General features: G+C 46.6%; 1 protein-coding gene across 7 annotated transcripts; it reads left to right on the top strand.

The window, feature by feature from the left end:
- Positions 1 to 6,277: 6,277 nt before the first annotated feature.
- On the top strand, positions 6,278 to 50,404 carry ASB13 (ankyrin repeat and SOCS box containing 13). Of its 7 annotated transcripts, none has more exons than XM_082387167.1 (8): positions 6,362 to 6,515; positions 18,872 to 19,059; positions 20,199 to 20,349; positions 22,595 to 22,729; positions 28,876 to 29,067; positions 30,291 to 30,322; positions 30,673 to 30,820; positions 31,289 to 31,317. In XM_082387167.1, exons 1-8 carry the CDS (start codon positions 6,473 to 6,475, stop codon positions 31,297 to 31,299), a joined length of 900 nt encoding a protein of 299 aa, XP_082243293.1. In that variant the 5' UTR covers positions 6,362 to 6,472; the 3' UTR covers positions 31,300 to 31,317. The 7 variants fall into 7 exon arrangements, with proteins under 7 accessions (XP_082243291.1, XP_082243293.1, XP_082243292.1 ...); XM_082387169.1 differs by adding an exon at positions 9,491 to 9,661 and having other exon boundaries at positions 6,422 to 6,515; positions 30,673 to 31,317; XM_082387165.1 differs by having other exon boundaries at positions 6,278 to 6,515; positions 30,673 to 31,317.
- The last annotated feature ends 1,213 nt before the right edge of the window (positions 50,405 to 51,617 follow it).

Genomic DNA, 51,617 nt, shown 5'->3' with positions numbered 1-51,617 from the left:
AAGTAAAGCTGTCACTGTTTGCAGATGACATGAAACTATACATAGAGAATCCTAAAGATGCTACCAGAAAACTACTAGAGCTAATCAATGAATTTGGTAAAGTAGCAGGATACAAAATTTATGCACAGAAATCTCTTGCATTCCTATACACTAATGATAAAAAATCTGAAAGAGAAATTAAGGAAACACTCTCATTTATCACTGCAACAAAAAGAAAAAATACGTAGGAATAAACCTACCTAAGGACACAAAAGACCTGTATGCAGAAAATTATAAGACACTGATGAAAGAAATCAAAGATGATACAAATAGATGGAGAGATATACCATGTTTTTGGATTGGAAGAATCAACATTGTGAAAATGACTATACTACCCAAAGCAATGTACAGATTCAATGCAATCCCTATCAAACTACCACTGGCATTTTTCACAGAACTAGAACAAAAAATTTCACAATTTGTATGGAAACACAAAAGACCCTGAATAGCCAAAGCAATCTTGAGAAAGAAAAACGGAGCTGGAGGAATCAGGTTCCCTGACTTCAGACTATACTACAAAGCTACAGTAATCAAGACAGTATGGTCTGACACAAAAACAGCAATATAGATCAATGGAACAGGATAGAATGACCAGAGATAAACCCACACACATATAGTCACTTTATCTTTGATAAAGGAGGCAAGAATATACAATGGAGAAAAGACAGCCTCTTCAATAAGTGGTGCTGGGAAAACCGGACAGCTACATGTAAAAGAATGAAATTAGAACACTCCCTAACACCATACACAAAAATAAACTCAAAATGGATTAAAGACCTAAATGTAAGGCCAGATACTATAAAACTCTTAGAGGAAAACATAGGCAGAACACTCTCTGATATACATCACAGCAAGATCCTTTTTGACCCACCTCCTAGAGAAATGGAAATAAAAGCAAAAATAAACAAACGGGACCTAATGAAACTTAAAAGCTTTTGCACAGCAAAGGAAAACATAAACAAGATGAAAAGAGAACCCTCAGAATGGGAGAAAATATTTGCAAATGAAGCAACTGACAAAGGATTAATCTCCAAAATTTACAAGCAGCTCAGTATCAAAAAAACAAACAACCCAATCCAAAAATGGGCAGAAGACCTAAATAGACATTTCTCCAAAGAAGATATACAGATTGCCAACAAACACATGAAAGGATGCTCAACATCATTAATCATTAGAGAAATGCAAATCAAAACTACATTGAGATATCATCTCACACCGGTCAGAATGGCCATCATCAAAAATATCTACAAACAATAAATGCTGGAGAGGGTGTGGAGAAAAGGGAACCCTCTTGCACTGTTGGTGGGAATGTAAATTGGTGCAGCCACTATGGAGAACAGTATGGAGGTTCCTTAAAAAACTAAAAATAGAACTACCATATGACCCAGCAATCCCACTACTGGGCATATACCCTGAGAAAACCATAATTCAAAAAGAGTCATGTATCACAATGTTCATTGCAGCTCTATTTATAATAGCCAGGACATGGAAGCGACCTAAGTGTCCATCGACAGATGAATGGATAAAGAAGATGTGGTACATACAAACAATGGAATATTACTCAGCCATAAAAAGAAACGAAATTGAGTTATTTGTAGTGAGGTGGATGGACCTAGAGTCTGTCATACAGAGTGAAGTAAGTCAGAAAGAGAAAAACAAATACCGTATGCTAACACGTATATATGGAATCTAAAAAAAAAAAATGGTCATGAAGAACCTAGAGGCAAGACGGGAATAAAGATGCAGACCTACTAGAGAATGGACTTGAGGATACGGGGAGGGGGAAGGGTAAGCTGGGACAAAGTGAAAGAGTGGCATGGACATATATACACTACCAAATATAAAATAGATAGCTAGTGGGAAGCAGCCACATAGCACAGGGAGATCAGCTCGGTGCTTTGTGACCACCTAGAGGGGTGGGATAGAGAGGGTGGGAGGGAGGGAGATGCAAGAGGGAAGAGATATGGGGATATATGTGTATGTATAGCTGATTCACTTTGTTATAAAGCAGAAACTAACACACCATTGTAAAGCAATTATACTCCAATAAAGATGTTAAAAAAAAAGCAAACGGAAAAACGAACAGAACCTCAGAGAAATGTGGTACAATATTGAGTACATCAACCTGTGTATAATGGGAGTAGCAGGAGAGGAGAGAGAGAATGGAGAAGAAAAAATATTTGGAGAAATAATAGCTAAAAACTCCCCAAATTGATTGAAAAATAGTAATATACACATCCAGGAAGCTCAATGAACTCCAAGTGGTATAAATTCAGAGAGTTACAAATAAACACATCATAGGAAAAAAATGCTCAGAGTCAAAGACAAGGACAAAATCTTGAAAGCAGCAACAAAAAAATAACTTGTCGTTTATAATAGAACCCTAATAAGATTAAAAGCCGACTTCTCAGCAGAAACAATGGAATCTAGAAGACAGTGAGATGACATATTCAAAGTACCCAAAGAAAAAAAACTGTCAACCAAGGATCCTATATCCAGCAACTTTATCTTTCAAAAGTGAAAGTGAATAAAAGACTGTCCCAAATAAACAAAAACTGAAAGAATTTTTTGCTAGCAGATCTGCATTACAAGAAATACTAAAGAAGTTCTTCAAGTTGAAAACAAGTGACCACAAATGGTAATCTGAATCTGCATGAAAAAGTAAAGAACACTGGTAAAATTTATTACATAAAGATAAAAAACAGTATAAATGCATATTTTTCTCCTTTATTCTCATAACTAATTTGAAAAGCCATGAAATAATATGTACATAATGTAATATTGGGCTTATTGGGGCTTATAACATGTAGAAATGAAATATATGTACAGTACATTTGCCAATAGAAGCACAAAGGAGGTAAGTGGGGCAAAGCTGCATTTGGCTAAGGAAATGACAACAGATGGTAAGGTAATAATTATAAAAATGTTTTGTTGGGTTTGTAACATTTGTAGATGTAATATGTATGACAATAATAATGCAAAAGGAAAAAAAAAGGATTAGCGCTAAATAGGTGTAGCATTTTTATATATCACTGAATTAAGCTAGTATAAATCTGAAGCTGATTCCGATAAGATATATATAGGAAACCCTAGAGAAAAACTAAAATAAACAAACAAAATTAAAGAAATGAAAATGCTACAATAGAAAATATTCACTTAATGCAAATGAAAGCAGTAAAGGAGGAACAGAGAAACAAGACATGAGACATATAGAAAACAAAAAATAAAATGGCAAGACATAAATCCAACTATATAAATATAATTAAATGTGAATGGATTAAACAACAAATCAAAAGGGAGATTAGTAGAGAGATCAGCAGAATGGATTAAAAGATGATATAACTATAATCTGTTTGCTGAAGACACACTCTAGATCCAAAGATATAAATATATTGAAAGTAAAAGGATGGGAGTATATTCACCCATAAGAAAGCTGAAATGGCTATACTAATATAAGACAAAACATACTTTGAAACAAAAAAGATATTCCTAGAGATAAGGAGGGAAATTGATATAAGTATCAATTCATAAGGAAGAGATACAAGTTATAAATAGATATGCACCTAATAACAGAACTCCGAAACACATGAAGAAAAAACTGCAGAAATGAAGAGAGAAATATTCACTTTCAATAATGGATAGAATAATAAGATCAACAAGTAAACCTTCTTTTCCTAAGTTTCCCCTTGAGAGGGCCTTGGGAACCACGGAGGAACTGCTCCCCAAATGTGTGTGGAGAAATGGATCTGTTTGGTGCAAAGGATTGACTGTGATGGCACTGGAGGTGAACTCGTTCAAGAGGACCTGCTGTGGAAGCGTAGTTGAGTCACGGACTCCAGCAGCCAGCCCACTGGACCCACCATGGCATTCACATTTCCTTAAGGATGCTCCTAGACAGTAACCAGTGGCATAGAGAATTGGAAAATTTTAGGCAAAACAAGTTTAATCACGCATTAATTGTTGTTAAAACTAAAAACACCAAAACAGCATTTTGCTTTCTGGCCATGATGGAGTAACTGGTATCATTTTATCTTTTCACTATAAATTTCTGGAAAACTGGGAAAAACATTTACAACAACTATTTTCAGACTTTGAACAAGAGACAGCCCAGCACTTTGATCCCTGAACTGAAAGAAAGTGAACAAACAAGCTTTCTGACTGGATGCATTTATTGCACCATGGGTGGGAAGGGAGAACCCCATATAGAATGATGGTATTGTTGAGCTAAGGAAACAGAAATTTGAGTTTCAAGAAACTAAGGTGGTTTGAATTTTTGGGACAGTACACAAGGAGGAGAAAGGTATGTGGAGAACTCCAGAAATTTGTATAGGGATTCCCTAAAGTCTGACTGAATACTAAGTTTCACATGTATAACGAGAGACTACAAGAGGTCAGGAAAAGAACTCCCAGAAAAAGACTCCTGGGGAGCTGTAGAATTACCAAGTACCAGAGCTCACATAGGCTTGGGAGACATTTGAGTTCTGACCTACCAGAGAGGAAAGAAAGACCTTGCTGAACACCTGGGGCATTCAGGAGAAACCCCTGGAAGCCTTGCCTTAGTAGGTTAGCAAAAAAAAAAAAAAAAAGTAGCCTTAGAGATTAACAAAAAAATAGATAAAAGAATTACTACGTAATGAGTATTTTGGGAACAATTCTTTTTAAGTTCAGAAAAAAATTACCTTAGATTCTACACATAGCAACAAATTCCAGATGGGTTAAAGACTTAACAGAACAGAACAAAACAGAATAATATACATATTCTGGCTCTTGGTGGGTAAATACATTCAGAATATTGAAGATAAAAGAAATACTCTAAGAGAATATATTTCTGAATATATAAAAACTTAAAAAAGCTTTTCTACAAGAAAATGTTGAAATCAAGCAACAGAGTGGAGAAAAATTATAACATAGTGAGCTAATAATAAGGAAATGTTTGCTTTCTAATATATTTAGTAAATACTTGCATACACACATATGTATGTGTGTATATATACATACAGATATAGACATAAATACATCTATACATAAGTATATAAATATATGGTATATACATATATAAATATAAATTTTAAGATATAGTCTATACCCAGATCTAGATGATCCTTTGTTAACGAAGAAATATTGAAGAAAATACAAACATACAAACACACGGCATTGTCATAGGGAAAAACATACCATCCCCTGGGCAAATATATTAATTCAAAAATGTACTGCACTTAGTAAAAAATGCAAGAAACTTGCAAGAAAAATGCAAGAGCCTAATTTTGGTAGACAAGTGGCAAAAAGGTTACAAACATATTGCTAATAGGCTTGAAATGTCACTTCCAGGCCTGCGGCGATGAATTTCCCCGCGCTTGGGATTCGGATACACGGGGTTCAAACCCTTGTGGGTATAGCGCCCGACTGGAGGTAAAGACTCAGTCCTAGGGGAGACCTCTCCTGGGTCTGCTCTCTGCTAGTCCTTATGTGTTTCCAGATGGGATCATTCCTGATATTTTTACTTTTCAGCTCAAACTAACTTCTGCATTTAGGCTCAGTACAGGTCCCGTGATGTGGCTGCAATCGATTACTCAATCGCCCACTTGGAATCATTTGCAAACAGGGTCTTCATTTCTGTCATGAGACTTCAAAAGGCGTGGTGTATGCGTGCGTTTTAACGAACCTGAACAATTTGGAATTTATGATTTCTCTGGAAAGATGAAAGAAACTGGGGTATGCCAACTCGGGTAGGAAGTCTGTCTTTAAAATGAAAGCATGGAGGGGAGGGGCGGGGAGGCTCTGGAGCTTTGCCGAGGTCGATTCAATACAAAGGAAGGTAGTGAGTTGTAGCAGCTGGACACATCTGCACATGGACACTTAGACACGTGGACACGTTTTACACACGGACACAGGACATGTTCTACACGTGGACATATGGGCGCAATTTGCATGCACACATATTTTGCACACGGACGCTGATTTTGCCCGTGGATACTTGGACATGTGGAAATGTTTTGCACACGGACACTTGTTCTGCACCTAGACACGTTTTGCACACTGACACACGGACGCGCTGTGCACATGGACATACGGGCACGTTTTGCATGTGGACATATTTTGCACCTGGACACGTGTTTTGCAGAGGGACGTATGGACACGTTTTGCACACTGACACCCTCTGCACATGGACACACGGCACGGCTTGCACAAGAACAAATATTTTGCACACGAACACGTTTGCATAGCAAACACTAGCAGCGAGCGCGGAGTCGGACGCACGTGTCTGCGGCTTGGCGCAGGCCCAGAGCTGGGGGAACCGCGCCGGCCGGGCCTGGAACTACAACTCCCGGCGCGCGCGGCCGCCTCTCCTGGACGCGCGGCGACGCCGATTGGCCCCGCCCAGCGGGCGGTGCTAGTGGCGGGCCGCAGAGCCGGGACGCGTGGAGCCGGTGGCATGGAGACCCGTGCCGCAGACGGCAGCTTCCTGGGCGACTTGGGTACGTGCGGGTTGCCGGGAGTGCGGGGCCGCCTTCGCGGACCGAGAGCTGCATCTGCTGACATTCGCCCCGAGCGGGGACGAACCCGCTCCGAGGGGTTCGTCAGGGGCGTCTGGCTGGGCCCGGGTCGAAGGGCCGTGTCTTTAAAGGAGCAGGTCCGGGGGTCCCATGCAGCTCAGACGCGGTTTCTGCGTCCGGCTCCTGGTCCCCTGCCGGCTGGGTCATCCTTGTGACTTCAGAACCGGAGACCCACCGGAGCGCTGCGCACCCTGGGGAGGATGCGGGACTGTGCGTGGTCATTGCCAGGTTCCGAGGAGAACCTAGTAAATAACCACGCGGGACCACTCGTAGGGCAGCCCTGGCACGGGCCCGGGGTGGGAGCTGGACCGTCTTCCAGGAGCCCTGTGGGAAGGTCGTGCGCAGGGTCGTTCGCATGCAACGGATACACCCAGGAATCCAATCCGGAAGGAGCATGTGCCCTTGTCGCACTGTGTGAGACATGCGATCTCGCTTCTTAACTGAACCTTCTTTACCGTTTGGGCAACCCGAGAGTAAAATGGATTCGAGGGCAAAAGGCCATTCTTTGGGGAAGCAAACTTTCCCGCCTACGGAGTAATTCTAGGGCAAATGAGCAGTGAAAACACTTCCAAAGCCTGCAAAGAAAAAAATAATCTATAAAGTATTTTTACACTGATAAAAAAATGTAGTGCGAATGAAAGTGAGAAGTCTTAAGGGTTAATTTAGCTTAAGAGGAACTGCAGCCCTAGCAAAGCTATTTTAGTTGATTTTGCAAAACAGCCACCTGCCACAGGATCAAAGGCATTTAATAAGCATCTCTGTTTTTACTTGGCATTCCACCCCAGGCAGGCACAGGACTTTGACCCTGCCAGTGTGTGCTGTGTTTGGTTGGTTCAATTAAATAAGCAATAAACAGCTCACCATGGAAGCCTTTTAAACACATTTTAATATTTTTGTTCATGTACAAGGTTCAGTAGCATAGCATCACTTCCGAGTATGTTTTTTATAGTTTAAGGAATGTATCTTTAGAAGAAAAACATATTCTAAACTAATGGACGCACAGTTTCTGGGGTTCGTGGCTATTTTTGACATTGTCATTGTTTTATTTCATATATTTCTCCCAATATACATCCTGCTGACAGTTTTATTCTCAACGCTAATGAATAAGCTCAATGTGTTGAATCCAGAGCAACACTGCTATCCCAGCAGAAGTAGAGGCCCATCATAGGAACTTTAACACATTTTATCATTCTGATCTCAAATTCTATACGTGTGGTATACTCTAACCAAACCGTGTAGCTTTATTTTTATTTTTTTAAATTAAAAAAAAATTTTATTGGAGTATAGGTGCTTTACAATGTTGTGTTAGTTTCTACTGTACAGCAAAAGTGAATCAGCTATACGTATACATATATCCCCTTTTTTGGATTTCCTTCCAATTTGGTCACCACAGAACACTGAGTAGAGTTCCCTGTGCTATACAGTAGGTTCTCTGTAGCTTTATTATTCTTTTTTATAAATTTATTTATTTTATTTAATTTTTTTTGGCTGCGTTGGGTCTTCGTTGCTGCGTGCGGGTTTTCTCTAGTTGCGGTAAGCGGGGGCTACTCTTCGTTGTGGTACGTGGGCTTCTCACTGAGGTGGCTTCTCTTGTCGCAGAGCACGGGCTCTAGGTGCACAGGCTTCAGTACTTGTGGCTCGCGGGTTCTAGAGTGCAGGCTCAGTAGTTGTGGCGCATGGGCTTAGGTGCTCCGCGGCATGTGGGATCTTCCCAGACCAGGGCTCGAACCCGTGTCCCCTGCATTGGCAGGCGGATTCTTAACCACTGCGCCACCAGGGAAGCCCTGTAGCTTTAGTTTTAATATAACACCTCACAGAGGTAAAGGTTGCAGTCTTATAATATGGCCTTATCAATAAGAACCAAGAATTTAGGGCAAGTCACATCCTAAAGTGAATCCAGTGTTTGTTACTTAGCAAATGTAATTCATATCATTATTGACCCTAGGTTGTGTCTATTTGTAAAGTTGAAAACGTGACTCTTGTATTCAGCATCTGTGCTCAAGGGCTTCTGACTTGGAAGCAAGAGGCTGGCAGAAGATGAAAGGGTGCCTTAGGGATCTGGGCTCTAAGCAGGGTGAGCTGCTGGTGTTCTTCAGGTATCCTCAGCCACGAAGTCTAACCAGTTCATTGGCCTCTGGGGTGTTGGGAAGATGGGATGGAGAGAGAAAAGGAGAGGCAGCCCCTGGGACCGTGATGAGAGCCACTGAGCTGCTTGGCCGTGTGCCAGGCGCTGGCCACGAGCCCTGTGACAGCTACAGGACAGTCATCATTATCGATTAACTTAGAGGTGAAACTGAGTTCGCACAGCTAGGAAGTCACAAAGCTGAGGTTTTAACACAGGTGGTTCTTTTTTGTTTTGTTTCTTTTTGTTTTGCTTGTTTTACGTTAAAAATGCTTATGTCCTTCCTATCAGATAGGTTCATCTGTAATCAATTTGTAGGGCTGTCTGGAGCGCTGAGCTGGTTTTGTGACTGGGATGGATGAGCCATGTCCGCTGTGGGTTCTCAGGGGACTGGGGAGCACTGCTACCACCCATCATCTCTGTACTATAGCACCTTTCGGGCTCTGAGAAATGTCTTTGCCTCCGGGGGTCCACAATCAGGATGGTAGATTGATCTGAGTCCCGGTGCCCGGGAACCTATATCCAAGTTCATCCTTTTGTTGAGTCTGTGGAATTTGATATATATATATATATCCCCGACCAGGGATGGAACCTGGGGCCCTGGCAGTAAGAGCAAGGAGTCCTATCCACTGGACTGCCACGGAATTCCGGAATTTGATTTTTTAAACCTAGAATTGTATGGAAAGTACTTTGAGAGATCTAGATAATCAGTGCCCTGGCTGGGAGGTCAACTTCCTTAAAATCTTCTCAAATCGTGCTTCTGTTTCTGCCTTAGTGAAAGCTGCATTCTAAAAGTGTCTAGATGTGTCCTTTAGTGGAGAAGCCTCTGGGCACTATACTACACTGCTAATAAAAACGTTTGAAGGAAATGAGGCTGATTTTAACACCAGCTGGGATTCCGGGTAGTCACTGCGGCCAGGAGTGGCTGCCAACTATAGCAGTACAAGTGAGTTTTGATTTTTTTGTTATAACCCTCCTGCCCTGGTCATCAGCACCGTGGGGTGGGAGCGAGGCAAGGGGAGGGGTTGGGTGGCAGAGAATTGGATGAGCGGTTAGTAGGGGCTGCTGAGTGAGGGCGAGAGTTGGATTCGGGCGTTTCTCATTAAGCATGTTTAGGAAGATCTTTCTTTCCTTTTCCCTCGCTGTCTGCTGCTTCGGTAACCTCTTCCCACTTTTCTCTTTTGCTTTCACTTATTCTCTTTCACTTTCCTTTTGCCTCTCTTAACTGAGCTTTGACTGTCTTGTCCCTGTAGGAAAGTAAACCTTTTCTCTTTAATTTTTATCCCATTTAACAGATCTTAAAACCACGTTTGCCAACCTCAAGTTTACTGACAAACAGTATTTGGGGTATTCATAATTAAAACGCTGAAATAGAACTTGTTGAAAAATCTCTTCAAGAGTAACAAAATTCTCAGCCCCAATTTCTAAATGTGTTTCTACATATAAAAATGATTTCCATTTTCCCTTAGAATCAAGGTGACTGGTAATATCAAGCTCACTGAACTTTAATTCGGACAGCACGTTAAAGATGGGTGGTCACCACAAAGCATATATTAAGCACCACCTGTGCCAGGCACTTCGCATGTATTGTGTCTTTGGTCCTTACAGCATCCTCTGGAGCAGGTCTGTCATTCTTAGGTGCTGGTTTCTTTGTCCTTGTGGGTTTTTGCCCCTATTTTGTTTTTTCACTCTGTACTATCAGATGGATGGGTACACTTTGCCATGATTTCTAGGTCCTTTTAGCTCTTCAATCTGTTTCTGCTTTGTACACACAAATCCTTGGCCTTCTGGGACCTTGGGGGACAAGTCACTTGGGACCCCTGACTTTCCCAAAAGCTGAGTTTAGCCTGCTGAGAGCGGTGCTCAAAACACCAGCTCCACTGTGGCTTCAGCAGCCGCTCCCAGCGGCTACATCTGCACACAGGTGCCCCACGGGCATGGATGGGGTATGGGGAGGCTATCCATCATCATTTCAAGAATATTTATTTACTGGGGTATTTGGGGAGAACGGCTTATTTCAGAGCTGCAGCTGTGGCCGAGAAGGACATGTCTGCAGCGAGGGCCCTGGGCCCCCCTTCATGACATACCTGGAGCAAGATTCCTGGCCCAAGCAGCATTGAAGGGTGCCTGGTGGATACTGAGCACGTTGGATCCGCTTGTGGTGTAGGTGTTCTCCGTGGTGTTTGGAAAACACTCTTTGTTAGAGTGGGGCTGCTGTGTGGAGGGGCCCCCCAGCTGGGGGAGGAGTGGTCAGGGTCAGGGTCTGCACGGGGGCCGGGTTCTAGACTCTGGACAGGTGGGTGGGGCCGATGAGTGCTCCGCTCTGCATGTGGAACGGGAGCCCGGCAGGCCCTGCACTTCGCAAGGACAGGCTCTCTAGGAGGGCCGGTGGGGCCTTGGCTGAGAGCTGCTGTTTGGGCTCAAAGAGCAGGATTCTGGGCTCTGGATGACTAAGCAGGATGCTGGTAAATTGGCTCTCTGGAGAAAAAAGGAAAAAAAAAAAAAAAAAAAAAAAAAGGAAACCTGATCTGATTTTCTGCTTTCCCTGGTGTAAATACTCACCCCATGCTGATTTCAGCTCCCAGGGGTTTCCGCCTGGCGGAATTGCTGAATATTTAACAGTCGGCCAGGGGAGCTGGTCTGGAACACCCACTGCTGGACACGCGTAGAGAAGGCGGGTGCCAGGGCCAAGGGGCTGGGACTCCATACGGGGGACTCATGCGGGATCCAGATGCTGGAGCCGGCGTCCCAGGTGGGGCTTTGGAACATGACAGACAGTAGAACTGGAGGCTGGGACCCAAACAGGACCAGCAGAAATAGAATGATGCTAAGAATCCCATCATGGTCATAGTGTGTGCTGTCGTCGTACACTTGCCTGGCACCGTGGCGGTAATGCCCAGCAGGATTTCACTGTCATTACCGCCACCCCAGGGGAGTAGGCAAAAACATCGCCATTTTATATGAGAGAAAGCTGAGGCTTAAAAAAAATTGATGTGTAATTGAAAACTGAGGCTTTGAGAGGATAAGTGACGTGCCCCAGGTCACAGGGCTAAGGGACAGACAGGCGTCGGACTCATGAGCTGGGTGGTTCCTGAGGCTCCTCACCATGTATCCCGCTCCCGAGGGAAGGCTGACGCTGAACCACTTGAAGCGTTCAGCTGGGGCTTCTTGATTCCCGAAGGCTGGGCCTGGGCAGGGCAGGGCCAGCCCTCAGACGTGAGAGTGTCAGGGCCCAGCCAAGGTACACAGGGGTGTCGGGCTGGGAGTCAGCCGGTGCACATCTGGGACCCAGGCTGGATCAATCAGGTCAGGTAGGGGTGCAGAAAAGTGGCAAAAATGTTCTCAAGCACCTGTCATTCCTTCTCGGGGTGACCTTGCACTTGTCCGGTAGAAGATCTGTAGGTGGTGTCGGTGAGACTCTGGTTTTGCAGATGATGGTTTTCACTTAGTCCTTCATGAGCTTGGCTTGACAGCAGCCGGTCAGCAGGAGGAGTGACACAGGTATCTCCGTGACCTTGAACCGAAGCACGGGCAAGAGGCAGGAGGGGCCTGGACGCTGCTGTCTGTCCTGCAGCTGTGGGTGACAACCTCCCCCATCTCTGGGGCCTCCTCCATCTTTGTTACTTCTTTAAAAAATAATTTTTAGGGCTTCCCTGGTGGCGCAGTGGTTAAGAATCCGCCTGCCAATGCAGGGGACACGGGTTCGAGCCCTGGTCCGGGAAGATCCCACATGCCGCGGGGCAACTAAGCCCGTGTGCCACAACTACTGAGCCTGCACTCTAGAGCCCGTGAGCCACAACTACTGAGCCCACGTGCCACAACTACTGGAGCCCACACACCTAGAGCCTGTGCTCTGCAACAAGAGAAGCCACTGCAATGAGAAGCCCGCGCACCACAACAAAGAGTAGCCCCCGCTCGCCGCAACTAGAGAAAACCCACGTGCAGCATCGAAGACCCAACGCAGCCAAAAATAAATAAATAAATAAATAAATAAAATTTTTTTAAAAGTGACTTTTAAAAAAAAAAAATTTTATTTATTTATGGCTGTGTTGGGTCTTCGTTTCTGCGCGAGGGCTTTCGCTAGTTGTGGCAAGCGGGGGCCACTCTTCATCGCGGTGCGTGAGCCTCTCACTATTGCGGCCTCTCTTGTTGCGGAGCACAGGCTCCAGACACGCAGGCTCAGTGACTGTGGCTCACGGGCCCAGTTGCTCCGTGGCATGTGGGATCCTCCCAGACCAGGGCTCGAACCCATGTCCCCTGCACCGGCAGGCAGATTCTCAACCACTGCGCCACCAGGGAAGCCCCAAAAGTGACATTTAAAAAAATAATTTTTAAGGTTTTAATTGTGGCTAAAGTTTTAATTGTGGCTAAAAACATAGAAATGGTTAAGATGGTAAACTTTAAGTGTGCAGTTCAGCAGTATTAAGCACATGCACATTTTGGTACAACAGAGCTGCAGAATTTTTTCATCTTATAACACAGGAAACTCTGCACCTGTTCACCTTCCCATTTCTCCCCTTCCCCACCCCTGGCAGCCACTATTCCATTTTCTGTCTCTACGACTTTGATTCTAGGAACCTCATATAAGTGGAATCGTACAGTATTTGTCTGTTGTGACTTGCTTATTTCACTGAGCATCATGTCCTCAAGGTTCATTTACACTGTAGCCTGTGACAGAATCTCTTTCGTTTTTAAGGCTGAGTAATATTCCATTGTGTGTATATATCACATCTTCTTTATCCATTCATCCCTCCATGGACACTTAGGTTGTTTCCATGTCATGACTATTGTAAATAATACAGCAGTGAATAGGGGTGCACATATCTTATCAAGTTAGTGTTTGCATTTTCTTAGGATAAAAATTGCTGGATCGTATGGTAGTTCTGTTTTAATTTTTGAGGAACCAGAATACTCTTGTCCAAAGTCCTTGCACCACTTTACATTCCCACCAACAATGCACAAGCGTTCCAATTTCTCCACATCTTTGCCAACATTTATTTTTTGTTTTTTGATAGTAGCCATCCTAATTGGTGTGCGGTGGTATCTCACTGTGGTTTTAATTTGCATTTCTCTGATAATTGGTGATGTTGAGTATCTTTTCATGTGCCTGTTGACCATTTGTATATCTTTTTTAGAGAAATACCTATTTAAGTCCTTTGTTAATTTTTTAATTGGGTTATTTATGTTGTTGAGTTGTAGGCATTCTTTATATATTCTGATATACATGGTTTACAAATATTCCTCCCCATCCTATAGGTGCCTTTTCACTGTTGACTATGCTCTTTGATGCACACAAATGCTCTCCTGTGTTATCACACCTGCTGCTTCTGATCTCTGCCCTCAGTTGCTGCTAAGACAACTGCAGCTGATGTTTATTCACTAGAAAATATGGTTCCCAGTAAGTTGCACTTCCTCTATAGACTGGTCATAAAGAGATACAATTAGATTTTCTTTAAAAAATTTTATGTCTACACTTTATAATTCACATTAGTAATTCCTTCCATTCATTCGTCCCTTATGCACTCAACAAGCAAGTGACGTGAGCATCTTTGTTGGGCCTCGCACTGTGCCAGGTGCTGGGAATAGAGCCAAGCCAGTGGCTCACTGCAGCCCCGCCTCCTCCGTGATGCTTTCCTGATGGGCTATCTTGCTTCTAAGTTCCTGTAGCTTGACCTGTTCCACCACTATCGCAGTCGTCCTGTTGTTTTGAATTGTTTCCCCACCCTCCCCCGCCCATGACCGTGACCTGCTGATTGCCATGTCCATCCGTCTCTGTGCACCGCGGTGGGAGAGGCTGCATCTACCTGCATGGGCTGCTGAGGGATGCTCAGGCCTTCCCTGCACCGCATTCCTGAGCTGCACTTTCCTCCTTCCTGCAGGACCCAGGACTCGCCCTGCTCTCCTCTTTTTACTCAGTCTGCCCTTGGGGTTCTGCTCCCCCCAGACTGACTTGAGAGTGATCCACAGCTGCTTTCCACTACCCACCCCGCAAGACAGGCATGCAGGTGGCCATTCATCACGACTGGAAGACATACTGGGGTCCCCAAGCTTGGCTTACTTACTTACTCCTGGGACAGTAAGTAAGACGTTCCCCAAGCTTGGCTTTTACATTTGTGGGGATCAGATCTCCCTCTGCGTTCCAGTCCTCCGTTCACTTCCCCGGCCCCCCATGACCCCTGTGCAGTCGCACAGTTAGGTGCAATGAGGGGGTTAAAATACCACAAATAGACTCCATTTATGGAGCACTTACTCTGTGCCCGGCCCAACGCTAAGTGCTTTTACTTTCATTCATTTAATTTTCATAACCCGCCGATGAATGAACTATATTATTATCCCAATTTACAGGTGACAAAACTGACAGTCAGGGAAGCTGTTTCTCGCACAAGCTAATAAATGGCCGCGCTGAGTTTTAGCCCTGAGCGGTTTGGCTCTGGAGAACCCTGAGCCACGCACCACGTGGCTCCACTGCGGGGGTGGGGTAGGGCTGTAGGTCGGCGGAAATGAGGGGATCTCCAAGAGGGGACAGTCATCAACACATAACCCAGGAGGTTATCCATCTGCCAAGGAAATACATTCACCCCAGATATGGTTCGTGAAAGTGCTTCTGATAAGACTTGGGAACCATGTGGTTGATCAGAAGGTTTTCTAGGGAGATGTGATAATAAAATGTAGTTATAATAAAAGGAAACTGCTTATTATGAAGAGGTGTGTAATGTGGTCGTCTGCCGAAGTTGGGGCTTGACAATAAGGATGTGTCAGCATAATCCAGCACTGTTGTCATTTATGACGTTTTAAAAGAGTGTCTAGAAGACTGCCCTGTATCCCAGGTGCTCTGACGGGTGTTGAGAAAACATCCTGTAGTTTCTGCATCTGGGGAGTTTATACTCTTGAGTTTGCATGCGTTTGTCTGCACCTGGCTTAAACTGTAAAGAAACATCACCCTCACACCACAGGAAGCCTGGCTGTCAGGGCTGCAGGCCCCAGGTGACCAGTGACTCACCTGGTGCTTCCCATCCTCAGAGCCGACTTTAGGCAGGTGGCCCGACGGCCTCGGCACTTCCCAGCTCACGTCTAGGCAACATCGGGGGCGAGGGGTGTGTCGAAACTGTGAACGCTCTCAGCAGCCTCTCCCTCATGTGTCGTTCAGTGGAGTTGGGTCAGACGTCCTACGGGAGATGGGAATCCTGTGATTAACTTAGACCGCTTGTCTGGGTGGGATGGATGGCTCTGGGAACCCACTACTAGTCTACTTCTGCTGCACGGCAGGCAACCAGGTGGGGACCACAGCACAGTAAGGCCTGGTGGAGGCACAGATGAGGGGCTCACCCAGCGCGGATGGGGCTGAGGCTGGGCAAGGCCTCCTGCAAACCTGACCGCTGCACTTCAGTCAGGAAAGGAACAAGTAGGCGTTATCTAGGATGAGCAGGGAGGGGTGGGGGGTGAGATAGGGAGGCCAGAGGTGGGGAGAGAAGGGAGCTTTGTTCAGAGGGAGAAGTGGTGTCGGTTCTCAAGTGTGGTCCCCAGACCAGCTGCATCAGCATTGTCTGGGCACTTTTTAGAAACTCAGATTCCCAGGCCCCACCAGGACCCCTGACTCAGCTCTGGGGGTGGGGCTCAGCAGCCTGCGATTTCACAAGCCCTCCAGGCGATGCTGATGGAAGCTCCAGTTTGAGAACCTTGGCTAAAACATGGGAGGTCAGGGTGCTGCATCTTGTGCACCTGGTTCTCTAGAGCTGAGGGCAGGGGAGGGGGGGAGGGGGAGAGGTAAGGCATTGTGGAAGAAAGGGGGGATGTTAGAGAATTTTACTCCTTTTTGGGAGAGGAGTCGTGCCTTTGTTTATTTCTTAACACATCGTTGTTGAACATGTATTTTACGAGGTTGGAATGCAAAAATAAATAATTATAGTTTGAGATGAATGAAAATGAAGAGATAACATACCAAAACTTATAAGCTGCAACTCATGCCATACTTAGAGGAGATTTATAGCTGTAAACGTTTACATTAAAAAAAGAAGAAACAGCTCAAATCAATAACCTAATAACCTTTCATCTTAAGACATTGGAAATAGAAAAGCAAACTAAACCTAAAGAAAGCAGAAGGAAAGAAAGAATAAAGATTAGAGAGGAAATGAATGAAGTAGAGAATAGAAAAACAATGCAGAATATCAACAAAACATAAGTTGGTTCTTTGAAAAGATCAACAAAATTGACAAGCCTTTAGTTAAACTGACCAAGGCGGGGAAAAAAGACTCAAATTACAAAATCAGCAATGAAAGAGGGGATGTTATTATGGACATTACAGACATAAAATGATTATAAGGGAATACTATGAGCAATTGTTTATTAGTCTGCTTGGGCTGCCATACCAGAACACCACAGACTGTAGGCTTAAACAACACATTTATTTCTCAGGTTCTGGGGGCTGCACGTCCAAGATCAAGGTGCCAGCAGGCTTGATTTCTCCTGAGGCTTCTCTCCTATGCTTGCAGACAGCGCCTTCTTGCATGTCCTCACATGGTCTTTCCTCTGTTCATACTCATCCCTGGTGTCCGTGTGTCTTAATCTCCTCTTCTTATAAGGGCACCAGTCAGATTGGATTAGGGCCCACACTAATGGCCTCACTTTAACTTAATTACTTCTGTAATTAAGTTACATCTCCAAATACAGTCACATTCTGAGGTACTAGGGGTTAGGGCTTCAACATATGGATTTTGTGGCAGGGGGCACAGTTCAGTCCATAACAAATTGTATGCCAACAAATTAGATAATGTACATTAAGTGGACAAATTCCTAAAAAGACAAACTACCAACTACCAAAATGGACTCAAAAAAAAAAGTCTGAATAGATTTATAACAAATGAAGAGATTGAATTATTAAAAAAAACTTAAATAAATGAAAGCTCAGGCCCAGATGTCTTCACAGATGAATTTGACCAAATATTTAAAGATTTAATACCAATTCTTCATAAACTCTTCCAAAAATTAAAATAGAGAATACTTCCCAACTCATTCTCTGAGTCCAGTATTACTTTGATGCCAAAACCAGACAAATACATCAATCACAAGAAAAATGACACTTACGAATGTAGACCCCCAAATTCTCAAAATATGCACAAACCAAATTGAGCAATGTATAAAAAGATTATACACCATGACCAAGTGGAATTTATCCCAGGGATGCATGGTTGGTTTAACATCTGAGAATCAATCAATGTAATACAGCATTTTGACAGCATTAAGGAAAAAAAGCCAGCATGATCTTTGCAATAGATGCAGATAAAGTACTTGACAAAATGCAACACCCTCTCATGATAAAAACACTCAACAAACTAGAAATAGAAGAGAACTTCCTTGACCAGATAAAGCGCATCTCTGAAAACCCACAGCTCACATGACGGTTCGTGGTGAAGGACAAAGCTCCAGGACCAGGAACACGGCAGGAGGTGCCTCTCGGCACTTTTGGTCAATGTGGGACTTGATGTTCAAACCAAGGCAGTTAGGCAAGAAAAAGAAGGCATTCAGATTAGAAAGGAAGAAGCAAAGCTACCTCTATCTAAATGCATATGACATGATTTTGTATGTAGGAAATCCTGAGATTTCTGCTATAATTGAATAATTAAATCAAGTCCCTACTTTGAAGGCTCTCCCAGGCCAGGAGGGGGGACAGTACAAGTGCTGCATCATAAGCATGTAGATGTCAGGGTTGTGGGAGACGTGTCTTCCGGAGAAGGAGATATTTCAAATGGGCCCACGTGGATGACATAACATCTAAACAGGAGATGCAAAATGGATGATCGGGGTGGGGGCAAAGGTGGGCTTCTCAGGCAGAGAGAATATATGTAGAGATGCAGGTGTGCAAGGGCAGGGGGCCACGGTGAGCCAGCTGTGTGGCTGGAGAGTGGGCTTGTGTAGGGCAGTGGTGGCAGATGGGTCAAGGAGGTGAGCAAGCTCCAGATCATGAAGGACCTTGTAGGCCTCACCAAAGACTTGGACTCCACCCGCGGGCAGTGGGGATCACTCAAGGATTTTGAGTAGGGGTGTTTGGACCAGTTACACCATCGTGTATACAATGGCTTGGGTTTCGTAAAGGGTCCTGGGGTTCATCTGACCTGGACAGAAGTGGCATGCTCTTAGCACCGCATGTGTTTCTTTCCAGGTTTCTGGGTGGAGCGCACCCCCGTGCACGAGGCAGCCCAGCGGGGGGAGACCCGGCAGCTGCAGCAGCTGATCGAGAGTGGGGCCTGCGTCAACCAGGTCATGGTGGACTCCATCACGCCCCTGCACGCGGCCAGCCTGCAGGGCCAGGCGCAGTGCGTGCAGCTGCTGCTGGCCGCCGGGGCCCAGGTGAGCCACCCGCAGCATGGTCCCCAGACTGGTGGGACCAGCTCCACAGGGAAGGAGGCTTGGGAAGAGCGTTCTGTGTTATGCAACACATGGGAAGAAAGGAAACCACCGCAGGAGGCTGAGAAGGAGAGGAAGGGGGAAACCAGAGTGGGCTGTAGCAGGGGCCGAAGGAGGAGGGAGGGCTGGTCTCCATGGCAACCACACCCGGAGGACCAGTGAGCGTGCTCGTGGACCTGGCTGTCGGGAGGTCACTGGTGGTGGAAGAGAAGGCCGGGTTAGCAAAGCGATGGCATGCTCTGCTCTGCACGTGGGCAGGCAGGCTGTGGACACAGAGGCGGGCTGCCTACCGGGCTGGCGGGGCCTTGGCGGCAGGAGTCTTTTGGGCTCAGAGAGCAGGATGACTAAGTGGGATGCTGGCAAACTAGCTCTGGAAGGACAGGTAAAACGAACAAGAACATTCGCTGCTTTCCCCTAGTATATGTACTCACACCACAGCCCATGTGGAGCCCCCAGCATATGGTATCTGGTAACCAGCTGGTGGAATTGCTGGGTATTTACCAGTTGGCTGGGTGAGCTGGTAGGAGCTGCCGTGGGACAGCGGTGGGGGGTGAGGAAGAAGGGAAGGCTGTGCTCTGCTCACTCTTCCCAGAACTTGGCTATGAAGGCGGTTTCACAGGAAATGGAACCAGCTTCAGCATGAACCCAAGTAAACAGCTGAATTTGGACAAATTCTAAGCAGAATCTGCCAGTTTGGGGAGTTGCCTTTTCCTGCCTTATGATTTTCCAACTAGAGGAGGCATGTTAAACAGTTTCAGGCACTCCTCCTAGCTGAGGCTGGAGTTAAAGCCCGTTTTCATACCCTGCCTGTGCTTATTAGGTGTTGGGGTGGTGGCCGGAGTGAGGCTGAGCTAAAAAAAAGCCCCCAGTTGCACACCCGCTGTACTTAGGCGGCCAGTAGACATGCCCTACTTTCTGTCTCTGAACCCCCTTGCCTGGCACAGCACCTCGGCACGTAATAGAAAACCTAAGAACTTCGAAAAACTACGTGGTGTCTCAAAGATGAACGTGCATCAGGATGAGAAGGCGAGTGGCCTGTACCTTGCCCTCTGCCCTCTGATGCTCGTTTCCTCCCCCTCAAGGTGGACGCCCGCAACATCGATGGCAGCACCCCGCTCTGTGACGCCTGTGCCTCGGGCAGCATCGAGTGCGTGAAGCTCCTGCTCTCCCACGGGGCCAAGGTCAACCCGCCCCTGTACACGGCATCCCCGCTGCACGAGGCCTGCATGAGTGGTGAGTCGGGTAGCGGTGATAGCCAGGAGGGGAAGCCATCCGCTGGTGAAGCGGGGCTCCCAGGCTGGGTCTGGCTCTTGGTCCGTCAGCCGTGGAATCTGACGCTTTTCCTCCTGGAGATACAGTCCTCACCCAGGGCTGGGGGCTGAAGGTAGGGTTCTATTTCTAGCTGATTCGGTGCCTTTCAGATGCTAACCCTGGAAATGGGTGCCCTCGGCAGCCGCTCACTCGTTCTGCCCTGCAGGCCCCTGATCTTGTGGGGAGATGAGGCCCAGACGTACCCCCAGGCAGGCACTCTCAGAGGAGCCGAGAGCTGGTCCTCGAGGCTCAGGGAGCAGGTGGGTTTTCACCTGCCCTCTGAGAACAGGTGGATTTCAGACGGTGGGAGGATAAGGCTGCTCCAGCCTTGCTGGGTCAGACGCACCCAGCAGAGGAGCTACAACAGGCAGAACTGGAAATTTGGGGCGAGGCCAGCTGGTGGGCAGTGTTTCAGATGACAGACCAGGGATTTTGGGTTCGACTGTTTTGAGCAAGGTTTGCACACTTGTGTCTTGTGCTTTGGTCGGCGCGGTGTTCGTCTTCGCTGCATTTGTTAGGGTGCGGGGTGTGGGCTCTTCCACGGCTGCACACAGGGCCAGTCTTTGCTGCCCTCACCCTGAATCCCACAGTTAGGTCACCTTGGTCGCCCACAGGCACTGGGAATTGCTACAGACGGCTCTGAAGGTTTTTGAGCAGATGCTGAATGATAAGAACACATTTTTGAAAGGTTTGTTTAGTGGCCATCCATGTACAGAGTAGTGGAGGGAAGTTTATTTTTCTTCCTTCACCTATCTTAGGTTCATTGGCTGGGGCCCTGCCGATGAGACTGACAAGGGACCAATTAACAAGAGAAACACAAGTGGAAGTTAGTGTGTGCATTGCACATACACACGGGAGAGCTCAGGCAAAGGGTCGTTAGAATTGGGGTTTATGTAGCATCTTAACAAAGAGCAGTAATTCTGTTGAGCAGGCACAAGACCAAGGAAAAGGACCATGAGCTTCTAGGGATGGTAAGCTATATGAAGGCAAATACAGCGGGGAACTCCTGGGAGACAAAGGCCAGTTAGTAAGATTTGCGGTGTGGACTCCTCTGGTGCCGGCTCTGGGCTGATCAGGGTCTAGAGTTGTCCCTGGTGGTTACCTTCTGTCTTTCCTGGTAGAGACGGGAGGGGACACCTTTATACATTTATGTCCTGCTTTTAGACAAATGGGGGAAGACAAGAGAGCTTTTCTTGTATCTGCTGCTTCTTACTTGTCTTCAGCTCCAAATAGTCCTTATGCCTAAGTGGCATATTTTGGGGTGGCATATTCTGCTGCCCTTCAATATGAAATGGCGGGGGGGATATCCTGGAAATGAAGAGATGAGCTGGGGGGCCATCGCAGTGACCCAAGTGCAAAGCTCTTGGAGCCCAGGTGGGATGGATTCATGTGCAGAGCTTTGAGGGAAGAATCAATGGGATTTGACGTGAGGGAGAGGAGAGCACGGCGTCAAGACCAACTCAGGGTGAGGAGGAGGCTGGCTGGGGAGTCGGGGGAGGACCTTGTCGTGGGAGGCATGTCCACCCGAGAAGGGCCAGCGCCCGGTGGTGGAGGTGGGGCTGGGTTTCAGGGCTGGAGGTGGAGAGTCGGTGCCAACAGCCAAGCATGATCAAGGGATGAGAGAGGATGGAGTCTGGGATGGGATGAAGCCTGATCCCAAACCGGAGTTAAAGACGCTGTAGAGGAGCCAGGAAAGAGGCCAGAAAGGCGTCTGCTGGGAGGGGGGGGGGGGGGGGGGACCCGAGCAGTGGGGAAGTTTAGGGAAGTTCATCCAGGCAGCTTGGCATTCCTGACACAGCTTGGGGGGCAGCTGGAGGTGGGGAGACCCTTCCCTTTCCCCCGAAGGCTGGAGAGCAGTGAGGAGCCTTCTCTGCGTCCACAGCTGGTGAGCCCAACTTTGTGTTCTCCCAGCACGGGTGCCGGCCGTGCCCTCCCTCCTTTTCTCCCACTGCCTGGTGAGCTCGGGGGGCCACTGAGCTCCCCGGGGAAGGACACCCACCCTGTGTCCAGGACCCACTGCTCCTGGTCAGGATGCAGGCCCACTTCCCTTCCCTCCTGCTGCCGCCAAGCTTGGGGCTCACCTGCTCCAGCAGCCGTGTGTCTGCCAAGCCTGTTATTTCAAATATATGTGATACGATGCCTTTCCTCCGTCTCCATTTCTTTTAAGGAAGTTCTGAGTGTGTGAGGCTTCTTATTGACGTTGGGGCCAACCTGGAAGCGCACGACTGCCACTTTGGGACCCCTCTGCACGTGGCCTGTGCCCGGGAGCATCTGGACTGCGTCAAAATGCTGCTCAACGCAGGTGCGTCATGTTTATACCTGCCCGGCTCACTGCGGGTGCATTGTGTTCACCTGTGCTGCGAGCTGGCAGAGAGCTGACTGGTGCAGTCAGGCAGCCCAGGTTTGCAGCTGGTTCTCCCACTTGTCAGCTGAGTCCTTGGGCCTCAGTTTCTGCATCTATAAAACTGGACAAATAAAACCTATTTTGCAGGACTGTTGGGAGGATTCATGATAACATTTCCACAGTACTTGCTGCACAGTAGGTGCTCAACGAACGCAAATGATTATTTTTGGCAGCCGCAGGGGATTGTCCCCAAGGCTTGCCTGGTCTGAATCAGGAGATGGGGACCAGGGGAAGCGAGTCAGCTGCGTCAGGATCCAGGAGGCTGTCAGGTGTCCTAATGATAGAGAGGTTCCCACGGTGAAAAACAAAAACAAAATAAAAATAACCCAAGAGACTTCCCTGGTGGCGCAGTGGTTAAGAATCCACCTGCCAATGCAGGCGACACGGGTGCGATCCCTGTTCTGGGAAGATCCCACATGCCACGGAGCAACTAAGCCTGTTCGCCATAACTACTGAGCCTGCGCTCTAGAGCCTGCGAGCCACAACTACTGAGCCCACGTGCCACAACTACTGAAGCCCATGCACCTAGAGCCCGGGCTTCGCAACAAGAGAAGCCCGCGCAATGAAGCCCGCTCACCACAACGAAGAGTAGCCCCTGCTCGCCACAACTAGAGAAAGCCCGTGCACAGCAACGAAGACTCAACACAGCCAAAAATAATTTATTAAAAACAAACAAACAACCTGCCCAACTGAAGCTAGAGTCAGGACCTGTTTACCACAGAAGTTTTAAAATGTAGCCAAAGTGGCTATGGGCAAGGAGTTACTATGAACCCAACTTAAATTTTTTTTTTTTTCAAGATTCTCTTTATAAAGTAGGGTCACATCTAATGCATTCTTTTTTTTCTTAAATTAATTAATTTACTTACTTTTGGCTGCATTGGGTCTTCGTTGCTGCACATGGGCTTTCTTTAGTTGTGGTGAGCGGGGGCTACTCTTCATTGCGGTGCGCGGGCTTCTCATTGCGGTGGCTTCTCTTGTTGCAGAGCGCGGGCTCTAGGCGTGTGGGCTTCAGTAGTTGTGGCACGTGGGCTTCAGTAGTTGTGGCTCACGGGCTCTAGAGCACAGGCTCAGTAGTTGTGGCGCACGGGCTTAGTTGCTCTGCGGCATGTGGGATCTTCCCGGACCAGGGCTTCAACCCGTGTCCCCTGCACTGGCAGGCGGATTCTTAACCACTGCGCCACCAGGGAAGCCCCCAACTTAAATGTTTTGTTGAGGGAACATTTTCGCTCAGCCATCTTGTCCATTCTGGGGGCAACCTAGGGAAAAACCAAAATGGTTCAGAAATAGAGGATGAATTCTTTCCGGATGACGGTCTTTTGAGCATCAGTTATATACAGTTTTCTACTACTGAGTCTTTTTCACTTTAATGTGCCACTTTTAAGTCTTTTCAGTGAACACGCTTCATTTTGTGTAAGGTTAGTCACTGGGGTAGTTTTTGTTTTTTATGCAAAGATTAAATATCTAGATTAGAAACAGTGGGTCTTCCAGCCGAGTCGCTCACGGGATGGTTGGAGCCCGTTTCTGTCCACGGCATCTACCTATTGTTCCTGTTGAGCTTATTAAAATAAAAATTTCATAGCACAGCCACCCTCTGCAGGGTGCCTGGTGTGCATATGTGCAGCACACCTTCATCTGTTTTCTCTCTGGTTCCTTTCTCGTGGTTGGAGGGGAGAGGATCAAGCGAGTGGTGTAACCCACTGTCCTTTCTGTGTCCTGAGGACCCTGTGTAAGTGATGACTCCTTTGTAGGAAGGAGGAAACCAGCTCCCCCGACCCCTGGGTGAGGGAGTTTCCAGGTTCAGTAAACGAAAGGATCAGAACTAGAGCAGATTTCAGAGTCTCTCTGACGCGGGGGGTTCAGCAGTGTCAGCAAGCACTCACCTCCTCTGAATCTTACATCTCTGCCTTCCTCACCGTTCCCTTTATCCCACGCCTGGCGTCTCTAGTAGGGGAGAAATGGCTGCAGCAGCAGAGTTTGGCTAAAATGCAGATTCTTGACTCTTGAGGCTTCTGATGGCTTCCTCACCTCAGAAGAGCTAAACTCCCCCCTCACACTTCCCTGTGTCCCATCGGCCTGAACTGGGTTCGAGTCCAAAACTTATCCCATCCCTTTGGCCAGATTTTGCCACATTCTGAGTGGCTGGGGCCTGGGTTGAGGAGAGGGATTCACCCAGCAGTGCCCAGCCCTGCCCCAGGACCCCTGCCCCGGGACCCCTGCCCCACACTGCAGGGTGCAGCTCCTGGGTGGGAGGCAGCCATGATGTCCACGACGGCCTTAAGCAGGGGATCCGGTGGTTACAAAGGGAGCTTCCATCCCCTGGGAGTGAGGGCTGAGGAGATTTCCCCTGGGGCAGGTTCCTGAGGTGTCAGCGTCTACCACCAGCTCCAGATTTCATCCCTGATTCTGTTGTAATCTCAGATGGTCTCCTTGACACCCCTTCCTAGATCACATGCATTCTTTTCTTCTTAAAGAAAACTACTTCTTAATTATGGAAAATCTCAAACATACAGAAAAGTAGAGAGAAGAGGACAGCATATGCTTTCTTTTTAGAGCAGTGATTTGTCACTTTTTGCTGGAACATCTGATGAAAGCTATGGACCACATCTCTAGAAAAACACACGTGCAGGTGCTTTTGCACGCGATTTTGGAGAGGGTCCTGGCCCTGCAGGAGGAGCAGAGCCGTCGGGGCCACATGGTGCCCCCCCCGGGGTGGACACAGAGGCTTTCTGTTGGCAGCGAGGTCAAGCTGCCAAGCTGCGGATTATTTTTGCAGAGGATTGCGGCCAAGGGGGTGAAAATCCAGTTATTTCTGGTGAGGTAACTTTTAATCTGGTCCCCGGCAGTAAATATTTAACCGTGCTGGGAGCGTTCAGAAGGGGCGTCCACCTTCCCAGCAGTGCTGGTCCCTCACGTCTCTGCTGTTGTCTCAGCGAGCAAATCCCAAGCCCCTGTGCTTGCCACCCTGTCCCGGGCATTACGCCGGGTTCTATTTTTACATATATATGTGCATTTAAAAATTTTTTTATTTGAGTAGAGTTGATTTACAATGTTGTGTTAGTTTCAGGTGTACAGCAAAGTGAATCAGTTATACATACACATATATCCATTCTTTTTTAGATTCTTTTCCCATATAGGCCATTACAAAGTATTGAGTAGAGTTCCCTGTGCTATACAGTAGGTCCTTATTAGTTATCTATTTTATATATATTATTGTGTATGTGTCAGTCCCAATCTTCCAATTTATCCCTCCCCACTCCCTTTCCCCCTGGTAATCGTACGTTTGTTTTCTACATCTTTGACTCTATTTCTGTTTTTGTAAATAAGTTCATTTGTATCATTTTTTTAGATTCTACATATATGCGATATCATATATTTGTCCGTCTGACTTACTTCACTCAATATGACAATCTCTAGGTCCATCCATATTGCTGCAAATGGCATTATTTCATTCTTTTTCATGGCTGAGTAGTATTCCATTGTATGTATGTACCACATCTTCTTTATCCATTCATCTGTCAATGGACATTTAGGTTGCTTCCATGTCTTGGCTATTCTAAATAGTGCTGCAGTGAACATAGGGGTGCATGTATCTTTCTGAATTAGAGTTTTGTCTGGCTATATGCCCAGGAGTGGGATTGCTGGGTCATATGGTAGCTCTATTTTTAGTTTTTTGAGGAACCTCCATACTGTTCTCCATAGTGTCGTGCTGGGTTCTTGGTGGGCGTGTGACAGCCCCTGTCCTTGTTCCCTGAGGTTTTACTGAATCCACTCTAATCCTGTTTTGCTTTGAAATCAGGCTTTTGATCATGAGCAAACTCTGATCCCTTCTCTCTGATGCGTGAATTGAGAATTTTTAAGGCCCAGGTGGCGTCGGGTGTTTTGCTGGCTCTGGCTTTTGTCCTCAGTTCCAGGCAACGTCATCGTTAGTCCCACAAAGCCACCTTCTCCCTGGCTTCTCCGTTCCTTCTTTCCTCTGCCCCCCTCACCATCCCACCGTTCTAATGAGTATCTGTGTGTTATTGGTTGAGACATGAATTTTTCACCACGGTAAATGGTGTTGTTATAGATTTGACTCTCCTTCCTGTTTGCTCACCCATTCCTGAATTTTCGAGACCCACCCGTGTTGCTCCAGGAAGCTCTGGTCCGTTGTTTTCCAGCTTCTGCGGAGACGCTAGCTGCCCCTCTTAGTCACCAGCCCTCTCTCTGCGCCCAATCCAGTGATACCAAGGCACATTTTAAACAGATCCCGTGTGTCCCTTGGAACAGTCACGCCGCCAAGCCTTGTGTACCGAGAAGCCACAGTGGGCGGGAGGGAAGAGCTGTTCAGTGCTGGTTCTCCTTGACCTTGAGAGTGACTCTGCTTCCCCACCCACCCTTCTCCGTCCCTAAAATAGAGACAGCCTCTTTCCTCCCCGATTGGCAAGAATATTGAGAGAATTAATGACCTGAGAGGAAGCCACAGGGGCTTCAGATTCTGCAGACTTTGCAACTTATTTTTCATTACAAGTTTAATGTTCAAATTCATATTTGCATTATGGCTGCAACACTATAACATTACTTATTCGTATCAGCAATATTGGAAGAAACCCTTGATGTGGTATATTGGTTAGATTGTGGGGAAAATGCTTCTTTTATTTCATGTATTGATTTTTACTATTATTTTTGTAATACGTATCTGCCAAGTTAAATAATTAGGTAATTTATCCTGCTTCCTAACTGAGGGATTCTTTTTCCTGACCTGCCGTCTGAGTTTTCGCTCTGGGAAGTAGGGTAGCTTTTCTTCACGTGTGTTACGTGTTGGCATGCTTGCTATTTTCTTAGCATCACACAGACTACTTTAGGAACACAGTTCTTATATTCTACTAGGGGATTAAAATGATTTTAAGTCAGAAACCAGAAAGCAGAAGTTTTCAAGTATTTTTGAGCTGTGGGACTAGAAAATCTAATAGCCTTATACCCCCTCATTTCCTCTTGTTCTGACCCTCAAAATTTCTTATTACACAGTGACATACTGGTGATCTGATTTTTTTAAGCCTCACCTTGATAATATTTTATGATTGTGATTTGAATCTGTTATTTGAGGGAATATCTTCACTGATGCTGGGCTCTTTGCTGGCTTCTTGAAAATACTTTTCTCCCATCCCCTTTCTCTTGTAACCTCCTTATCCACTTGGGAGCAGACCTCAAAGAAGTTGGTATTTTCTTAAAAAAAATTCTGAGGCTCCAGGGGATCCCACTGTATAGAATGGTGACGGTTGTACCCTAAGAATGGTGTTTTACACAAATCATATTTTTATCAAAATCTCTTATTTTGAAAAAGCATCTAAAAATGCTGTGTTTAGTTATTACTTGTTTGCATCTTTCTGAATGTCTACTATCATCCCGAGAGCGAGGTGGATGGCAGAGCTGAATTCACAGTTACTATACTTCCTCTCTATCTGAACTTCAGGGAATTTGGGGGGAACATTCCCTATTTTCCCTTTGAGCTCCCCTTTTGTAAAAGATTTCTTATATTTAATGTTCATTCATTCATACAACACACATTTTTAGAGCCACTGTCCTGTGTACGTGGTGTGTGAGTGCACGTGATGTGTGTGCCTGAGTGCATGTCTGTATCTGAGGTGTGTGCAGCTGTGTACCTATGTGCACATGTGTGTGCCTGTGTGTGTGTGTCCATGGTGTGTGTGTGTGTGTGTGTGTGTGTGTGTGTGTACACGTGGAGGACGGCAGGAGAGCTTGAGCAACTCACCTGAGCTTCCAGAGCCTCAGGACCTGGGGACAGACAGCATAGGGCGTTAGAGCAGCCTCTGAACTCACAGGGAAGGTTTCTGTCTTGTTTTTCTTCTTTTTGGTTGTTTCCAGTTATACTTCTTTTTTAGCTCTCTTTTCCTAAGGAAAAATAAAAGGAATCAGTGCTTTTGGATTTTGAAGAAGGTTTTGAAAAGGCTGCAGCAGAGTCTTGATTTTGTTCCTGGGGAGGGGTTGCTCCTTTTGTGTCCTGTGCTCCTTGGTGACGTTTGTTCCTGCTCCGGACCTGCATGCAGGGGCCAACGTGAATGCGGCAAAGCTCCACGAGACGGCGCTGCACCATGCAGCCAAGGTGAAGAACGTGGACCTCATCGAGATGCTCATCCAGTTTGGAGGCAACATCTATGCCCGGGACAACCGGGGGCGGAAGCCATCCGACTACACTTGGAGCAGCAGTGCCCCCGCCAAGTGCCTGGAGCACTATGAGAGTGAGTGTGTGTCGTTCGTGTGATGCCTGCACTGAGGTCTGCGGGGGAACCTCATGCAGGAGGCTTTGTTGCGATCACGTATATCAGTTCATCTCTGAGTCAGTCGTTTCTTGACTCAGACTGGGTCCCTATGAGGCCGATGATATAGATGCAGCCCTCACTCTTCAGGGAACAAAAGACAAACCATCTGGCTAAGACAAGACCTCCTCTCTGGGACACATTTTTAAATGAGTTTACATAGAATTACAGTCACAAGAGGCTTTCAAACACTTATCAATTGAAAAAAAGCCCATTAATTCCACATTTTGCCAACCTTACCCAACCAAAATCCATCATGAGTTTAGAGGCAAATACCATCCACGTCTATCGGGGAAACATTTCCTAGAAGGTGTTTCTTTTCCTGCATTCAAATAATCTGGGGGAGGAGGTAAATGGGAAAATGAATGTCACTAGTAATTCTGTTTGTTTTTCTTTCAGAGAGCTTTGTCTTTCATAATGTTTCATAAGTTGAGAATACTCTCTTTGGTTGATTTATACTTTGATCAAACACAGATGGTCCTAAAGGCAGCCTTCGAGGCCAGGCCCTGCTCTGTTCACATTCCCGTGGCCCAGCTGCCAGGGACCTCCAGGCACTTTCCTTCTTTGGCCCTGGTGTGCATCCCTCGTGAGCTATAGCTCCAGGCTTCATCTTCAGGCCTGTGGCCCTGACTCTCTGCCACCAAGATGTGCATTTGTGGACTATCTGCCCCTGTGGGTCAGTTCTCCGTGGGTCCCTGTGGCCTGTAGCGATCAGGAGCAGAGCAGAGCCTGTGGCCTGGAACAGCAGGGGTGGGCAGCCAGCACTGCCTGCCCGAACCTTCCCCCAGCCCTCATTTGTCTGGAAGTTTGACAAACAAGCCTGCTAGCTGTAGATTAGTGCTTTGCTGGCAAATCTGTGTGCTGAGTTATAACGTTATGGGGAAAAACATAAATCACAAAACCCCAAAAGCCAAAAGCTTACAAAATGAAATCCCAGTGGCCATGGCCTGAATTCCATTTCCTGATCTTCCGTCCTTGGTCCCTATTTGTCCTTCCTGGTCGCCTTCCAGAGAAGGTACTCAGGGTTCAGCCTCTTTTCAGGAAAAGGGAGGTGTTTTCAGTTCCATGTTGGTACTTGTTAAGTTGAAGGATGCTGTGCTTCTTCCTTAAGCTAACCTCATGTGCGTCTTGTCCCCTTTTTCCAGAGACACCTCTGAGCCTGTCCCAGCTCTGCAGGGTGAGCCTGAGGAGGGCGGCTGGCGTCAGGGGGCTGGAGAAAATTGCCAGGTTGAACATCCCTCCCCGGCTCATTGACTACCTTTCCTACAACTGAGCTGCAGACACGGGGTCAGGGTGGGCCGGTGACACTGGGCTGCTGGCCTTGCTGAGCCCAGCGTTGGGCCACGGGGTCGCTCTGCCCTGGGTGATTGAAGTCATGTTGTTGCTGTAGAGGACTGGAGTCCCTCCGGGCCGTCCTGTTTCGTCTTCTCTGCAGACCCTTGGCAGGTGTTTCGGAGGCCCTGGGAAGGCCCTGGGCTGGCCCTCCCGGGACTTCAGTCTAACTCTGGCATCCTCCCGGCCGTGCAGTTGTCTCTCTTCACAGACCTCCCTCGGAGGGATTGTCAGGAAAGACTCTCCCAGGAGCACAAGGGAGCCCAGCGGGGCTGGGGGTCCAGAGCCCTGATGCTGATTCCACACGCCTGGGAGGCGCCATCTCTGATTCCTTCAGCACCAGGTGGCCCTGGGTGTTCAAAAGGAGGACCTGTGCTGAAGAGGGGTGGGCCTCTGGGAGGGGGGGTCCTGACTGCGGCCGGGATGCCACTTTGGGGACAGCCTGCCACTTGGGTGCTGTTTTCTGAAGCCATAGTCAGCACTTTCCGAGACCCACCTGTGCCCAGGTGTACCCACCGCTCAGGGGGGCTTTATACGGGTCTTAGTGGGGAAGCCTCAGGCTTTTTATTCCCCACAATAAGCTCAGTGTTTCTTAGGAAGTTTTTCTTTATTTTGTGGTCTCAATTCTTTTAAAAAGTGTATAAAGCAAAAACTTTTAGACACATACGCTGTAACACTTAGGTTTCGTTAACAAGTCTCTAAAGCAACAGGTAAAAGGAAGGCATCTCAGCACATCTTCCCAGGGGTAGTGATCCAATGTGAAGCACTGTTAGGAAGCTCTTCAGAGATTGTTTTTCATCTCTTTCTACAGCTGCCAAATGAATCCTTTTCCCACCCTAAGTTTTGCTCATTCCTTGAAGCTCTGCAATTGGCAGAAGAGGTCGCCGGCACCTGGTGGGTACTGTCAACCGTGGATTCATGCATTTTGCGGATACTTAAGGAACATCTGTTATGCTTCAGGCACTGCCTCAGTGTTTTGAACTGGCTAAGAATGTGACTCACCATCAAGGCAGGGAAAGAAACTGTTTCACAATCTGTTTCTTTAGTAATAGAAACAAGTAATTCTACATGATAAACCATGAGGTAACATGACGTAGTATGTTCAGACTGCATCTGTCTGCTTAAGATTCTATATCATAGTTTAAAAAACAAACCCAAAACCCGGGAGTTAAACTAGAGGACTTCTGTATAAGTAGTTGAGGTCTATTTGGTTTCAGGGGAAATGGAGAAGGTACCGCTTGTGAACCCTCTTGAGGGTCAAGCCTGAAGCCATCGTCCCCAGAAATGTGACCTCACCAGATTCCCCCAGGAGTGTGGGGAGTAGAGTGAGCCAGGATGGGCCAAGGTCATGCCAGCTGTGCTCACAACCAGAGGCACCTCTTGGCAGGTCTACCTGGGTGGGGCCCAGATCTGGTGGAAAGTTCCACGCTGGCAGCTGTGGGTATTTTCCAGCTCCTTGGTTCTGGCTGTTGTTACGATGGTGCTTCATCGTATGTGGAGATGAGAGCCCCTCCCATTCGGCTGCAGGTGTACATGCATGTTCTGGGTAAATCAGTGTATCTGTGTGTACTAATAAAATTAAAAAGAGCGTTGGGTTCTGCCCTTTCATCTCTGTAACAGGAACTTGCCTCTAGCCATGAAAGTTGCTAACATTTCCACACGTGGAGTGCTCAGGGCAGAATCCGGTCCCCATACTCACTGCTCAATAAAGGTTGTTGGAGAGAGTCCATCCTTGTGTTCACATGGCCCTTTTCTTACTGGGGTGTGTGTGTGTGAGCTTCATCCTATGGGAGTTAGAGGGGCCACTGTCATCTCCTCTGGGTTTTGGACGGTCAGGTGATGTCTGTCTCACATTCCCATCTTCCCACCTCTCTGTCCCTGGTGCTGGTCTCAATGCCACCCACGTGCGGAGAGAACCTGCCCAAGGGATCAGATGACTAAGATTCTAGGGCCTCCTGTACCTACCCCTCCCCACCTTTACTGAGATGTAATTGACATAAGATCCTTCAGTCTAGACCCATCCGTAGGGTGAGGCTGAAGACATCTCTCCAGCCGTCTGAGCCTGGGTCTTCCCAGCTGCAGGAGAGGGATCAAAGGTCAGACTTTGATCATTGAAAGGATGTTGATGATCAACCACTGAATCTTAACAATGAGAAAATGAGGCCCCGCTAGGCTCAGATGTTTTTGTGAGGCCAAAATTAGGTGATTAGAAGATGCCTTGAAAACTGAGATGTGCTCCTCAAATGTAAAAGTTGTATGTGTGACTGTTCTGTGGCTTTGCTGATGTGTGTAGATCTTACAGCCATGTAAATAATTCTCTTCTGACTTTGGGATAGGACCACCTATTTCAGGAGTAATCGATTCAGAAGTCCTCGCGGTTTACGTTTTAAAACTCAATGTGCACATAGGGAACTATATTTAATATCCTGTGATAAACTATAATGGAAAAGAATATGAAAAAGAATATATATATGTGTATAAACGAGTCACTTTGCTGTACAGCAGAAATTAACACAACACTGTAAATCAACTATACTTCAACAAAATTTTAAAAAAATTCAACATGCAGCTAACAGATTTGGAGAAGACATTTGCAACATTGATATGGTTATTGAAATATATAAGGATGTTTTATGAATCATTCAGAAAAAGATTAACAACCCAGTAAAAAAACAGGCAAAGACTATGAACAAGAAATTTACAAAAGAGGAAACCTCAAATGTTCCGTGACAGGAAAGGATGGTCACTAATGATGAGAGAAATGCAAATTAGTGAATACGCAGTTCAACAAAATGATACTGTTATATACCAACATCTTGACGAAAATGAAAAGGTCTGACACTTACTTAATGTTGATAGATCGTATAGGTAAATGGGAACTCACAGACTGCCAATGGGGATATAAATTGGTACGTGTGTTTTGGAGAGCTGTTAAATGGTACTGGTTCAAAGTGCTTATACCACATGTGCACAGCATTTCTACTTGTTGGGGTTTTTTTTTTCCCTTCCAGTTTTGTTGAGATATAGTTGACATACAGCACTGTATAAGTTTAAGGTGTACATCATGAAATGATGGCCACCTTAGATTTAGTGAATATCCATCATCTCATACAGTTACATTAAAGAAATAGAGAAAAAATATTCTTCCTTGTGATGAGAACTCAGGATTTACTCTCAACGACTTTCATACAATGTACAGCAGTTAATTATCTCTATCACGTTGTACGTTACATCCCTAGTACTTATTTATCTTGTAACTGGAAGTTTGTACCTTTTGACCGCTTTCATCCAATTCCCCCTGGTATTTCTACTTTTGCGAATGTACCTTAAAGAAATGCTCAGATGTATCAAAAGGAGACGAGTGGGGATGTTTAGTGCCGCAATGTTTGTCATAGTGAAAGACCCCATCAGTAGGGGAGAAGTTGTAGAAGATATTCATATATTCGCATAATGCTTACACTCCGTGACAGTTAAGATGAATTAGAGTTACATGTCTTACCACTAATGGATCTAAAAATTATAATGGCAAACGAAAAACTGTTGCCAACCTTATTTACATGTAGTATGAATCCATTTGTATAAACCGAAATACAAAACAGTCTATCTAAGAATACCCGTGTGTAGTGAACACACATCATGGAACCCACACGCCACTGTCACACGGTGGTTACCTCTGAGGAAGGGACATGTGACTTGGGGATGGGAACAAAGGGAACTTCAACTCTGTGAGGTTTCATTTGTTTAAAAAGAAAAAGACATGAAGCAAATATGACAATGCTGCTATTTGTTCATGTTGGGTGGTGAATATGTATGTGGCATTAATATACATGTAATAACACATGGGTTAACATACATGTAATAACACACAGGTGTTATTCTCCATGTGTTTCAGCATTTTTATTCATAACAAAAATTTAATGCAGAGAAGGGACAAAGGGTAGAATTGTCTTAAAAAAAGAGAGAGATCTGTGTGACTGTTACTAAGTGGATTCTGTTTAAGAATCCCTCTCAGCTTCCTATTGGCAATGAGGTCGTGTTTTGGGTTCTAAGATCTTGTATTCATTCCACAATATGTGCTGACACATTTTTTAAAAATTAATTAATTTATTTATTTTTGGCTGTGTTGGGTCTTCGTTGCCGTGCGCGGGCTTTCTCTAGTTGCAGTGAGCGGGGGCTACTCTTTGTTGTGGTGCACGGGCTTCTCATTGCGGTGGCTTCTCTTGTTGAGGAGCACGGGCTTTAGGTGTGCGGGCTACAGTAGTTGTGGCTCACGGGCTCTAGAGCACAGGCTCAGTAGTTGTGGCGCACAGGCTTAGTTGCTCTGCGGCATGTGGGATCTTCCCGGATCGGGGCTCAAACCCGTGTCTCTGCATTGGCAGGCAGATTCTTAACCACTGTGCCACCAGGGAAGTCCCTAACACTTCTTTTTGACCCACCTCGTTTATGGATGAGGAAACAGGCTGCAGCTACTTCCTTAGATAAACTAGGCTTTAAAGGCCCTGAGCGTGCTGTGCGCTGTGTGGCTCCCAGGGCTGGCCTGCATCTCATCGGAAGGAAAACGTCGGGTAAGATCCCTTCCATTGCTTGGCCTCTCCTGCTTTGGTGTGACTTACTCCCTGGATGACTGTGAACCTTCCAAAGTCCCCAGCTTCCAAATCCCAGCCTTTGGAGAGATCAAAGTGTGTTCCTATAACCGGAGGAACCATTTCACAGCAGGAAGACTGGCCTCAGGTTCCTGGGCACTGCCCAACCTCTGCAGGTGGCAACGAGGGGAGGGGCAGGAAAGAGTGGGTCTCCCGGCTGCTTCTGTGTCCTCGTCTCCTGAAAAGGAGGTGAAGTCTCCTCCCTCCCTCCTGCCCTTCACTGACGCCTGCACAGAGATGCTACATGGGGTGACCCATCGATACTCCTAGATGAGCTTTGGCATTTGTTAAAAGCAAGACAACAGACCCCAATAAAGCCACTTATGCTAAGCCCCACATCACCAAACCGAGACATAATTACAGTTTCTACTCTCCCAGAACTGAACTCAGAGGAGTCAATCAGGAACCACCTGATCAGCACTAGTTACACAATCTGCCTGATAGACCCCTGCACTCCCTAAAGAAAAGTGACCTTGCAGTAACCAACCCGCTTTTTTTGCCTAAAGTAACTTCCTTAATCTGGCTCCCCCTGGCCTGTCAAAGTCTCTCATTTTGTACAGCTAGACGGATGCTGCTAGATTTGACTCAGTTTCCGCAAATAAACTCTTACAATTTTTAATATTCCTCAGTTTATCTTTTAACAAGTTCTTGCAGACACAAAGGATGCCTTTGCAAGCCCATTTCCTCTCCTGGGCTGCTTTCTTTCCGGGGGTAACACCCTTCACGTTTAAGCATTTGAGTTCCTTTATTTGGGAAAATGAGCCTAAACCTGGCTCCCGGCACAAAGCTCACCAGCTCACGCTGTGAACAGTTATGCTGTCCCACGGGAGCGCTAGCAGGCTGACTGCTTTCCCACCCTTGGCAGCCCTGCAGCATTGACTGTTCTCCCTGTAATGGCCTGGAAAAGACTTCCAGATCCCGGAGACTTTGCTTCCTCTTTCCTCAGTGTGGGTACCATATGGCATCGACAGCTAAGCCCATGTTATGTTGGAGTCGAAGTCTTGTGATCTCTGGCAGTTTGAATGCAAATATGTCTTAAGTTGGCCCCATCTAAACAGGGTGCCTCCTAAAAGCCTAATGTCTCAAAACCACAAATAAAGGGAGGAGAGATTCGTGACAAGTCTCTCTCTCACAAACATAGTTTCTTCCCCATATAGAATTTGACTTCCCAACAGCTCGTCTCCAGGTGTGTAGTTCTCAGGAACCACAGACCTCAGAGATGAGAACTGGCAACTGAACTCTGAGCTGGGTGTGTAAGTAACTTAGCTCTCTGCTTTCTGCATGATCCACAGAGAACACTCCCACTGCTTCTCGTTCTTCACCAAATCCCGAGGCTCATTCTACTGTGGTAGAGGCAGAGCACTGGACGAGATGAGAAGCAGAACATTCTCTCAGCCCTTGGTCCACTTTCCCCTCCCTCCCTCCCTTCCATCCAACTTTCCATCCATTCATCCATCCTTCCTTCCCATATCCATACATCTATCCTTTTTTCCTTCTTGTTTTAACCAGTTATTCTATTTTCAGTTCTCTGCTGGGCACTGAGGATACCAAAAAAACCCACCAAAACCCCAAACCAACACCCCAAACAAACATAAACACAAATCCTGGCCCTGAAGGATCTGAGATCACTTCTCAGGGAGCAGACACAGGAACTGCATCTGGAAACAGGGCAGGTGAGGGTCATGAGCCCCAAACAGGAAGGAAGCTCCAACTCTACTCTTAGGAGGGAAAGAGAGAGATGACCTTGCTTCTGTTTCTCAAGTCTGGGGTTAATAAATACAATTGCATTCATTTTTATATCCATGGTGCTGTATAGTTTACAAAGCTTTATAAGGACTTGAATTATTGGCAGGACTTTTCCAGAGTGAGTGTGAAGATGCAAAAGACTCATTGATGCAGTTTCTCTTTTGTTTCATACTTTTCTCCCAAACACAGAAACAAGAGAGTGAAGTTTAATTTTACATGTGTGAAGCGTTTACTCTAATCCCTTCTTATGCTTACTGTTTCCAAAGACCTGGAGGAGACTTTTACAAAGGGCCAGATTGGGCCACGCAGGGAGCAAGAGATTTTGCCTATGAGCCTCTGGGGATCTATACCATGCAGAACACGAACAGGTGATTAAAAAAACTGAAATTAATTGAGCTGTAGGAAAAAATTCATCACAAGCTACCTTCAAAGAATCTAATCATTACTTTTTTTCCCCCCTTTTTATTCTGGAGAGTCAGAGGGGTCCCTTGCTTCTTCTAAAAAAGCAAGGAGTGTACAGCAAAAATAGGATTCAGTTGTACTTAATAACCAACTGAAAAGGGATAAGGGTAGCACAGGGAGAGGGTGGAAGGTGGAGGCACGGAGGAGGGGAAAGGAAGAGAGAGCTGGTGGAAGATGGGTGGGGCACCGGGTCCTGCTTGTCGGGATTACCAGTTCTACCAACTGCCTTTGGTGGTATCTCACGAGGGAAGACTGGCCAAAGCTCTCAGAACAGGCTGACAGTAGGGCTCTGTTTCTGACATATATGGCACTGATTACAGCAATATTACCTGCAAGGCTGGAGGACATCAACCTCCACACCTGTAACCCAGGGAGCCACACCTGAAAGGCAGCCCCAGGATCAACTCCACATGCCTCTAAAACAAGGGCCGCACAATCGCGGAGACCTGATAAAACCGAATGACATTTCTAATCACAAGGAAACTAATCACAAGGAAACTAATCACAAGGAACCAGACGGGGGACTTTGGTTCTTAGTTGAACACATTGCTTTACACAAACAAATACGACAAGTTCCCAGGCCAGCCTGCAACAACGTATTCCTTTGTGTTTTAGAAACATGTAATCGGTTTAACTGATTGCCTATGATGGTTAGAGCATCCTGCTAGGGCCTGCCCTGGTCACAGAGGAATAAAACCCAAAGCAAGGCAGCCAGCTGACTGCAAACTCGAGGGCTCTGCTCAGGGCTGTGGGGACACTGCTCGGGGAGGGGCCATCACCCCCAAATGGAAGCATGATGGAGTCCAAAGGCTGGATGGTGAAGGATCAGGACCGAATGCACTCGAGACTAAACAAAACACAATTTCAAAGACAGGCATTTGGTTTATATTGAACTTGAGAGAAAGCAGGAGGAGGAAACCTTTACCAAGATGCCCAAGGCACTTTTGGTTTTAGAAGTTTGTAACGTGGGTTGTCCCACCGATGTGACTTTAAACAGAGGTGGTGCCTTTTGTCACAGGTATGCCTCCAGGACTCCTGTGAGTCACCTGAAAGTCCAGTTTGGTGCCCAAAATGGGAGAAGAGTGTGAGAGATAAAATGAATAATGAGAGAGAGGAAAATCAATTTCTAAGTTATTGGGCAAAAATTGGATGAGAAAGAAACAATTTAGGGGTGAAAGAGATGTTGAAAACTTGTCCCAGCAGAGTTTGGTTACTACCTGGAGTAACATTCAGGGGTGGGAGGCCTCAGGGTGGATTGGGAGGAAGGGATTCTATGAAGAATGTGATGGTTAATTTTATGGGTCAGCTTGACTGGGCCAAGGGATGCCCAGGTAGCAGGTTAAACATTATTCTGGGGTGTCTGTGAGGGTCTCTTTGCAAGAGATGAGCATTTGAATCAGTAGACTGAGTAAAGAAGACCACTGTCGAGTAAAGAAGATGACTATCATCAATGTGCGGGCGCCATCCAATCCTTCGATGGCCTGGAGAGAACAAAGACGGGGAGGAGGGGACATCTACTCTCTGCCTGACTGCTGAGCTGGACGTGGGCTTTCTCCTGCCCTTGGACTGGGACTTACACTATTGGTGTCTCTAGTCCCCAGGCCTCCAGGTTTGGACTGAACTACACCACCAGCTCCCTGGGTCTCCAGCTTGCAGACGGATGGTGGGACTTTCCGCCTCCATAATCGAGTGAGCTCTGTGTGATAAATCCCCCGCTCTCTGTCTGCATGGATATGCATATCCCATCGGTCCTGTTTCTGGGGAGAACCTTGACTAACACAAGAAAGGAGTATTTTGCAAATCTGATGGTCGTGATTCAACATGGTGGTGTCTATTGAACATAAACTTAGGACCCACCATTTGCCAAGCAAAAATGCGGCTTAAAAATTGGCATTTATTAAAATATGTAGCATAGTCTGCTACCTACTAAGCATTGTCTTCCGTCAGGGGGTAATGTCTGAGAGCAGCTAGGCTGGGATTTCCAGGGTTGGGGTCAAACGGACCTAAAATATCTAATCCCACACCCTGATCTGCCAGAGAGGAGATGAAGGTGGTCACGGGGCTTTCCTCAGCTTCTGTTCCAGTGGTTCCCAAACTTTTGCATGGATCTGAGTCACCTGGGAGGTTTGTTAAAACAGACTGCTGGGCCCCACCCCCAGAGAACCTGATTCAGTGGGTCTGGGGTGAGGTCCAAAAATCTGCATTTCTAGTAGGTTCCAGGGGAACGCGGCTGCTGCTGGAGGGGTGTTGGGAAGACCCACACTTTGGGGACCACTGCTCTGCCCGCTGCGGTTTCCTTTTCACCAGGCTCTCGGATTTTAGCTTCTAGGCCCCGTTTAGTGAAATGTCCTTGACGTCTAGTACTTTAGGGAGATGTATGCAGCCTCGCGATGCCAGGCACAGCCGAGGCCATTCGCCGTCGTGGACCCTGCTCCGTGCTTCCTGGAGGAATCGCAGGGAGCCAGGCTTCTGAGGCTGGAGTCCTTGGAACGTTACTTCGCAGCTCCTGGCTACAAAGAATAGCACTTTCTCTCTGCTGCCGTCTTGTGTCGACTTCCAGATGCAGCCAAGCGTTTGAACCTCAGGAAGTGAACACTGTAATTGTATGGACTTGGTGCGGACAGATGGCTCTGATCACAGCCCTGGTGTGAATCATTATTTTCCTCAGGATGTTCCTTCCGATGGCTGAAGGAAGTGATGGATGACCGGAAGTGATCCAGAGACGTTGCATAAATCTCTGTCTTACCAGTGAACGAGGGCAGGCCACCGTGGATTGAATTTCCTCTGGTGATTTTTATATTTCCAAGTGAATCCAGGCCCCTGGTAAAGTTTGGTCCTTGAGCAGCTTCATAAAGTAAAGGAGAGGGCGTGCTGCCATTTTCTGCACTGAAAACAGCAGAATAAAAATGTAACTTGGGAAGTGGCTGCATCCGAGTGCATGGCAGGATGGGGATGCTTCTCTCCCTTCTGGGGATTTGCTAGACTGAACCCTCAGCTGCACCTTATTTCCTCAGGAGGTCCTTTTGCCCAAACTGGGACATCTGATCCCCTTAGGAGATCAGAACGCCCACCTGGGCTGGTTCCCGGGCGGGACACTGAGGAAGACAGGTACCTGGGGTCAGGAGTGTTTCTCATGGTGCTCAGGAAGCTACAGCCAGAGTGGGGACCCAGCCCTTGCCCAGTGCAGCCAGGACTTTTTTTTTTTTTTTCTGTTACAGTTTTATTTTTTTTATTCAAACAGAAAGTCACAAAAATTATAATCATCCTCATCAGTTCACTCAGTCCCATGTAATTAATTTTTTTTATCTTGATCTTTTGTTAGCACTTTTATGAATTCATCAGTTTTCCATTAGAGTTCTGAAAATGCTTATTCATTCAGTTCAGCAGTATAGTCAGTTACCAGAAAGCTGTACTTGTCAGTCATTTCCATGAATTCCTTGAAGATGAAACCTTTTATAGGAACATTTTTGCAAAAGCATCAGAGTACACCCAGAACTGTCTGTAAATGACAAAAGACTTAAAAATGACCGTGGTTAAAGATTTGATGAAAGTTCATAATAATGCAATTGACAAGGAAATTTAGTTATTTCTGATATACATTTTAAAATAATAACTAGAATTATGACTTATAACATTATACCAGAACATAAAAGATTTTTAGGAATTTCATGTAATGTCTGAAACATTTATATTAACATATTTCCATACAAATGACCCAAAGAAAGTTTAGTATTAGTTTTTTGGTTTTTTAAAAAATTTTTAAATTTTATTTTATTTACTTTTTTATACAGTAGGTTCTTATTAGTCATCAATTTTATACACATCAGTGTATACATGTCAATCCAAATCACCCAATTCATCACACCACCATCCCCACCCCCCACGGCTTTCCTCCCTTGGTGTCCATACATTTGTTCTCTAAATCTGTGTCTCAACTTCTGCCCTGCAAACCGGTTCATCTGTACCATTTTTCTAGGTTCCACATACAGGCGTTAATATAAGATATTTGTTTTTCTCTTTCTGACTTACTTCACTCTGTATGACAGTCTCTAGATCCATCCACGTCTCAACAAATGACCCAATTTCGTTCCTTTCTATGGCTGAGTAATATTCCATTGTATATATGTACCACACCTTCTTTATCCATTCGTCTGTTGAGGGGCATTTAGGTTGCTTCCATGACCTGGCTATTGTAAATAGAGCTGCAATGAACATTGGGGTGCATGTGTCTTTTTGAATTATGGTTTTCTCTGGGCATATGCCCAGTAGTGGGATTCCTGGATCATATGGTAATTCTATTTTTAGTTTTTTAAGGAACCTCCAAACTGTTCTCCATAGTGGCTGCACCAATTTACATTCCCACCAACAGTGCAAGAGGGTTCCCTTTTCTCCACACCCTCTCCAGCATTTGTTGTTTGTAGATTTTCTGATGATGCCCATTCTAACTGGTGTGAGGTGATACCTCACTGCAGTTTTGATTTGCATTTCTCTAATAATTAGTGATGTTGAGCAGCTTTTCATGTGCTTCTTGGCTATCTGTATATCTTCTTTGGAGAAATGTCTATTTAGGTCTTCTGCCCATTTTTGGATTGGGTTGTTTGTTTAATATTGAGCTGCATGAGCTGTTTATATATTTTGGAGATTAATCCTTTGTCTGATGATTCGTTTGCAAATATTTTCTCCCATTCTGAGGGTTGTCTTTTCATCTTGTTTATGGTTTCCATTGCTGTGCAAAAGCTTTAAAGTTTCATTAGGTCCCATTTGTTTATTTTTGTTTTTATTTCCATTACTCTAGGAGGTGGATCAAAAAAGATCTTGCTGTGATTTATGTCAAAGAGTGTTCTTCCTATGTTTTCCTCTAAAAGTTTTACAGTGTCTGCTCTTACATTTAGGTCTCTAATCCATTTTGAGTCTATTTTTGTGTTTGGTGTTAGGGAGTGTTCTAATTTCATTCTTTTACATGTAGCTGTCCAGTTTTCCCAGCACCACTTATTGAAAAAACTGTCTTTTCTCCATTGTATATCCTTGCCTCCTTTGTCATAGATTAGTTGACCATAGGTGTGTGGGTTTATCTCTGGGCTTTCCATCTTGTTCCATTGATCTATTTCTGTTTTTGTGCCAGTACCATATTGTCTTGATGACTGTAGCTTTGTAGTATAGTCTGAAGTCAGGGAGTCTGATTCCTCCAGCTCTGTTTTTTTCCCTCAAGACTGCTTCGGCTATTCGGGGTCTTTTGTGTCTCCATACAAATTTTAAGATTTTTTGTTCTAGCTCTGTAAAAAATGCCATTGGTAATTTGATAGGGATTGCATTGAATCTGTAGATTGCTTTGGGTAGTACAGTCATTTTCACAATATTGATTCTTCCAATCCAAGAACATGGTATATCTCTCCATCTGTTGGTATCATCTTTAATTTCTTTCATCAGTGTCTTATAGTTTTCTGCATACAGGTCTTCTGTCTCCCTAGGTAGGTTTATTCCTAGGTATTTTATTCTTTTTGTTGCAATGGCAAATGGGAGTGTTTCCTTAATTTCTCTTTCAGATCTTTCATCATTAGTTTATAGGAATGTAAGAGATTTCTGTGCATTAATTTTGTATCCTGCTACTTTACCAAATTCATTGATTAGCTCTAGTAGTTTTCTGGTGGCATTTTTAGGATCTCTATGTATAGTATCATGTCATCTGCAAACAGTGACAGTTTTACTTCTTCTTTTCCAACTTGTATTACTTTTATTTCTTTTTCTTCTCTGATTGCCGTGGCTAGGACTTCCAAAACTATGTTGAATAATAGTGGTGAGAGTGGGCAACCTTGTTTTGTTCCTGATCTTAGAGGAAATGCTTTCAGTTTTTCACCATTGAGAATGATGTTTGCTGTGGGTTTGTCGTATATGGCCTTTATTAGGTTGAGGTAGGTTCCCTCTATGCCCACTTTCTGGAGACTTTTTATAATAAATGGGTGTTGAATTTTGTCAGAAGCTTTTTCTGCATCTATTGAGATGATCATATGGTTTTTATTCTTCAATTTGTTAATAGGGTGTATCACATTGATTGATTTGTGTATACTGAAGAATCCTTGCATCCCTGGTTTTAATTTCTCCATCGAATCTGAATGAGATCCTTGCCAGGTAGAGTAATCTTGGTTGTAGGTTCTTCCCTTTCATCACTTTAAGTATATTATGCTACTCCCTTCTGGCTTGTAGAGTTTCTGCTGAGAAATCAGCTGTTAACCTTATGGGAGTTCCCTTGTATGTAATTTGTCATTTTTCCCTTGCTGCTTTCAATAATTTTTCTTTGTCTTTAATTTTTGCCAACTTGATTACTATGTGTCTTGGCATGTTTCTCCTTGGGTTTATCCTGTCTGGGACTCGCTGTGCTTCCTGGACTTGGGTGGCTATTTCCTTTCCCATGTTAGGGAAGTTTTCGACTATAATCTCTTCAAATATTTTCTTGGGTCCTTTCTCTCTCTCTTCTCCTTCTGGGACCTCTATAATGCGAATGTTGTTGTGTTTAATGTTGTCCCAGAGGTCTCTTAGGCTGTCTTCATTTCTTTTCATTCTTTTTTCTTTAGTCTGTTCCACAGCAGTGAATTCCACCATTCTGTCTTCCAGGTCACTTATCCGTTCTTCTGCCTCAGTTATTCTGCTACTGATTTCTTCTAGTGTAGTTTTCATTTCAGTTATTGTATTGTTCATCTCTGTTTGTTTGTTCTTCAATTCTTTAAGGTCTTTGTTAAACATTTCTTGCATCTTCTTGATCTTTGCCTCCATTCTTCTTTCGAGGTCCTGGATCATCTTCACTATCATTATTCTGAATTCTTTTTCTGGAAGGTTGCCTATCTCCACTTCATTTAGTTGTTTTTCTGGGGTTTTATCTTGTTCCTTCATCTGGTACATAGCCCTCTGCCTTTTCATCTTGTCTATCTTTCTGTGAATGTAGTTTTTGTTCCACAGGCTGCAGGACTGTAGTTCTTCTTGCTTCTGCTGTCTGCCCTCTGGTGGATGAGGCTATCTAAGAGGCTTGTGTAAGTTTCCTGATGGGAGGGACTGGTTATGGGTAGAGCTGACTGTTGCTCTGGTGGGCGGAGCTCAGTAAAACTTTAATCCCCTTGACTGCTGATGGGTGGGGCTGGGTTCCCTCCCTGTTGGTTGTTTGGCCTGAGGCGACCCAACACTGGAGCCTACCTGGACTCTTTGGTGGGGCCAATGACAGACTCCGGGAGGGCTCACGTCAAGGAGTACTTCCCAGAACCTCCGCCGCCAGTGTCCTCATTCCCACGGTGAACCATAGCCACCTCCCGCCTCTGCAGGAGACTCTCCAACACTAGCAGGTAGGTCTGGCTCAGTCTCCCCTGGGGTCACTGCTCCTTCCCCTGGGTCCCGATGCGCACACAACTTTGTGTGTACCCTCCAAGAGTGGAGTCTCTGTTTCCCCCAGTCCTGTCAAAGTCCTGCAATCAAATCCCACTAGGCTTCAAAGTCTGATTCTCTAGGAATTCCTCCTCCCGTTGCTGGAACCCCAGGTTGGGAAGCCTGACGTGGGGCTCAGAACCTTCACTCCAGTGGGTGGACTTCTGTGGTGTAAGTGTTCTCCAGTCTGTGAGTCAGCCACCCAGCAGTTATGGGATTTGATTTTACTGTGACTGCACCCCTCCTACCGTCTCATTGTGGCTTCTCCTTTGTCTTTGGATGTGAGGTACCCTTTCTGGTGAGCTCCAGTGTCCTGTCGATGACTGTCCAGCAGCTAGCCGTGACTCTGGCGTTCTCACAAGAGGGAGTGAGAGCACGTCCTTCTACTCCGCCATCTTGGTTCCTTATCTAGCCAGGACTTTTAACTTGGCTCCAACAGCATCCCCACAAGGCCAGAGATAACAGCTGTCCATGTTATTGATGTTCCCTCCTTCCCCCCCTCCTCCCTCCCTTTTTCCCTCCCTCCCTTCCTTCCACCTAGCCAGCCAGCCAGCCATCCATCCATCCATCCATCCATCACGTCTATGTGTCTATGTATCTACCTATATATCTATCTATTGTCCATCTATCTATTTCTATCATTTATCTGTCTATGCCTTATTTAGTAGAAATGTATTAGATGTCCAATACATGGTTCTGAGTTGGGTGTTGGGAGGGGAAAGCAAAGATCTTAGCTCCCCTCCAGGACCTAAGTGATATCATCTCTTTTCTGGGGTTCTCTTTTAGGATGGGGGAAACTTTCCCTAAATCTCCCTAGCAGACATCCCTTATCTTTCCACAGCTCCCCAACCCCTGCCCCATCGCCCACTCAGCAGACATTGGGCAGAGTTGGACTAATGTTCATTCCTGAACCAATCGCTGGCAATGAAGTGATGGAGATTTGCTTAGACTAATCATTGGGGTGAAATGGGTGTTGGGGGCCCACAAAGGGACCACCAGGGAACACAGTAAAGGCCACCTACTGTGGCCTAGGACATGCGTGATGTGGCATCAGGAAATACAGTGGAAGGGAAGGAGGGCAGGGAGATTTATTCTGGAGGTGGAGGGGACATTCTGAGGGATTTTAGTCAGGGAATAACAGGAGCTGGGAGACAGACAAACAGATGCAGAGGTTGGAGGCACGAGATGCGAGGCCCGTTAAAGTTTCTTTGAGGAGTGGGGGAGAGGTAAGGAGAGGCAGCAGTGAGGGACAACAGTGAGGAAGGTTGTGCCCGCCAGCTCAGACATAAAAGCAACTGGACTGACAGAATGACTGCATTAAGTCTGGATGGTGGTCTCGTGAATTTAAGCCTGAGTTCCTAGGAAAATGGCAGTCTCTCTCCCTCCCTCCCTCTCTCTCTCTCTCTCTCTCTCTCTCTCTCTCTCTCACACACACACACACACACACACACACACACACACACACACACATACAGTAAAGGGATCAAGAGATGGAGCTGGCTGACCACCCCCTTCACTCAGCTTAGGACCCTGGTTCCACCTGCAGCATTCCCTCAAGACCAGGCTGAAACATCAGCAAGACCCTGTGCAGGTTTGGGGATAAGGTGTGCAAAATGCAACCTCCTTCTAGACTTTGCCCCAGCTCTGCTGGCCAAGAAGATGCATCCTCATCTAAGGCTTGGACCAGCCTCCCTGGGCACCTGCTGTGCACGTAATACAGGAGGGAGGAGAAGGACCTTTCTGCCATGAGGGCCGAGGCGTGTCTGTGTCCCTCTTGGAGCCAGATGTCACGTCCTTGCTCTCTTGTCCTCCTTTGGGACAACCTAACCTGACTCAGTTCTGGCCCTGCAGGACACTAGACTTGTAGGAGGACTGGCCGCTGGGCAGAGCAGAGGCCACATTTTCTCTGACACGGCCTCACGCCAACACTTAACGAGCGGGGAGACAGGAGGGGCAGCAGAAAGAGTTCCCATCTGAGCTGAGGGAAAGAAAACACTATTTTCCAAAATAGTATATTTTCAGGAAATCAAGCATTCAAAGGGAGATGGAAGCTCGAAGTCCAACACACTTCACCTGGAACAGGTCAGGTATGCAGCCTAAGTGAGCCCAGAGACCCGTCAGGGCCTGTCAGCATTTTACTCCCCCAGATAGAAGAGGGCCTTTTGATTTAGACCAGAGAGAAGAAATCTGGGCAACTGGGACTTCCCTGGTGGTCCAGTGGCTAAGAATCTGCCTTGCAATGCAGGGGATGCGGGTTCGATCCCTGGTCAGAGAACTAAGATCCCACATGCTGTGGGGGCAACTAAGCCCACGTGCCACAACTACTGAGCCCTCGAGCCACAACTAGAGAGCCCACGCGCTGCAAACTACAGAGCCCACGTGCTCTGGAGCCTGCACATCACAACTAGAGAGAAGCCTGTGCACTGCAATGAAGTAAGACCTGACACAGCCAAAAATAAAAATCAATAAATATTAAAAAGAAAGAAAGAAATCCAGGCAACTGTATTCACATCTCCCAGGTCTGTTCCTGCTTCTCAAACAGCACACCAGTCAAGGAAAATCTCAGGGTCGGGTGCACCCGCCTGAACTTAGGGAAGGTGCCAGCCATGGCTCACCGTACGTCTGAATGTAGACTGGCAGGCCAGCGTGTCCTTGTCCCACAGGCTCAGAGCTAAGCTACGTGCTGAATTATGTTTGCCTCTCAAGGACACTTACCCCAAAGCTTGGTTAAAGACCCCATCTCCAAATGCAGTCACGTTGGGAGTTATAGATTCAACATGAACTGGGGGTAAGGGGGATATAGTTCTGTCCCTAACATATCAATATTTGGTTTACTTCCTCTGTACTGTAAGATTCTAAAGATCTGGGACCATTTTTTTTAAATTAATTTTTATTGGAGTATAGCTGTTTTGGGGACCATGTTATATTCACCTTCCCCAGTATCTGGCACAGAGATAATCCACACATACTGGTAGAATGAATGGATGAAGGCAGGGCTACAGGGCTGCCATGTACAGCTGCCCAGGCTGTGTACTTCACAACTCCACCCAGACTATGGTGTGAATAGAGCCTCCTGGAGTTATGTAGGACTATGTCCAGTTGGATGACTATGCTCCTTCTTCTAATGAAGAGAATTTGGGATGTGCTTTTTTCTTAATTTCCCCAAAGTTGCTATGCTATGCTCCCATAGCTGTGTAAACTCTATGTACCTCAAGTGTAAGTATTATTGTATCAATTAGGCTGTGAATAACAGAAAGCTGACCTCTTGTCTAACACATAGGAGGATTCATTATTTTTACATAGTAAGTCTGGGGGTAGATAGGTACTGCCTGTGGTTTAGAGCAGAGGTTGACAAACTTTTTCTGTACAGAACCAGATAGTAAACATTTTCAGTTTTTTCGAACGTATGTTGCAACTACTCTACTTTGTCATTACAGGGCAAAGTCAACCACAGATGAATTGCATGGCTGTGTTCCAATAAAACTGTATTTACAAAATAGGTGGTGGGCCAGAATTGGCTCATGGGCCACAGTTTGCCAACCCCTGGTACTACGGAAGGTTGAAAAGAGAGAATGCCAGGGAGGAACGGTCGGGAAATGGTCAAGATGGCCCTGTCCTGCAGAAGGTTCCTAAGCTCGCAGACCACACCAGCTTGTCTCCACAGTTGCCACAAGTTCAGCTGCCCTTTGGGGTTTCTGACCTTTGAACCAATAGTGATCAGGGTGTCTGACCTGTGAACCAACAGTGATCAGGGTGTCCCGGCAGATCGGCCCGGCCTCACGACCCGTCCACAGTGCCTGGAGGGTGAAAGAGGCCGCAGCACCCTGTCCTCAAGCCAGAGAGTCAGCGAAAACCAGAGATAAATCAGGGCAACTTCCACCTCAGCAACCAGCCCCGCCATGCTGGTGGGTCGGCGATGGACTGCCACCCAGAGGGACACAGAGTAGACCCTCCGGGCTCTCTGTGACTCCCCCTAAGGCTGGTCCTCTCTCCCCTGCAGAGGGAGACGTCCTCCTTCCCCCCGCACCGTACCTCCCACGGCGGCGCATGGGCCTGGGCCCGACCCTTAGTGGAGGCTCTAACCACCCACCCGCCCGGCCACGCGGGACTGGCCACTTCCAGACGGCATCTGTCCTCTCTTTGCACAACTCAGGCTTTGCTCTGAGATGACGGTAAAGCTCTTACTCACTGGCCTTCATTCTCTCCTTGGGATCGAAGCAAATGAGTCTGCTTTTCCTCCCGCCTGGCAGTCAGTCCTGCAAAGAATAACGATGGAGGTTATTCGTCTCAGCTCGGGCTGTCACAACGCAACACAACGGCACAGGCCAGGGGCTGAAACAACACACATTCGTTTCTCACTGTCCTGGGCGCTGCCAGGCCCAGGTGAGAGCCTGCTTCCCAGCTTGCAGAAAACGGTCTTCTCCACGTGTCCTCACAGGGCAGAGGGAGGGAACTCTGGTCTCTCCCTTCTCGTAAGAAAACGAATCCCATGACCCTCATGGCCTCATCTACCCCTAATCACCTCCCAAGGCCCCGCCTCCACGTACCATCACAGTGCGGGTTAGGGCGTCAATACAGGAATCTGGGGGGACACAAGTTACCAGTCTGTGACATTTATTAAGCTCCCATTTCTTGAGCCTCTACTGTATATCACAGGAGCTGTACTGGGGATATATTCCTTTCTTCTCTGTTTTTCAGATGAGAGAAGGTTCTGAGAGGTTAAACCATTTATTCAAGATTGTCTGCATGTCTCAGAGAACAGATGAGCCAGTCCACTCCGTGTAAACAAACGAGGATGGCCTAATCTTGTTCCTTCTCTGGAAATGTATTTTTTGCCTTCATAAGAGCTCCAGGCCGCATTGTGACTGTCGTGGGCCCGAGGGACTTCTGCGTTCATGGTCTCCTCCCCCATTAAAAAAAAACACACACAAAAAAATTATATTTCATGATTGTGTTTGTAGGATTATTACATATTCCAGGCTGGATTATTATATATTCATCATTATTATATTCACTTTTTTCCTCCTTCAGTTTTGGAAGAACTTGAAGTTGAAATGTTTTCATTTCGGACTCTTAGAAGCACCACGGACCAAGCACTGCAGCATCCCTGCCTGGAAAAGTCAGCCTGATAACGAGCAGGCCAGGGATTTAGCCAATGGGTGGGCTGCCGAGGGGCTGCTCTGGGGGAAGTGGCACCTGGGCTCTGTAACTACTGAAGCCTGAGCCAGGAGAGATCCCCGACTTAAGCTTTTTAACCTCAGCAGGAACCTCCCTTAAGCTTGGGGTCCTCCGCGTGTCTGCAGCTCTCATGGATGAGCTAAGGGTTCACCCCAAAATTCTGGCCAGCCACTTGAGGAGTCGCCATACCCACAGACACCTTAGCCTCACTGGCTGATGGATGACCTGTGGGGTGAAAGGTGCCATGGGGGAAAGCCTGGCATTCTGGTGTTTGGCCACAAGGGGGCACCGATGGTCCGGCCTGCTGCCTGGCACCCAGGCCTGGTCCTGCCCGCCTGGATCTCAGCCCTGTCAGCCTGGCCGCCCTCCTTCTGGCCCAGGTTTGCTGAGCTGTGTGGCCCTGGGGCAGGAGTGTCACCTCCCTGGCCTCAGGCTCCTTACTGAAACACTCAAGGTGGACTGTAAAGATCTCTGAGGTCACTTCTGCTCTCAAATTTTAATTCTGCAGGAAATACAGCCGGGCCAAAGCACAGCTGTGTGCCCCAAGGCCGGTTTCGCTTCTGCTCTGCAGTTACCCTGGCTGGGCGAGCTGGGCCAAGTCACTTTCCCTCTCTGGTTCGCACTCGCTTGCTGTAAGAAAGAGGCCTTTCAGTGGGCCACCAGCCTGTCTGGAGTGTCCCCGGTGACCTTTGACTTCTCCTGATGAGAAAGGGCTGGGGGCTGGGCCACTGCAGAGCAAGGGGGCTGGACACAGGCTGCTGGGGGCAACCCCACACCTGGAAACCAGAACCTTCTGCCTTCCGCCTCCAAGGCCAAGAGGAACTCCTGGTTCTGGGGCTGCAAAACCAACCCCAGATCCTCCAACAAGAGCTTTCACTGGCTCTGCCTGGACCCCACTGGGATGAGGGATATTAGATGGTTGCTTTTTGTGGGAAGTGTCTCCACGGGGCTGTGAATTCCCTGGGATTTGAACACCCGGTGTCTCCAGCGCCCAGCCCAGTGGCTGGCAGCAGGCCCCACGATGAGCAGACGTGCTGCACAAGAGTCAGCTGGGCGCCAGTTAAAAATACAGAGTTCCAGGCCTGTTCCTGTGATGGATTTTGTAGGTTTGGGTGGGCCCCTGAAAATCAGCATTCTTTCAACGGGCTGCTGGGTAAAAGCACTCCACAGAAATGTTGAAAGAGTGAATAAGTTTCATTAGCGGGTGGCTTTTTTTTCCCCCTATCCTTTTTTTTTTTTTTTTTTCTGGTTTCTTTTTGTTTTAAATCGTATCTCAGCATCTTGGAATTTGGGGAAGAGGGATGTAAAAATAGCCATTTTTCAGAGGCAGGCTTTCCCGTCTCATGTTTAGTCTGGGACCGCGTCCTCAGCCTCTCCCGGGCTGCGGTCACTGTGGAATGCTGGTGGCAGTGCACGCCGGGCGCCCCCCCAAACCCCTGGCGCTCAGCCCCCCGAGCCTGCCCAGGACAGCTGGGCACCACCAGCCGCCTCCTGGGGCTGGCCGAGGGCACGCCTGAAGCTTCCCTCGTCCTGGTGGGCCTCGACTGCCCCAGCACAGGAGAAACAGTCGAGCGGGTAAATGACGTCTGCACCAGAGAACAATCTAACTCACAGACGCAAAGTACTCGCAGCTGAGAGTACTACCTCCCCACCTCCTACACCCCAACCCCGGCCAGGTGGGACGACGCCACCGCCCCTCCTCCT

The sequence above is a fragment of the Balaenoptera borealis genome (genome assembly GCF_965194805.1).
Source record: "Balaenoptera borealis genome assembly, chromosome: 3".
Classification (NCBI taxonomy): Eukaryota; Metazoa; Chordata; class Mammalia; order Artiodactyla; family Balaenopteridae; genus Balaenoptera; species Balaenoptera borealis.
The sequence above is the reverse complement of the archived record's forward strand: the minus strand, read 5'-3'. Positions and strand labels throughout refer to the sequence as shown.

Coding starts and splice junctions, on each gene's coding strand:
- ASB13 (XM_082387165.1), top strand. CDS start 6,473: ATGGAGACCCGTGCCGCAGACGGCAGCTTCCTGGGCGACTTGG. Junction 6,516..18,871: donor CAGCTTCCTGGGCGACTTGG/GTACGTGCGGGT, acceptor GTTTCTTTCCAG/GTTTCTGGGTGGAGCGCACC. Junction 30,323..30,672: donor GCCTGTCCCAGCTCTGCAGG/GTGAGCCTGAGG, acceptor CCGGCCGTGCAG/TTGTCTCTCTTCACAGACCT.